The sequence below is a fragment of the Rhincodon typus genome, chromosome 32, assembly GCF_021869965.1.
Source record: "Rhincodon typus isolate 14 chromosome 32, sRhiTyp1.1, whole genome shotgun sequence".
Lineage (NCBI taxonomy): Eukaryota > Metazoa > Chordata > Chondrichthyes > Orectolobiformes > Rhincodontidae > Rhincodon > Rhincodon typus.
In genome coordinates, this window is record NC_063363.1 from 6,519,124 (window position 1) to 6,591,212 (window position 72,089).

The 72,089-nt window shown below is 40.6% G+C and overlaps 2 protein-coding genes across 4 annotated transcripts in view; both read left to right on the top strand.

Annotated features, from left to right (window-relative positions):
• The first annotated feature begins 3,604 nt into the window (after positions 1-3,604).
• ttc12 (tetratricopeptide repeat domain 12) lies at positions 3,605-45,782 on the top strand. Of its 3 annotated transcripts, XM_048615639.1 has the most exons (22): positions 3,605-3,686; positions 5,797-5,981; positions 7,298-7,325; positions 8,320-8,397; positions 9,254-9,375; positions 10,486-10,545; positions 16,094-16,165; positions 21,502-21,562; positions 22,142-22,330; positions 25,851-25,920; positions 26,601-26,689; positions 27,362-27,530; positions 30,722-30,814; positions 34,854-34,917; positions 35,148-35,282; positions 37,381-37,485; positions 38,859-38,927; positions 39,090-39,191; positions 40,158-40,257; positions 42,039-42,264; positions 42,859-42,973; positions 45,510-45,782. In XM_048615639.1, exons 1-21 carry the CDS (start codon positions 3,629-3,631, stop codon positions 42,926-42,928), a joined length of 2,145 nt encoding a protein of 714 aa, XP_048471596.1. In that variant the 5' UTR covers positions 3,605-3,628; the 3' UTR covers positions 42,929-42,973; positions 45,510-45,782. The 3 variants fall into 3 exon arrangements, with proteins under 3 accessions (XP_048471596.1, XP_020366777.2, XP_048471597.1); XM_020511188.2 differs by having other exon boundaries at positions 42,859-45,782; XM_048615640.1 differs by having other exon boundaries at positions 3,633-3,721; positions 42,859-45,782.
• Positions 45,783-55,581: 9,799 nt separating this feature from the next.
• The window catches only part of ankk1 (ankyrin repeat and kinase domain containing 1), a 24,000-nt gene continuing 7,492 nt past the window's right edge, over positions 55,582-72,089 (top strand). The window contains 6 exon segments of the mRNA XM_048615596.1: positions 55,582-55,690; positions 55,693-55,783; positions 59,661-59,952; positions 61,028-61,170; positions 63,898-63,947; positions 66,538-66,693. Coding sequence (XP_048471553.1) covers positions 55,582-55,690; positions 55,693-55,783; positions 59,661-59,952; positions 61,028-61,170; positions 63,898-63,947; positions 66,538-66,693 — 841 coding nt within the window.

Below are 72,089 nucleotides of genomic sequence, written 5' to 3' on the forward strand. Positions count from 1 at the left end.
CAAAATGTTCATTTAAACAGTCACTGTTACTGGAGGAGCTGAGCATTATTGACGATTATCGGTAACTTTTGTGTTCGTTGTTTACTTTGATCCTATTTCTTAAATTTGTTTGACACCCATGTTTGCGATATATTAATTTTGACGATGTTACCTCAGGCCACACTATGTGCCACCCCAACCAGGGGTTTTGAATTCCTAGAGAACTGGCAACATTAATTGAGCCTCAGCTAAACTGTAAACAGTTTGTGGTGTGGCACAATATTTCAGAAAGGATGTGAAGTGTTACAAAGCAGAGGTCAATCCCCCTATGATAACTAAAACCGAAATACCCAGAGAAACTCGCCTCACCCAATCTGGTAAAAGAAGTCTGAAAAGTGGTATAACCTTCCTCTCACCCCAATCAGTTATAAAAGAGTGGCTAAATGAAATAAACTCCTGACACTCTCTATAATCAACAAGTAACAATTTATTTCTCTAACTCTAACAATGAACAAATTAACTAAACTATTAACAAGCCAAACAATTCCCCTTCTAAAACAAAATTATAATGGTATGCTGGTCCAATAAATACAAGTCCCACTTATATAAACAAAATAATTTAAAAAAATTAGAATCTAGGCTCTCAAAATTACAGAGATAGTAGGAACTGCAGATGCTGGAGAATCTGAGATAACAAGGTTTAGAGCTGGATGAACACAGCAGGCCAAGCAGCATCAGAGGAGCAGGAAAGCTGACGTTTCGGGTCTAGACCCTTCTTTCCGGAGGCAGGAGGGAAACTTCTTCAAGGTAGGCATCCTTAGAAGAGGCTTCGCCGTGGGGTTAAAATGGTCTAGATCCGAAACGTCAGCTTTCCTGCTCCTCTGATGCTGCTTGGCCTGTTGTGTTCATCCAGCTCTACACCTTTTTATCTTGAAATTACAGCCAGGTTACATCTTCCTGAATGTTCTGTGCCTTCTCCGTCGATCTTCTGTCAGGAATGTTCTCTCTGTGATTTCTTCTGTCTGGAATATTAGCTAAGAGTGCCACGGTACCTTTACTTATTAGATGATGTTTTCTCTAAGAGCTGAGGGAGCTGATCTCTTGTCAGATGGGAGGTGGCTCTCTCCCAAATTTCAAAATGCCCTCATCTTTTATACTCTTGATGACATATCAATTTCTTACAATAGGATTGGTCCTATTTTGGCAAAATCATCAGATTTAAATTTAACTGGTCTTTGGTATTTAAAGGCCTGGTTTAAATTAATTGGCTAAATTGAAATTTGTTGTCTTGATAAAATGCTGCTGTGCCTTCTAGCAGTATAGCCTTTTGATACAAATGTTATAATTCAGTTGCTCGGTGTATCTGCAAATCCTCCAGCTGCCCACAGACCAGTTCTTTTTCTCTCCAAACCTAGAAAAAGCACATCATTTTTTAAGGGGACCACACACCGCCTTCCCCCCTATCATTTTACAAACATCGATATTTAAAAAAACACCAAATTTTAACATCGTTAAAATCCACAATTAATCCACAAGTACTCTACCCAACTTCACAACAGAAGTCATTGGAGAGGGTTCCAAAAAAATTCACAAAAATGGTTCAGGCTTTCATAAGCTTGAGTTATGTAGATGGGCTGAAGAAGTTAGGACTATTCTACTTGGAGAACATAAGATTGAAGTCAGATTTCATAGAGCTATTCTAAATTGTGTGAGCTCTAGACAGAGTAGATAGGGAGAAACTATTCCAATTGACGGCATCGTCAAGAACTAAGGGCCTAAAAGCAGAAATTGCTGGAGAAACTCCGCAGGTCAGACATAATCTGTGGAGAGAATACAGAGTTAAGATATTGAGCCTAGTGTCCCTTCTTCAAAGCTGAGAAACAGTTCTGAAGTGGGGTCAGGAGACTTGAAGCGTTAACTCTGCTTTATCTTCACAAATGCTGCTAAACCTGCTGAGTTTCTCCAGCAACTTTTGTTTTGTGTGTTTCAGATCTCCAGAATCCGCTGTTCTTTGTTTTATTCAAGATTTAGGGGTGCAGATTATTAGCAAAAAGAAGCAATGGTGATATGAGGAAAAGGCTTTACATGCACTAATGGTTAGGATATAGTCTGCATCAGTTAAAAATATGGTTAAGATAAGTCAATTGAGGCTTTCAAATGGGGATTAGAACATTACCTCAAAAAGGACAAGTTTAACTCAGGTAACTCTCTATGGTTGCTATCAGATGTGCTGAATTTTTCCAGTACCTTCTGTTTTTGTATGAAAAAACCAGAAGACCACGTTTATTGCAGGAAAGCTACAGACAAAGTTACATTGGCTAAGTCAGCCACAATTACAGAGACTCTGGGGAGCCAGAGAGGTCATAACTGTCTCCATTGGGATGAAGATCTGGATTTCTCAACTCCCTACTCAATTGACTGGAAAGCTAGTTTGTGATGCAGAGTGATGTGAGCAGCGTGGGTTCAATTCCTGCACTGGTTGAGGTTACCGCCTTCTCTCTTGCCTGAGGCATGGTGACCCTTAGGTTAAACCACCACCAGCCGTCTCTCTCTCTCTCTCTCTCTCTCTAACAAGAGAGAGGGGAATATGGTGACTTTACCTTTATCATTTTTACCCAGGGACAGGGAGTAACATTAGATTGGGTGGAGCCAATAGCAGTATCCAATGTTAACCCTTTCTGAGCTGTTACTGAAGGCAGGAGAGGTTATAAATCATACAATCCGTACAATGTGGAAGGAGATAACACAGTGTGGATCTGGAAGTCCTGACCCGAAACGTCAATTTTCCTGCCTCTCTGATGCTGCCTGGCCTGCTGTGCTCCTCCAGCTCCACACTGTGTTATTTCTGACTCCAGCACTGGCAGTTCTAACGATCTCAATGTGAAAGGAGGCCATTCAGGCCCACACCAATCTCTGAAGAACATCCCACCCAGACCCCTTACCATATTCTTTGACCCCACATTCACCATGACTAGCCCACCTGCACATTCCTGTAGACCGCGGACAATTTTGGCATAGCCAATTCACTTACTTGCAGTTCTTTGGGCGATGGGAGGAAACCAGAGTACCCCGAGGAAACCCACACAGACACGGGGGGAAAACTTCACACAGACAGTTGCCTGAGGCTGGAATCAGTCCTGGGTCCCTGGTGCTGTGAAGCAGCGCGCTAACCACTGACTGCCCTTAGTATGATGACGAAAGTGATGGTGTTATAAGGTAAACAATGGGTGGAAGTCAGCCAAGAGAAGAATGTTGTAGAAGATAATTCTGAAGAAGGATCCAGACCCGAAACGTCAGCTTTCCTGCTCCTCTGATGTTGCTTGGCCTGCTGTGTTCATCCAGCTCTACACCTTGTTATCTCAGATTCTCCAGTATTAACAGTTCCTACTATCTCTGAATGTTCTAGAAGAGGTGTGAATGGCAGAACGCTATATTAACCATTGTTAAGGGAAAGCTGTGTGTGTCCCCAGGTCTTTGGAGGATGCTCCAGTCTCTGGTCCTACAAGAGAGGGTGTGGCTGGTAACCACAGGCAACCGCGTGCCCACTCCATAGCAACGGGAAGGGCCAATGGGCGCAAGGCTTGTTGGAAGGCGGCGCAGCAAGACTGCAGCTGATTGGTCCAGCCCCTGGACGCTGGAGAGCAGCGAAATGGCGGGCAGTGAGAACCCGGAGCTCGAGCGGTTCCTGAGGGAAGTGGAAGAGATCAGTAAGAGAGGGAGAGAGAAATCAGAGAAAGAGGCGGTGAGAGAGAGATGGAGAGATCAAAGAGGGAGGGAATGAGAGAGAGGGAATGTGAGAGGGAGAGGGAGGGAGTGAGAGAGAGATAAAGATCAGTGAGGAAGAGATCAGAGTGAAAGGGTGAAAGAGAGAGAGGAAATGTGAAAGAGGAGAGAGAGATCAGTGAGGGAGAAATCAGGGAGAGAGAGAAAGTGAGACAGCAGAAATGTGAGAGAGGGAGAGATCAGTAAGAATGGGAGAGAAGGTGACAGAAAGGGAGAAATCAGTAAGAGAGGGAGAGAGAGTAGCGGGGGGGTGGATAACTGAAAGGGTGAAAGAGAGATCAGTGAGAGAGGGACAGGACTCACTAAGAGAGTGATAGGTGTGGCGAGAGAGGGGGAGATCATTGAGAAGGGGAGAGCACAAGGAGATGGCAGGGTGAGGGACAGAGATCAGTTTGAGAGAGGTCGGTGAGAGAGATCTGTGAGGGAGTGAGAGAAAGGGAGAGATCAGTGACAGAGTCTGAGAAGGGGAGAGATCAGTGAGGGAGTCAGAAGGGGAGAGTGAAAGGACGAGAGAAAGGGAGAGGTAGTGGGATCAGTGAGGGATATCAGTGTGAGTGGGTTCAGCAAGGGAGATTAGTAAATGAGAGAGAGAGAGAAATCAATAAGAGTGGAAGAGAGACAGTGAGAGATTGGTGAAGGATAAATCAGTAAGAGATGGAGAGAGAGGGAGGTCAGTGAGAGAGAGGTCACTGAATGAGGGAGAAAGATAAGGAGAGGTAAGTGAAGGAGGGATAGAGAAGAAGGGAGAACAATAAGAGGGAGGAAAGAGGGAGTGAGAGAGGTTTCAGTGAGAGAGGTCGGTGAGAGAGGGAGAGAAGGGCTTCAATGGGAAAGATGAGAATAGTGATCAATGAGGGAGAGATTGGTGAGGGAGAAATCTGTAAGTGAGAGAGGGAGAGTAAGTGAGAGAGTTGTGGAGATATCAATGAATGAGAGAGTGAGTGAGGGAAAAAGTGAGAGAAGTAAGTGAATGAGGGATCTTTGAGAGATCAGTCAGTGGGTGAGATCCGTGAGTGAAGGAGATCAGTGAGTGAGGTGGAATCTGTGATAGAGAGATCAGTGATTAAGGGAGACAAAGAGAGATCAGTGAGTGAGGGGGTGAGACTGAGTGACTGATTGGGAGATTGGTGAGTGAGGGATCAATCAGAGATCAGTAAGTGAGGGGGGATAAGTGAGAGAGAGGGGGAGAGAGAGAGATCAGTGATTGAGGGGGAAAGATAATGTGGAGGTACCGGTATTGGACTGGGGTGGACAAAGTTAGACATCACACGACACCAGGTTATAGTCCAGTACGTTTATTTGAAATCAAAAGCATACAGCGTGATGCCCCTTTATCAGGTGAAGAGCTTCACCGAAAGCTTGTGTTTTCAAATAAACCTGTTGGATGATAACCTGATGCTTTGTGACTTCTGACTGAGGGGGAAAGAAAGTGAGTGAGGGAGACAGAGAGTGAAGGAGGGCGAGAAAGTGAGCGGGAAAGAGTGAGTGAGGGGACATCAGTGAGGGGGTCATAAGTGTGAGTGAGGGGGAGTGGATGTGCGCAACATCAGTGAGAGGGAGGTCAGTAAGTGACAGGGAGCAAGAGTAAGTGAGAGAGGGAGTAAGTCAATTAGGGGGACACAGATTGAGTGAGGCGGAGAGACTGAAGGAAGGGACCATCAATGAGGTGGACATCATTAAGTGAGGTGGAGGGGAAGTTCAGTAAGTGAAGGTTATAGAGAGTGGGGGGAGAGATCAAGGAAATGGACATCAGTAAGTAAGAGTGAGGTCAGTAAGTGAAGGAGGAGAGAAAGTGAGTGGAGGGAGAGAATGAGAACATAGTTAGAAGGAATGGACATATGTATTGGATTTAAAGGCCTTTTGCTTTTCCCACCATCCATTTCACTTACACAGTCTGTATTCAATTCAACTCTTTTAAATATAGATGTTTTAAAGAATCATTCAACAAAGAAGAGGGCCTGAGGCCCATCAAGTCTGTACCGCCAAAAATATATTACTACTTACAACAGTTTCTGTCTGAATCTCCCTGTTTAGCGAATTTGGTTGAAGAATTTAAGTCTGATGACCCTGCAATAAGAGAAAAAGCTTTCCAAAAAGCAGATGAGAAGTTGGAAAAAGGTTCCAGAGGAGCCGATATAGTGGAAGGATGCAGGACAAAACTGAACCGCACATTAATCAATCCAAACCCTTCATGCAGTGGACCACCGCCTGGTCAATATGTGAGTCTTTGATCAGATTGATTGTTAGAAATGCCATTAAATCCTGACTTTTCATTCTGGCAGTTTGGTACAAGAATCGGAAGAGTAAAATGCTGTGAAAAAGATTAATGCCATACGAGACTGCATCCCAAATTAGCAGTTCTCACTCAAAGCAAATGGATTATGTGAGACTAGCGTGTTTGTGGATAAAAGACAGGAATGTTTTTGGTGTGTGTTCCTTCATCAGAAAATGTCCTGACTTACTGAAGTTTATAAAATAATGAGGGGTATAGATAAGGTTAATGGCAGTTGTCTTTCCCGTATTTCAAGACAATGGGGGATTTCAAGACTAGGTGAGAGGAGAGGGATTTAAAAAAGACATGAGGGGCAAATTTTTTACTCAGAGGGTGGTTCACGTGTGCAGTGAACTTCCTGAGGAAATGGTGGACGTGGGTACAATGACAACATTTAAAAGACATTTGGATAAGTACATATCCAATGAATAGGAAAGGTTTGGAGAGATATGGGCCAGGAGCAGGTAGGTGGGACTAGTTTAGTTTGGGATTATGTTTGACATGGACTGGTTGCGTCTTTTGGAAGAGTCTGTTCCTATGCTGTATGACTTCTTGACTCTATAACTTTGCTTTTCCATTTATCAACGTTGATTGACCTGCCGAGTTGTTTTTATATTGTAACAAACCAACTCAGAATAAGGGTCAAAGATTATACATGGGCTAAATCAAACAAGGGTGAAAATGAAGCAATAATGGTTATTAAGCATTTGGTATAAAGCCCTGTGCAGGGATGGATGGTGTGTCCCAGCACTTTGAAAGCAGCCTGCATTGTGAGTGTGAACAGTTTTGATTGTTTGAGATTTTGGGTTGTGCCTGGGAAAGAAAAAAAAATTACGGTATTAAATAATAAAAGCCACTGATGTACTTTCATTAAATTAGACTGTGTTGAGCATGTTTCCAGTGTTCACATATCGATAAGTAGGGTACTTCATTTAAACCACTTGTAATGTTGGGTCTCTGCATGTTGATAGCAATTGTTTTTAACCTGGATTCATTTTGGTGCGTTGGACATTTATTAAAGTTGAGAGCGTGATTAGAAATCTTTTATTCCGAAAATATGCTTTATTGATAAAGTTTGTGAAATATAAAGTACAAAAGGTTTGACTTGAATATTACAGAATTTACAAGAATGAGATAATTTCTCTGATGAATAAATCCCTCCATTATATTAAAGAGCTGAAATCACTTCCTGCAAGCGAGTTCTTTCTGAGATTCCAGTATGCCCATCTAATTACTGATTTTTTGAAAATCTGTTTCTTGCAGAGAATGGAGAGCAGTGAGATGAACCAAGGTAATGTACTTTGTCAGAAATCATTGATTTTTCATGTAGATTTTTGTGTTGTTTTGAGGCAGTAATACATTAAAATACACAATTGACAGGTGATTTCACAGAATCATGGAATTGTGTCAGTGCAGAGGGAACCATTTGCCCCATCATATCTCTACTTGTTCTCTGAATGAGCCCCTCACTTCCTCTGCCTTTTCCCCATAACCCTGTGCATTCTTCTTTTTCAAGTAACAACCTAATTCCTTTTTGAAAGCCTCAATTGACTCTGCCTTCACACACTGCCAGGCAGTGCATTCCAGACTTTTATTACTTGCTATAGGAAAAATCTCATTATGCCTTTTCATCTTTTGCCAATTACCTCAAATTTGTGTCCACTTGTTTTGATCCTATCCTAAGTGGGAACAGTTTCTCCCTACCTACTCTGTCCAGATCCCTCATGATTTTAAATAACTATCAGATTTCCTCTCAGCGTTCTTGTGTCCAAGGAAAACAGTCTCAATTTTTCAATCTATCTTTGGAACTGACGTTTCTCAAACCTTCACCATTCTTGTGAATCTTTTCTGTCTCCAGTGCATTGATTTGTTCCAGCATTTGGTGTTACAGACTTCTCTTTAAGAGTTGAGTTTGAATCTCAGATGGTGATTGGTTTCCCCACAACTGGACTGAAGTTTGGGAAGCCTCAGTCAGATACTGATCATAAAACAGCTGAACATACTCCTAACACAGCACAAAGTTGGCAAGTGTACTTCGTTATGGGGTGGTTGGTGCAAAGGGGCGTTTTCTGAAGTAGCTGACGAGTCACCTGAGCTGTGTTAAACCTAAGTGCATGATGTTGATACTTGTGCTTAAGTTGAAAAGAATTCCATTCCCCAGCATTCACATCCGTACCTAACACAAAATCTTACCCAAAAGGAACATAACTTACAAATGTCATAATAGGCTGTGGCCTGGGCTGCTGTGTAGCTGAGTATTCATTTTTGGTACCTCTTTGTTATAGATGATTTCTTAACAGTTCTTGAGAGAGATGCAGAGGCGAGAGGGAAGAGAAGAAAAAAAAATCAAAAGCTCGCCAATGGTAAGCAAGTTTGAGTGTTGCAAAAATGATGACATAAGAAACAGGAGAAGGTGTAGGCCACCAGATAATATGCTCATAGGTAATCTTTTAAATCAATTCACTTTGTTGCTTTATCCCCCATATTATTATGATAAATAATATTTTTGTTCAAATACAGCTTTTTGGTGCACTCAGGATCCTACAGAGACAAAACATAGGATAAAACAGGTTCCATTAAGTAGGAAAATAAAACAAAGAACTGTGGAAGCTGGAGATTTGATGTTCCATTAAGTAGTAAACAAAAAAATCCAAACACCCGCAGATGCTGTAAATTAGAAACCAAAACAGAAATTGCTGAGAATAGTCAGCAGGTCTGGCAGCATCTGCGGAGGGAAAGCAGAGTTTATGTTTCAAGTCCAGTGATTCTTCTTCAGGACTGACCTCTGCATTCCTTTCACACATGCTGCCAGACCTGCTGAGTTTTCCCGCAATTTTTGTTTTTGTTCCATTAAATAGTGTTTAATGACCATTAATTAAGTCCACTTTATTTGCTGTTAATTTCCATTCTGAAATTTTACACAGCAATTTTATTGTTAGATCCAATTTTGTCTCATTCCCTGTACACCATAATTTGCACTTATTTGGTTCAAAGTAGCGTGAAATGTCTCAATATATTTCTTAAAAAGTGAAGAAGGATAGACATTAGCTAGAAGTTGCAGGCTGGTGAAGGCAGGGAAGAAATAAAATGTGTTAAGTGAGCTTTTAAAGGTAAGGAGAAGCTTCTATCATTAACTCATGTAAAAATATTTCTCATTTGACCCAAAATTAATTTCAACTCTTATTTTTCTGCTTTGAACTTTAATATTTTCTTCCACAGCATTGAAAGAGAAGGGTAATGCAGCATTCGAAAAAGGGGACTATGCAACTGCTGTGCAATACTATACAGATGGCCTGGAAAAGCTGCGAGATTTTCAGGTCCTATACACCAATCGAGCACAGGTATGTGTGACTATTACAGTCATCAGCATTTTAGAATTTTTATTTGATGAAAATGGTTTATAGATAGCTGCTGGAGAAAAGTGAGTGTTTTTATTTCTAATTTTATGAGAAATTTATTTCCTTCTCAGGGCCAGAAACCACTTAAGCTTATGAAGGATACATGGACATATTGCTATTGCTACAAGTTGATAGCCAGGGAAATAAGTATTAGATTTACACAGTGCCTTGTCATGCACTTCAAAAACGTTTCAAAGAAAAATTGCTTTTGATGTTGAATCAGTAGACCCAGCAGCCATTTTGCAAATCACATCCCACAACATCAATGAATTGAAGGCACAGTGAATTTATGTTTGGATGGTTTTATTTTAGGGAGGATTGCTGCTCAGGACAAGAAATAACTCTCTGCTGTTCTTTAAATAGTTCCATGGGATCCTTTATGTTTATTTATATCTCCAAAACAGATAAATGTCATCTAAATTTAAAAGTCTTATCTGAAGGATGATGTATTCAACTGTGCAGTATACGCTGTACTTTACTCAGCTTCCAATTATAACCAAGACCTGTTTAAATTTTACAAAATATGTGAAAAATAGAAAATCTGAAATGGCCAAGAGAACATGCACAAATAAAGTAACTCAATTTAGCAAATTCCTTCAAACATGTCAACCGAAATTAGTTCAGTTATGTAAGAGACCACAATACAATTTTAAGAACAAGGATGAGCAACATAGATTAACTGTCTGAACATAGTTTTCGTTAGAGCTCTATTATGAAACTGTGAAGAAACATAATAAGACTCTGTACTGCCAATAGCAATATACCTTAAGCTTTATTTTAAATTAATCTGGAAGGTAAGAATAATTGCAAAGGCATGTTCTTGCATCCTTTTTCTAGAGAAGGTGTTAATTATTTTGTGAATCCATTTAAACTGTTCACCTCAGGTCTTTCCGGATAACTTACTTCATAGTTCTACTGTTTTGATTGATTGAATGTTGGCAGATATTTTCACACCTAATTTTACTAATATTGATGAGTCTATTAAGATTTGAACTAGTTGCCATAATTTAGCTCCCTTGCAGTCACCAAATGTCTGTTTCTTGTTATTTTCAGGCATATATCAAACTGGGGAAATATGAAGAGGCAATCAGTGATTGTGAGTGGGCCCTGAAGGTGAGAACAGTAAAAGCTAAGGGTCTGATAAATGGCTTTTATATGTTTCTAATGTGTGTGTTTATTGGCTAACTGCACAGTTGAGCACGTCACCCTTCTAGATTTGGGTTTTTGTTAAAGTATATTTTCTCTCAGCAATTTTCATAAATGGATGTATAATCCAATGATTAGGAATTGCAGATTTTCATTTTTCCAAGCTGTGAGAGTCTGGGGGTGAAAAATTGCACTACCTTCTGTAATCTTAATCGCTTAAGATTTGCTTCTTAATCATTCGTGTGAAGTGCCTTGGAATGCTTTGCTGTTTACAGGCACTATACAAAAGCACATTGCTATTGGTTCTGTGCAGTCATACATGCTTTTGGATTGGTCAATACTAATCACAGATTTTTGGCTGAACTAACAAATTGCAATGATACAGGAGTATATGACGCAAAAATATTGACAAATACTAATGATACAATGAAAATAAAAACTACACATATATTGTGTAAGAAGTTCATAATGAGTAAATTATTCTTCATAACAATGGCCTTTAGATCCAGAAGGTGAGTTCTTAAATGGCAAATTTCAACTTCTTCTATAATTTCATATCACCTTTGGTACCATTTGAATTGAATATTTGAAATGAAAAATGATACGTGTAGTCTGATTCCCCAACTTAGCAAAATGAATTGTTGCTACTCTTGTGAATTTCCAGAGTACAGAACTTTGTATTTATTGTTTCTTAATTAGAACTTTTTGGGGATTGTTTTATTTTGTCACTGTTGTGATAAACATGGAGGGTAAAACACTGACCCAGTTAGCTACAGAACAGTATCATTAATCCTTTCATACACAATGGCACATTGTAACTGTTATCTTGAAAATGCTCTTATTCAATAATCGAGACAAGCTTTGTAGAAAATCAAACTTATCACGTTATAAAGATATGGAGTGTGGATATTGAAATAATAAATTGTAACTATACTTTCCAATATGGAATTAAATGCATTATTGCTTATTAAACTTTACAACTGGTCACAGGGCACTTCTGTTACATACTTTTATAAGGTATCTTGAAGATCACCATTACTAAGTTGGAGGGGTTTGGGACAATGCATGGAAACACCGTCTCTTGACAATCCCCTCCAAGCCAGACACCAGTCTAAACTGGAACTATACGCCACTCCTTCACTGTGGTGTACCTGCACATGGGAACTACAGAGGTTCAAGAAGGCAGCTCACCACCATCTCTCTAGGGCAATAAATGCTGGCTTTGCTATCAATGCCAAATATTGTGCATGAATTTTTTAAAATGTTTAGCGTTGGCAAGTTTTATTACACCAGGTTAAAGATCGCACTATCTTAAAGCATTCATACTTGTGAAAATTAATTTCAGGTGAATTAAGAGAGAAATTAAAGGACATTTTGGACACTAAAGGAATAAAGAAATATGGGGAGAAGACAGAGAAGTGGAGTTTTGGTAGAAGATCATCCAAAACCTTATTGATTGGTATAGCAGGCTGGAGGAGTAGAATGGACTACTCCTGCAACTATTCCTTATATTCTTCTAAATAGTATAATCACTAAGGAATACAGAATTTATTGTATGATTAAAATGATAGTTTAACTGTCTCTGGATAATATCACTGAATGAATTTTTTCATTTGTAGAATACAATGAATATTCCACAGTGCCTGTCCCCTACATTCCAAATTAATATAGTATCTTAGATCCCTACATTGCAATGATTAATTATTCAAGTGTGTTCTGATCCAGCTGATGTTCTTACTGGACATGTTAGATCTAGGACTGAAATCTGGCTTGATACATCATACCTTGTTTCTTTTTAGTTTTAATGAGGTGATCTTTCAGTTAAACATAGCATACAATGCTGCAGATTTGGTTTTAACGTTTGAAATGGAAGTTTATTGCGCAAAAGAAATGAAGACAAATATAGAATAAACTAAGCTACCTACATATAACAAAAGAACACAAATGAAAATATTTCAAAACACACGGTATAATACAATCCCATTAATCCCAACATTACTCCCTTAGGTTACTCACACCATAGAGAGTTACACTCTTTATCACATCTCTAGGCCTTAATTTAACTGAAGCTTCAATTCCCAGTCTTCAGAATTTGCTTACCTCTTCCTTGATTCTGCATGCAATCAGCCTTCCTTTTCTCACCCTTAAATAATCCGTTTAGGGTTTTAACCAAGCATTTCTGGTCTGGAATTTGAAAATTAACCTCATGTGCTGAGGTAACATATTTCCTAATAACTCTTAATTGCCTGCCTTCTTCAGAACCAACTGTCTTACACAGCTAGCTTAAAACCCATAAGATTTAGAGCAGAATTAGCCATCAGCCCATTTAGTCTGTTCCACCATTCGAACATAGATGACATGTTTCTTATTGATTTTCTCGTGTAATCCTGATCCCCTTACTAATTAAGAACCTATCTATTTCTGTCTTAAATACACTTAATGACTTGGCCTCAGGTCCTAGTCTGTCCTAGGTCCAGGTCTCTCAGTATTCGCTAAGTTTAAATAAGATCTCCCCCTCATCCTTCTAAACTCCATAAAGTACAGTCTCAGAGTCCTCAACCACTCCTCATATGACAAGCCCTTCATCCCCTGGATCATTCTTGTAAAACCACTCTGAACCCTCCCAAAGCCAGCACATCCTTCCATAGGTAGGAGGCCCAAACTGCTCAAAATATTCCAAATGCAGTCTGACCAGAGCCTTATACAGACACAGCAGTACATGTATGTTCTTGTATTCTAGCTCTCTTGAAATGAATGCTAAAATTGCTTAGCCTTCCTACCTGCCACCTGGCCTTGCATGTTAACCTTAAACAAGTCCTAAATTGGGACTTCCAAGTCCCTTTGTGCTTCAGATTTCTGAAGTTTCTCCCATTGCGAAAATAGTCTACATGTCTATTCTCCCTGCTAAAGTGCATAACCTTACACCTTTCTGCAATCTCATCCCTAATGATGGACTGTCAAATCTTGTCAATGACTGAGGTTAGGTTAATTGGCCTATACTGTCCTGTCTTCTCCCTCCCTCCCTTCTTAAACAGAGGTGTTACATTAGCCATTTTCCAGTCCTCTGGGAACTTCCCTGACTCCAGTTATTTCTGAAAGATCACCACCATGCCCCCACAATCTCCTGATCCGAGTGATTTATTCACCATCAGACCTTTCAGCTTCCACAGTGTCTTCTTTATTTTTACTAGGTGAGTTTTATGACCTAACAAAGTAAACAAGGCAGTGCAGTTTTGATTTTTTGGGAGGGTTTTAATTTTGGCTTAGGGAAAATACCCATAGATTGAAGAAAGCCATTTTTGATTTTAGTTTTCAAAAGTCTTGCCTGAAATCTGGCATCCTATCGAGACGGTCACTACCCTCTCCCCTGCTCCCTGACTTTTTTGAAGACCTGGTATGCTGCTGGTGTTTTCCACCATGTAAACTGATGAAAAGTATGTATTCAGTTCCTCCGCCAGTTTTGTTCCCCACTGCTGCTTCTCCAGCCTCATTTTCCAGCGGTCCAATGTCAACTCTTGCTCTCCCTTACCTTTCTATAAATCTAAAAAAAAATTCCTGCAGTCTTCTTTTATATTATTTCCTAGTTTATCCTCATATTTCATCTTTATCTCCTTATTGCATTTTTAGTTATCCTGTAATGGTCTTAAAAGATTCCCATTAGTATTCACCACATTGTGTGCTTTTCCTTTTGCTTTTACGCTGTTCCTGGCTTTTCTTGTCAGCCAATGGTTGCCTCATCCTCCCCTTAGTATGTTTCTTCTTCCTTGGGATGAAATTCTGCTGTGCCTCCCAGATTACCCCAGAAACTCCTGCCATTGCTACTCCATGGTCTTCCCTGCTAGGTTCCCCTTCCAATCAACTTTGGTCAGCTCGTCACTCATGTCTTTGTAGTTAACTTATTCAATTGTATTATCATTACATCTGATTCCAGCTTCTCCCTCTCAAACTCCAAGGTAAATTCTATCATGTTATGGTCACTCTCCCTCTTGGGGTTCCTTCTCCTTAAGCTCCTTAAATCAAGTCTGCTTCATTACATATCTCCGAATTGCCTGTTCCCTGGTAGGCGCTCCCATGAGCTGCTCCAGAAAACCATCTTGTAGACATTCCACAAATTCCCTTTCTTGAAATCTGCTACCAACCTGATTTTCCCAGTCCATCTGCATACTCAAACCCCCATGATTATATAATAGTGCCTTTCTTACGTGCTTTCCTATCTACTGATTTATTTTCTTCCCCACATCCTGACTACTGCTAAGAGGCCTGTACATAACTCCAATCAGGGTCTCTTTTCCTTTGTGGTTCCTCAACTCTGCCCACACAGATTCTATGCCTTCCTACCCTATATCACGTCTCGCTATTGATTACTTACAAGGCAGTCCACACCCCAACCATCTGCCTGACCTTTCAATCGATGCCAGATTTCAGGCAAGACTTTTGAAAACTGAAATCAAAAATGGCTTTCTTCAAGCTATGGATATTTTCCCTAAGCCAAAAATAAAACCCTCCCCAAAAAAAACAAAACTGCTCTGCCCTGTTTACTTTGTTAGGTCATAAAACTCACCCAGTGAAAATAAAGCCCCATTACTCTCCAAGTAGTCTCTGTTTCAAAACATGATTTAAGATAAATCATAATGGCTCGAAATATTACAAACTTATCATTAACCTGTCATGCACACGCACAGACTAAATTTGACATGCCAACAGTTCAAAACCTAAACTAAAATAAATTATATTAAAATATGTATAAATCACGCACCTTGCATTGCAAGAGCCCTTCTTGCAGATCTGAGCTAAGTGTAAAATTTCCATTCATTTATATGCCCAAACTATGGTTTTGGTAGAGTAATTAACATACATTTGCTGATACATAACTAACTTTACAGTCAGGTTTCACACAGACAGAATTCCACAAAACAAGAGTGAGATGAATAACCATGTAACGTATGGTTTAGGCAGTAGTAATTGAGGGAGAATTAGATCAGATTATGGGAAGAACTCCACACTGTTCTTTCAGAAATTACCACAGGATCTCTCATTCCCACTTGTCATTTTTGAACAGGTGAAGGAACCTCAGTTTAACGTTTCAGCCAGAAGATGGCGTTAATGACATTGTAGCACTCTCTCAGCATTGCAATGAAGTCAGAGTCATGCAGCACGGAAACAGACCCTTCGGTCCATCCAGCCCATACCGACCAAAATCCCAAACTAAACTAATCCTACCTGCCTGTGCTTGACCTGTATACCTCCAAACATTTCTTATTTATGTGCTTATCTAAATGTCTTTTAAACATTGTAACTGTACCTGCATTCACCATTTCCTCTGGAAGTTCATTCCACACACGAATCACTCTGTGTTAAAAAGTTGCTCCTTTTTTTTTTACAACTACAGGGTAGTGCAGTCAAACTGGTGTAAATAGTTACAGCATCTGCAGTTCTTTTGGCTTGTATTTGGTGTAGATAGCTATTGGTGCACAATGTTTAATCATTTGAAACGCTTCTCTTTTTTTTACTGCAGTGCAATGAAAATTGTATAAAGGCATATGTCCATATGGGAAAGGCCAACCTTAACTTAAAGAAATATGAGGAGGTAAGATTATTTCAGTAGTTTATGTTTATAGTCATAGCTTTTGATTGCTATATAATGCAGTCAGTCTGTGATTAAATGTGTAATTGCTTCAAATTGCTGAAGTTGCTTCTAGCATTTTATTTTTGGCGTGCAAGATGGTGTTTAACTTTTACCAAAATTAAAGGAGCCTATGCTGCAGATAAATTTTCCTTTTTCATTTTGAGGCTCCAGTCAATAAATGAAAGCAAGGCCAATGTTTACGATTCAAATAGATCAAAGCCAGGTAACGTCATAATTCTGCTTGGATATAATTTTCAGTTTAGGACATTTCCTAACTATATACTTTTTCAGTGTTTTATATAATTGAAGTTGATAATAATTTAACCATCAAGTGTGGTCATAATACATTTTCAAAATATTACCATTTTTATGGGAAAATCATTGAAAACAAAAAAGAAAGGAATTCTTTTTGTTTCTCTGAATTACAAATTAAATCTATAATTAGGGGTTACTGTAATTACTGAACAAAACTACAGTTTTATGAAATGCTCTGAAAAGTTTCAGATTTGAATAAAACTATCTTTATTAATGCTATGATATGTATCTGTGTCTATTTATATTATAAGTGGCCTCACCAGTCAGAGAAAGAAAGAAAACCAGTTGTGATGTACAGGCTGAAAAGCAATTGAGCCCTTACCTAATCCAGTGTTTACTTAATAATGGTTAGTCTTTAAGGAACATAGTTTTACCTCTGCAGTAGGATGAGACGGTATGTACTTCCTGCTTACTATTGTGTCTCTATTCTTGTAAAACAGTCCCTTGGATTCATGAATACAAAGAACAAAGAACAATACAGCACAGGAACAGGCCCTTCGCCCTCCAAGTCTGCGCTGACACATTTTGTCCTTTCATATTAAAACTGTCTTCGCTTACAAGACCTGTGTCCCTCTATTCCCTCAGAGATAGTAGGAACTGCAGATGCTGGAGAATCCGAGACAACAAGGTGCAGGGCTGGATGAACACAGCAGGCCAAGCAGCATCATAGGAGCAGAGAGGCTGACGTTTCGGGCCGAGACCCTTCATCAGAAAAGGGGGAGGGGAAGGGGCTTTTGAAATAAATAGGGAGAGAGTGGGAGGCGGATAGAAGAGGGATAGAGGAGAGGATAGGTGGAGAGGAAACAAACAGGTCGAAGAGGCGGGGATGGGGCCAGGAAAGGTGAGTGTAGGTAGGGAGTTAGGAAGGGGATAGGTCAGTCCAGGGAGGACGGACAGGTCAAGGGGGCGGGATGAGGTTGGTCGGTAGGAGATGGAGGGGAGGGGAGATTTTGAAACTTGTGAAATCCACATTGATCGGTTCGCAACAAACAACTGCACCTCCCAGTCGCAAACCATTTCAACTCCCCCTCCCATTCCTCAGACGACATGTCCATCCTGGGCCTCCTGCAGTGCCACAACGATGCCACCCGAAGGTTGCAGGAACAGCAACTCATATTCCGCTTGGGAACCCTGCAGCCCAATGGTATCAATGTGGATTTCACAAGTTTCAAAATCTCCCCTCCCCCCACCGCATCCCAAAACCAGTCCAACTCGTCCCTGCCTCCCTAACCTGTTCTTCCTCCCACCTATCCCCTCCTCCCACCTCAAGCTGCACCTCCATCTCCTACCGACCAACCTCATCCCGCCCCCTTGACCTGTCCGTCCTCCCTGGACTGACCTATCCCCTTCCTAACTCCCTACCTACACTCACCTTTCCTGGCCCCATCCCCGCCTCTTCGACCTGTTTGTTTCCTCTCCACCTATCCTCTCCTCTATCCCTCTTCTATCCGCCTCCCACTCTCTCCCTATTTATTTCAAAACCCCCTTCCCCTCCCCCTTTTCTGATGAAGGGTCTAGGCCCGAAACGTCAGCCTCTCTGCTCCTATGATGCTGCTTGGCCTGCTGTGTTCATCCAGCCCTGCACCTTGTTGTCTCCCTCTATTCCCTTCTTATTCATGTATTCGTCCATGTGCTTCTTGAATGCTGCTATTGTGTCTGCTTCCACCACATCCTCTGGCAGCGCATTCCAGGCACTCACGATCCTTTGTGTGAAAAACATGCCTCGTACATCTTTTTTAAACTTCCCCCCCCTTGCACCTTGAACCTGTGACCCCGAGTAATTGATCCCTCTATCCTGGGAAAAAGCTTCATATTTTCCACTCTATCCATGCCAGTCACAATCTTATAAACTTATATCTGGTCGCCCCTCAACCTCCTGCATTCGAATGAAAACAAACCCAGTCTATCCAATCTTCCTTCATGGCTAAAATCCACATACCAGGCAATATCCTGGCAAACCTTTTCTGTATCCTCTCCAAACAATCCACATCCTTCTTGGTGTGTGGTGACCAGAACTGTATACAAATTTCCAAGTGTGGCCAAACTAAAGTTCTATAAAGCTGCAGCATAGTGTGACTATCTTTATACTCAATGCCCTTCCAGTGAAGGCAAGCATGCCATAGGCCTTTTTTACTACCTTATCCACTGGTGCTGCCACTTTCAGTGATCTGTGGACCTGCACACCGAGATGTCTCTCTACATGTCAATACTCCTAAGGGTTCTACCATTCGCTGTATAATTACCACCTGTACTTGACCTTCCAAATGCATCAACTCATATTTGTCTGGATTAAACTCCATCTGCCATTTTTCTGCCCATGTCTCTAAATGATCTATATCCTGCAGTATCCTCTGACAATCCTCCTCACTATCTGCAACTCCACCAATCTTTGTATTGTCTGCAAACTTACTGATTAGACCAGATACGTTTTCCTTCAAATCATTCATGTAGATCACAAACAGCAGAGGTCCCAGCATTGATCCCTGTGGAGCGCCACTAATCATAGCCCTCCATTCCAAAAAGTATCTTTCCACTGCTACCCTCTGTCTCTTATGACTAAGCCAGTTCTGTATCCATCTTGCCAGCTCATCCTGATACCATCTGACTTCACCTTTTCTACCAGTCTGCCATGTGGGACATTGTCAAAGGCTTTACTGATGTCCATGTAGACGACATCAACCATTTTTCCCTCATCAATCACCTTCGTCACCTTCTCAAAAACTGGATCAAGTTAGTGAGGCACGACCTCCCCCGCACAAAACCATGCTGTTTATCACTAATCAGTCCATTTGCTTCAAAATGCTTATAGATCTTTTCCAATAATTTCCATACCACTGACGTGAGGCTCACAGACCTGTAATTTCCTGGATTATCCCTATTACGCTTTTTAAACAATGGGACAACATTAGCGAATCTGCAGTCCTCTGGGACCTCACCTGTGGCCAAAGCGGATACAAAGATGTCTGTCACTGCTCCAGCAATTTGTTCTCTTGCCTCCCTCAATATTCTGGGATAGATCCCATCAGGACCCAGGGACTTATCTATCTTAATACTTTTTAAGACACACAACACCTGTTCCTTTTTAATAGCAATTTAGCTTTAGAAATTTGACACTCCCTTCCCTGAGATCATCCTCCTCTAATTCCTTCTCTTTGGTGAGTACCAATACAAAGTATTCGTTTAAGACCTCACCTAACTTTTCTGGCTCCAAACATACATTCCCTCCTTTGTCCTTGAGTGGGCCAGTCCTTTCCCTGGCTATGCTCTTGTTTCTTATATATGTATAAAAAGCCTTGGGATTCTTCGTAATCCTGTTTGCTAACAACTTTTCATGATCCCTTTTAGCCCTTCTAATTCTTTGCTTAAGTTATTTCCTACTTTCCTTTTATACTCCAAGGGCTTCATCAGTTCCTATCCTCTTAGACCTTATGTATGCTTCCTTTTTCTTTTTGACCAAGGTCATAACTTGCCTGGTCAAACAAAGTTTATGTAACTTGCCATACCTATCCTTTATTCTTGCAGGAATGTGCTGTTCCTGAACTCTTATCGACTGCTATTTGAAATACTCCCTCATGTCCAATATGGATTTACCCTCAAACAGCTGCCCCCAATTAACACTTTCCAGTTGCTGCCTAATATTGTTGTAGTTCGCAATCCCCCAATTTAACACCTTTACCCGAGGACTGCTGTTATTCCTATCCATGACCATCCTATTATGGTCACTACTCCTGAAATGCTCCCCCACTGAAACTTCATACACCTAGCTGGACTCATTTCCCAAAACTAGGTCCAGTATAACCTCTTCTCTGGTTGGACTGATTACATACTGTGTCAAGAAACCCTCCTGAATGGTACTTACAAACTCTGCTCCTTCTAAGCCCCTAGCACGAAGTGAGTCCCTGTCAATAAAGCGGAAGTTAAAAACACCCACCATTAAAACTCTGCTGTTTTTACATCTTTCCAAAATCTGTCTACATATTTCTCCTCTACCTCCCTGTAGCAATTGGGAGGCCTGTAGTATACCCCCAGCATTATGATTTCACCTTTCCTATTCCTGAGTAATGTCAATCAAGGTGGGCTAACAAAAACAAATATTTTAATGGGTGAAGCAGCACCTTACCTGCATTTCACTCAATCTAGTCGACTGTATTTACTGCTCACAATATGGCCTCCTCTATATTGAGGAAATGAAGCACAGATTGGGTGACCACTTTGCAGAACATCTACGTTCTGTTCGCGAAAAAGATCCTGAACTTCCGGTTGCCTGCCACTTCAACACACCTCCATGTTCCCTGGCTAATATCTCTCTCATGCTTGCTGCAGTGCTCTAGTGAAGCTCAGTGCAAGCTGGAAGAACAGCACCTCATTTTCCACTTGGGAGCTCGGCAGCATTTTGGACTTAATATCAATATCAAAAAATTAGGGCTTGAGGCCATGTTCTTACCCCAACCCCAACTCACCAGATCTTTATCACATGGGCTGCTACCACACAAAACCCATTGTCAGCTACTAATAAACCCCATTAGCAGATATTCATTCTTCCAGATTGACCTTTACCCAGTCCTTTGTCTGTCCAACTGTTTTTCTGTCTGTTTGGGCTCTACCTCTACCTATCTTTTATTCTCTGCCACTGCCTCCGCTCCACCCCATCTGCTGTGTAAATATCAACCTTCTCCTAACTGCCATCGGTTGTGAAGAAGGGTCACAGGTCCCGAAATGTTAACTCTGATTTCTGTCCACCGATGCTGCACGACCTGCTGAGTTTTTCCAGCAATTTGTTTTTGTTTTTAATGGGTGTATTGTTATTTTGGGTTCAGATGACTTATGTGCCTAATGGTGCAGTTATTGGCTTTTTGCTGATTTTTTTTAGTAGAATTAATTTCACTAAAATGATCTCAGCCCATTTTACTGTGTCTTCAGAAGCTCAATATTACTGAATTGGGGAAATGCTGAAAACTAAATGAGTTTATGTTCCTCCCCAGGCTCGACAATGCTATCAGAAAATTTTAGAAATTGATCCAACCCGAGAGAAGCTGGCTAAAGGTACAAGAGATCTATCCTGACTTTAAGAAGTGCTAATCATTTGTCTAGCCCAAAATATAAAGATTGATATGTGTATGCTTATTTGCCTCGACTAAATTACTCCCTATTTACCTATTCCTTTTTATAGAAATACTTGTTAGAGAGCTTGTTTAATGGGTACTAAGGCTAATGATGAGAAAAATCAACAGTGTTTCTACTCTGGATCATTATCTCGTCTTTCCTGCTATGTTATTTCTTAATTCATGAACCTAGGCCTTGAGTAGCAGCGGGGCTGTTTGTGTACAGGTGGAATCTCAATTTCACCGATCACAAAACAAGCACACTTTACAATAAGGATCTCTGTATCTGAGAAACCACAACTGTCTGAGACATTGTTCTCTGACACAGGGAGCATTGATTCCATTTAATGCCATTTGAAAGAGAACTGAAATTCAACTTGTGAAATTTCTGGTCTTCCTGAGTCATAGGTGAATCTGCATACACAACCTTAGTATTTAAATTCAGAAAGTGCTATGATTTGTAATGTGCTGTATTTGATTTTTTGAGCCATTGACAGAAAATTTGTCTTTTAAAATTTAGAATATACTAATTTATTGGAGTTGGCTCAAAAAAAGGAACAGCAGGAGAAAGAAGTTGTGGAAGAGTTTGAACGGGGCAATGTGAATACTACAACAGCCCATGAAGTGCTGAAAAAACTATCCAGCCCCAATAAAATTCCTCTCTTCTACCTTGGTGGTGTGAGGTTCCTGACTGAGCTGATGAAGGAGTGTAAGTTGATGCTCTTAACTGTGACATAACTACTTGGACACATTAATCTTGAGATTGTATCCCACTGTGACACTGTTAATTTTGGACGAACGCAATTTACAAAGCTTTGTGAATGGCATAATTGGTACTACATAAACAGATAATGCCGGGGATATAGCCTCTTTTGCCGAATAGCTGTGAATAGTAATGCTATGACCCTGTGACCTATCATGAGTACTAGAAGGTGTCAAAGTCTGTGAAAGAGTGGGAGACATGAAGAAGATGACGATAAAGTGAAGCAGAATCCTTACCAGCACATGCTGGCCTCCAAAAAGAAGGACAGTGAAAATGATCTGAAACTTTGAGCCTGGGAGGTTGCAAAGTGCCAATCGGAAGATGAGGGGCTGCTTCTTGTGCTTTAATTGAACTTCTTCACATCATTTGTAAGAGGCCAAGGATAGAGAGTTCAGAGTTGTAGTGTGACAAAATTACAGTAAAATGGCAAGTGACTAAAAAAGCTCAGTGCCATGCTTTCAGAGGAGTGTTCAATAAAACAATAGCCTAATCTGGTTCTCCTAGTTTAGAAGACTTGTTACCATGAGAAGAGAATAGAATATCGTATATAATTGATACTGTCCATCAGTTCATTTAACCTACTCCATTGGTCAGTTTGAATGCTCAGTTTTCTACATGAGTCTTTGTGTTTAGAATCTCCTTTTTTTCTTCAATGGCATGGGATTCTGAGGCCAGACAGACTGCGTTTATCACTAGTGCAGCTGAGATGAACACATGAATTAGGTGTAGGAGAAGGCCATTTGGCCCCTTTGAACCTGCTCCACTATTTAACAACATCAAAGCTGATCTAATTGTGACTTCAACTTCACTTTCCCACCAGCCCAGATCTTCTTTGACTCTTCGTTAATGAAGAATTTATCCATCTTTGCCTTAAAGCCATTAAATAATCCTGCCTCCACGGCTTCATGTGGAAGAGTTCCAAAGACTCACAACTTTCTGAAAGGAAAAAAAAACTTCTCATTTCCATCTTAACTGAGTGACCCCTATTTTTAAACTGTGTCCCCGAGTTCTGGATTCTCCCACAAGGAGAAATATCCTTTCAGTTTCCATACTATATTGTCCCCTCAGCATCTTATAAATTTCAATATGGCCACCTCTGATCTTCCTAAAAAAAAGGGCCCTGTCTATACAACGTTTCTTCATAAGATAACCATCCCTATCTCAATCATCAGTAAAGTGAACCTCTCTGAACTGTGTCTAACGTATTTATATCCTTTCTCAAATAAAGAGACCCAAACTGTACACAGAATTCCAAATGTGGCATCACCAATGCCTTGTTCACCTGTAGCAAAACATCTCTACTCTTATATTCCATTCTTTTTACAGTAAAGGACAACATTCTATTTGCCTTGGTAATCACTTGTTGTTATTGCAGTCATCTTTTGTAATTTATGTATCAGCTGACTCAGCGAAAACTGTGGCTTTGGCATGAGTATGTTCCTGCTTTGTACGACTCAGTTCCATCTATGGAACACACTACCCGAAAGGACAGTGGAAGCAAATTCCATCATAAATTTCAAAAGGCAATTGCACATGTCCTTTCTGAAGAGGACTGATTTGCCTGGTCAGAGAGCGAACGTTGTGTGTTGGACTAAATGGAACAGATCTTCCAAAGACTTGGTACATGTATGATGTGATGAATGGCCTGTTTTGTTGTAAGAATCTACAATTTTAACTTGTGTCCATCTAAGACATTCTTTTGACTTTGAGTAGACAAGTTTAAGTAAACAGTAATCCCAAGACTGGAATACATTACCTCCAGACTCATGGTGTCAGGATTCTGCATTTGTGCCAAAATTGTTCGGCAGTTTTTTCTATCCACTCCAAAGAAATCATCTCGATATCCAATCCTTGATCTTTTACATTGCTTACTACCCAGACCCCACGGTTTGAGGACAGGGCAGTTTCAATCTTAATAACTTGCTGTAGAATATCAAACAAAAGAAACCATAATGAGGATAGGAGAAGAATTGACATTTTTAACTGAACAAAATACAAAGCCTAATTATTATATAAATGTTGATTTTAAAAATTCAAGACCATTCCCTCCACTTTGCCCTCCTTGTCTTGGGACAGTTTCATAGATGTTGGTTATCTTGTGGATCTTTACATTACTTAGCAGGAAGTTGCCTTGTTAGAGGGGAAACATTTTAAGTCAGAACACCTGACTTTCAAGTCAACAAGGTGCAGGGCTGGATGAACACAGCAGGCCAAGCAGCATCATAGGAGCAGAGAGGCTCACGTTTCGGGCCTAGACCCTTCATCAGAAAAGGCCTTTTCTGATGAAGGGTCTAGGCCTGAAACGTCAGCCTCTCTGCTCCTATGACCTTTTCTGATGAAGGGTCTAGGCCCGAAACGTCAGCCTCTCTGCTCCTATGAGCTTTTCTGATGAAGGGTCTAGGCCCGAAACGTCAGCCTCTCTGCTCCTATGATGCTGCTTGGCCTGCTGTGTTCATCCAGCCCTGCACCTTGTTGTCTCGGATTCTCCAGCATCTGCAGTTCCTACTATCTCTGACTTTCAAGTCACAATTTTTTACAGATTTTTACAGATTATTAAAAGAATTTACTCACCAGAAAACAAAATTTTCAGTTGTTACTTTGTGATAGTAGATTGGGTTCCTGACTTTTGACTTGCACCATATCTAACCCTACTAACATGATCCCCTCTCCTCCAAATCATTCGTTCTGATGAGTCCTGTAAAAAGGTATGTAGAGTCATAGAGTCAAACAGCACGGAAACAGACCCTTTGATTCAGCCAGTCCATGCCAGCCATAATCCCAAACTAAACTAGTCCCACCTGCCTGCACTTGGCCCATATACCTCCAAACATCTCTTATTAATGTACTAACCTAAATGTCTTTTAAACATTGTAACCACCACTTCTTCTGGAAGTTCATTCCACATACAAACTACTCTCTGTATCAAAAAATTACCTCTCTTTTTTAAATCTTTCTCCTCTTACCTTAAAAATACACCCCCTAGTCTTGAAATCCCTCACTTTAGGGTAAAGACACCTGCCATTCACCCTATCTGTACCCCTCATAATTTTATGAACCTCTATTAGGTCATCTCTTAACCTCCTGCACTCCAGTGACAAAAGTCCCAGCCTATCCAGCCTCTCCTTATAACTGAAATCCTCCATTCTAGGCAACATCTTGGTAAATCTCTTCTGAACCCTCTCCAGCTTAATAATATCCTTCCTATAACAGAGTGACCAGAACTGCTCATAGTACTCCAGAAAAGGCCTCACCAATATCCTTTACAACCTCAACATATTATGTTATCTCTTAGTTTCTGTTCCTGATTAACATGGAATGTTAACTCATTTTGTTTATAAATGAGGATAGTTTTCTGTTGTATTTATGATTTTCCCTGCTCTTGGAATCTGATATATTTCACTCTGTAATAAAGAACAAGGATTTTTTTAAACCTTGCCATGAATATGTCCTTGATCTGCTGTTGTAGGCACTGAACAGACTTTATTCAGAACAAACAATGGATTCAGTGTTATCAACGACAACGAGATTATAAGAAGGTAAGGTATTATGGTTATCGTCAATACCAGAGACAGATACTGTGACTAACCAAAGGCATAAAATTAAGAACAGAATAGAGACATTTTCAAATGAATTTTGCATCTACTAACCTTTATTTGCTTAGATCAATACCACAGTGCCTGAAAGACCAGCTATTTGAGGTGAGCAGAAATAAATAGTAGTGGTATGATCACAATATATGTTTTGAGATCCACCAGTGAAAGAACTGTTTATTTGACAGCAAGTCAAATCTTGGTAAATCTCTTCTGAACCCTCTCCAGCTTAATAATATCCTTCCTATAACAGGGTGACCAGAACTGCTCATAGTACTCCAGAAGAGGCCTCACCAATATCCTGTACAACCTCAGATGACCCTGTGATGTGTGCTAGCCATGTGCTACCAGACATTTATAATAGTCTATCTCTTTACCAATCTGGGCTTTACATTGTAAATGCACATCGAGAAACTGCAAAAGTACATTCATGGTAGTTAATTAAATGGTAATAAATGAAAAGAATTCATGTAAATTGCAGACATTTATTTATATGTAACATTTTTGTGCGCCAAATTGAATCAATTGAAAATGGCTTTAGTAATCATTATTTTTCCTAAGTTTTGGCTTTTTATTTGTAGTATTTTTACAAAGGCCAAAATTATGTATTTTTCTATGTTTAACAGGAGCCTTACCAGCTCAGTGAAAGAACCTTACGAAGTGGAGCTGTGTGTTGCTGTCCTTATGCTGTGGCAGGCAGTCTGTCATGGAAATGGTAATTAGTTATTTTTATACTTATATAGTTATTAAGTTACTTTTGTAACAGAACAGCATTTGATTTATTTTAATCTGTTCAGTTACTGTGTCTCGGAGAGGAGAGGGATTGCCGAAAAAGTAAAGCTGTTGATTACAGACAGCAAGATTATTATCTTAATATTTAAAGACCTTAAGCTGCAGAGTTGATAACAGAAAATGGCTAAGAACCTCAGCGTATAAAATACTAGCTGATATAGTTGAAGTAACTCCATAAGGACTTGAAATTAAATCAGAAAAAATAAATTTAAAACTAAGAATTTTTTTACTGTAGGTAGATATTTGGGACAATCTACCAACTAAGGACTTCAACATGCTGCCAAACTAGCAGAGTTGGGGAACTAAAGGGATGGGTTTCAGTGGCTATGTGGTGTTTCTTCCCTTCGAGTGTTCTTGTATTTTGTAATAAGCTGCAATTGAACTAGCCATTTCTCCAGGAGCAGGATGGAATTATGAATTCACGCTTCCAGTAAACAAGACATGTAAATAATACGGGGTCAGGCACCTTTTACAGATAGAGGTCACACTGTGAAATTAATGGTGTTTTTTTAACAGATTTCATTCTAAGTTGATAGTATAGCTTGGAAACTTTGTTTGCATATTTAATCTATATGTTTTTTTCTTTGGCTTATAGAGGAGAACCAACGTTTACTTATCACTTCTTCTGGTACAAGTGAGCAGTTACTGGATCTGTTGTCATGTAAAGAAAGTGAAATCTACACGGAATGCCTAACTTTACTATCCAGCTACTTATTGTCAGAGTATGGAAAAGGTTTACTGCTGTGCAATCTGAATTTAACTAGGTAATCCTGTCTCTCAACAGTGTAAATAAATCAATAGAGATTTTTTTTTCGGTGGTAGTTAACAAGAAGAAATTGACAAAAATAAATATGTAAAGGGACAACTGACATATACCTGTACTATACAGGAAAATTAAGGTTAGGCAGATTGATATTTTCAGTTGACCTGGTAACCTCTGTTTCCCAGTACAGTCAGTTTAACTAGTAAGCTACTATCTTAAATTTGAACCTCCTCACTTTCAAAGATTTGTAATGGAGTTTAATCAGTGTTGGAGATCTTCCAGTGACCACTGAAATGATTGTGAAAAATTCATTTGATCCAACATGTCTTGCAACAAATGACAAAAGTGCTGGTCATGTTTGCAGTTATACAGCAGTCCTTTGCTCATTGGTTTGTCACGCGAAGCAAGATCCTGTCATAGGATATCAGCCTTGGAATAAAATTGATTATCTAGTCTGTCGGTATAGTTCCTTGGACCTCAAACCATTTCATGCGGAATCCATTTTCCCTATAGTGAAATGACTCCAAAATGTTCTGGTTAATATTACACTGGTGGCCTCGTCGAGAAGGTGGATCCTTCTCTAGGAACTAGGGAGTCGTATAAAATAAAGGATTTGATTTGACTGATTTATTGTCACGTGTACCAAAATACAGTGAAAAGCTTTGTTTATGAGCAGTACAGACAGATCACAGCAATTAAAGGAACTGTAGCCAAAAGCCTTAGAGGCATACAGGTTACATTATTTGAAGCTAGAATCCATTCAACAGTCTGATAACAACTGGAAAGAAGCTGTTCCTTAACCTGCTTGTGCGTGTGTTCAGACTTCTGTATCTTCTGCCTAACGGAAGAGGTTGTAGAAGGTCATTACCAGAGTGTAATGGGTCTTTGATGATGTTGGCTGCTTTTCTGCGGCAGCAAGCCATGTAAATAGAATCCATGGATGGAAGGTTGGCTTCTGTGATGGTCAGCGCTGTGCACACCACCTTCTGTAGTTTCTTACAGTCCCTGCCAGAGCAGTTGCCATACCAGGCCATTTTGCACCTAGACAGTATGCTTTCAATGGTGCATCTGTAGAAGTTGGTGAGGGACGTTATGGACATGCCAAATTTCCTGAGTTGCCTGAGGAAGAAGCAGCGTTATTGTGCCTTCATGACTATCACATTTGCGTGGGAAGTCCAGAACAGGTCGTAGGTTATTGTCACTCCGAGGAACTTGATGCTCTTCACTCTTTCAACCTCAGTTCCATTGATATAGATGGGGGTATGTTCTCCTCCTTTCTTTCTGAAGTCGATGATCACTTCTTTAGTTTTGCTGACGTTGAGAGACAGATTGTTTTCATTGCACTACATCACCAAGCCCTCTACCTCCCTTCTGTATTTTGACTTGTCATTGTTAGATATCCGTCCCATTACGGTGGTGTCATCAGTGAACTTGTAGATGCCGTTTGTTCAGAATTTGGCAACACAGTCGTTTGTGTACAGAGAGTACAGTAGGGGGCTGAGGACGCATCCTTGGGGTCTCCAGTGTTGCGTGTTATTGTGGAGGAGGTGCAGTTACCTATCCTCATTGATTGCAGGGTCAGAAAACTGTGGATCCAGTTGCAGAGGGCAGAGCCGAGACCAAGGTCATGCAGTTTTGAGATCAGTCTGGAGGGGATAAGGGTGCTGAAGGCAGAGCTGTAGTTAACGAGCAGGAGTCTCATGTTGTCCATTTAAGAAAGAGATGAGGAGCCATTGTTTCTCACAGGATTGTGAATCTTTGGAACTGTTTTCCTCAAAAGGCAATGGAAGCAGAGAGTTTGTAGATATTTTTAAGATAGAAGTAGCTAGATTCTTAGTAGACAAGGGGAATGAAAGAAAATCAGCAGGCCTGGCAGCATCTGTGAAGAGAAGTCAGAGTTTACGTTCCGAGTTCAGTGACCCACCTTCAGATTTTTGGGAGTAGACGGAAATGTGAAATAATCGGATTAGCCATGAACTAATTGAATGGTGGAGAAGCTTGATGGGCTGATTGCTGTCCGTGTCCTCTTAATTGACATGTTCCTATGTTCATAGATTTCATGCTGTACACTTGGTAATTTCATAAAAGCAGTGGGTTTGTTATTTGCTTCTGTGTGAAAAGAGTACATTAAGTAAAGTACAATCTCCTTATCCTTTTCTCTTTTGCTATTGGGACTATTCTGAAAGCCATACTGACATAAATAGAAGTAGGAGGAGGTTATATGACTTTCAAGCCTGCCTCAACGTTCATAAACTCATGGCTGATATTCTACCTTGATTCTGCTTTGCTATCTAGTACCTATATCCTTTGATTCCCTTACATCCCAAATATTTACTCACGTCTATCTTTCAAATGAAGTATTAACCAAACTGTATTCTCTCAGACAGACTTAAATGATCCCACAGTGCTATTTCAAGGGAAAGCTGGGGAGTTGGCCACAGTGCCCTGGTTAATGTTTAGTCCTTGATCAATATCATTAAAGAATAGATTATCTGTTCACATTGCTGGCTTGGAGGAGTTGTTGTGTGCAAACTCACTGCTATATTTCCTGCATTACAACAGTGACTACACTTCAAAAGTACGTCATTGGGTCTGGAGTGCTTAGGGAGGTCCTGTAGTCATGAAAGGCACTATATACAAGCCTTTGTTTCTCTTCTTTTGAATACATTGATTGCTTAAACATATAGGACTAGAAAATTCTAAAGATACACAACACTGAGTGAAGAATTTCTTCTCAGAAATTGTTCCTAAATGTCTGACTTCTCATCCTGAGATGATGGGTCTAGTTCTAGATTCTGTAAACAGGGCGAACAACCTCTCATTATCTACTTTGTCAAGCCATGTAATATTAAGCTGCAGTTAGTGGGAAAGTAGTTGAAGTTTTGTTATAGACACAGAGAGTGCTGGAGAAACTCAGTAGGTCTGCAGCAACTGTGGAGAGAGAAACAGTTTATGTGTCGAGTCCAGTATGACTCGTCTTCAGAACAGTTCTAAAGTTAGCTATACCCTGATTTATAGAAATTGCATATGTCAGCATGGTGGTGTCCGTTTCGTGTTTAGGTGTAAATGTTTTTCAAAAGTTATCCATTATTTTTAAATTGCTTATGGATGTTCTAGAGTTATGATGAGGAACTTGACAAATGTGAGTTCTTTCTTTCTTGAGTGGCTGATGTCAATTTTTTTTTTGTATAGGTTGATGCAGATCCTTATGGAATTTTTGAATTGCACTGGTACAATTGCCAGCGATGCCATGGGAATACTCACCAGCCTAGTGCCGGAGAATAAGTAATCTTGTCACACTTATCTTCTTCAAAAATTGACAGATTTCTTTCTTAATTGCTTTACTTTATTGAATATGTAGTCCTTGTGTGTACGATGTTGTATTGTTGAATTGCTTTAACTAGTCAGATCGCAGAAGTAGACATCATTATTCTCCAGTGTCCACCATCAGATGTACTGTTCCTATTACAGTGTGCACCTGTTGCAAACACCATTTCTACTTGTAATTTGATCATCATTTTAATCCAGCATACAACAGATTCAGCACACTCAATCCCAAGAAGCTTCCCAATTTTTATAGAATTACTTGGTGTTTTCAGTGTAGAAACAGATCATTTGACCCAATAAGTCTGTTTCAGTGTTCACCTTCCAAACAAGTCTCTCTGCTTCCTACTTCGTCGAACCTTATGAGTATAACTCTCCACTCCCTTCTCCCTCTTGGACTTATCGAGCTTACCCTGAAATGTTTTTTTCCCTCAACCACTGCTTATGATAGCTTGTACTATAGTCAAGCCACTGGGTAAAGACGTTTCTTGTGAGTTCATTTTTGGATTTGTTAGTTATATAATATTTATGCTCCTAGTATTGATCTCCTCGCAAGCGAAAACACCTACCCTACATCTGCAGCTATCCCATCAAACCCCTTTCATTATCGTAAAACTCTACTACCTTTCAGCCATCTCTTTTCTAAAAAAAAATCCAGTTAGCTCTTTTCTATTTTTTCATGAGATAAGGAGATCACTGGCCTGTATTTGTTGCCTATCCCCAATTGCCCTTTATCTGAATAGTTTGCCATGTCCAATAATCATATTCGATATAAAAGGGACCTAAGGGGCAACTTTTTCACATAGAGGGTGATGTGTGTATGGAATGAGCTGCCGGAGGAAGTGGTCGAGGCTGGTACAATTGCAACATTTAAAAGGCATCTGGGTAGGTATATGAAAGGAAGTGTTTACAGTGATATGGGCCAAATGCTGGCAAATGGAACTAGATTAATTTAGGATATCTGGTCAGCATGGATGATTTGGACCAAAGGGTCTGTTTCCGTGCTGTACAACTCTATTACTCTACATTGATGATTTAAATGACTAAATTAAATGTCATAGCTTCACATTTGTACATGGGACAAACTTGCCTGGGAGGCAAACTGTGAGGAGGATGCAGAGAGGCTTCCATATGCATTGGATAAATTGAGTGAGTGGGCAAAGCCATGGCAGGTGAAGTATAATGTGTATAAATGTGAGGTTATCCACTTCGGTAACAAAAACAAGAAGACATTATTATCTGATGGCGATAGATTTGGAAATGGAAGGTGCAATGAGACCTGGATGTCTTTATACAACAGTCATTTAAAGTAAATATGCAGGTGCAGCAGACAGTGAAGAAAGCAAATGTTATGTTGGCCTTCAGAAAAGAGGATTTGAGCAGAGGCGCAGGGATATCTTGGTGAGACCACGCCTTGAGTACTGTGTGCGCAGCTTTGGTTTCCTTATCTAAGGAAGGATGCCCTGGCTATGGCAAGAATGCAACAAGAGTTTACCAGAATCCTGGATTGGAAGAACTGATGTATGAAGAGAGCCTAAATTAGTTAGAACTGTAGTCACTGGAGTTCAGAAAAATGAAGAGGGAATCCAGGATTTAACCTCCCACAGAACATAGAACATTACAGCGCAGTACAGGTCCTTCGGCCCTCGATGTTGCACCGACCTGTGAAACCAATCTGAAGCCTATCTAACCTACGCTATTCCATTATCATCCATATGTTTATCCAATGACCATTTAAATGCCCTTAAAGTTGGCGAGTCTACTACTTTCGCAGGCAGGGCATTCCACGCCCTTACTACTCTCTGAGTAAAGAACCTACCTCTGACATTTGTCCTATATCTATCACCCTTCAATTTAAAGCTATGTCCCCTTATGCTAGCCATCACCATCCAAGGAAAAAGGCTCCCACTGTCCACCCTATCTAACCCTCTGATCATCTTGTATGTCTCTATTAAGCCACCTCTTAACCTTCTTCTCTCTAACGAAAACAGCCTCAAGTCCCTCAGCCTTTCCTCATAAGACCTTCCCTCCATACCAGGCAACATCCTGGTAAATCTCCTCTGCACCCTTTCCAATGCTTCCACATCCTTCCTATAATGCGGTGACCAGAACTGAACGCAATACTCCCAAGTGCGGCCGCACCAGAGTTTTGTACAGCTGCAACATGACCTCATGGCTCCAAAACTCAATCCCTCTACCAATAAAACCTAACACAACGTATGCCTTCTTAACAACCCTATCAACTTGGGTGGCAACTTTCAGTGATCTATGCACATGGACACCGAGATCTCTCTGCTCATCCACACTACCAAGAATCTTACCATTAGCCCAGTACTCTGTATTCCTGTTACTCCTTCCAAAGTGAATCACCTCACACTTTTCCGCATTAAACTCCATTTGCCACCTCTCAGCCCAGCTCTGCAGCTTATCTATGTCCCTCTGTAACCTGCAACATCCTTCTGCACTATCCACAACTCCACCGACTTTGGTGTCATCTGCAAATTTACTAACCCATCCTTCTACACCCTCATCCAGGTCATTTATAAAAATGACAAACAGCAGTGGCCCCAAAACAGATCCTTGAGGTACACCACTAGTAACTGAACTCCAGGATGAACATTTCCCATCAACCACCACCCTTTGTCTTCTTACATCTAGCCAATTTCTGATCCAAACCGCTAAATCACCCTCAATCCCATGCCTCCGTATTTTCTGCAATAGCCTACCATGGGGAACCTTATCAAACGCTTTACTGAAATCCATATACACCACATCAACCGCTTTACCCTCATCCACCTGTTTCTCAAAGAACTCAATAAGGTTTGTCAGGCACGACCTACCCTTCACAAAACCGTGTTGACTATTCCTAATCAAATTATTCCTTTCTAGATGATTATAAATCCTATCTCTTATAATCCTTTCCAACACTTTACCCACAACTGAAGTAAGGCTCACTGGTCTATAATTACCAGGGTTGTCTCTACTCCCCTTCTTGAACAAGGGGACAGCATTTGCTAGTCTCCAGTCTTCTGGCACTATTCCTGTAGACAATGACGACATAAAGATCAAAGCCAAAGGCTCTGCAATCACCTCTCTAGCTTCCCAGAGAATCCTAGGATAAATCCCATCCGGCCCAGGGGACTTATCTATTTTCACACCTTCCAGAATTGCTAACACCTCCTCCTTATGAACCTCAATCCCGTCTCGTCTAATAGCCTGTATCTCCGTATTCTCCCAGTTCTGCTATCATTTCTGCAGAGCTTTTATGTACCTTCTCCAGTGCTTTTTCTAAAATAGAGACCAGAATGGCACACAATAAATATGGTCTTACCAAGTGTCTAGATCCCAGACTTACTATAGCCAAAGCCATGGAAAATTTGCATAATAAAATGGGGCTATATTTCAGTCTTGCAGTGTATACAGCTATCAGATCCAACTAGCTGTTTCATCTTAGGTAGAGCAGAAAAAACCCATAAAACCAATAGTTCTGTTATTCCAAGTCCCTTTTAGTTATTATATGGACACTACAAGAAGTTCGGACCTTGTATTTCCTTGCATCATGTTGATAGAGAGCAGAAAGGAAACAGCACTGAAACATTGTTCACTGTACCTGCCATGTGCAGGCAAGTTGAAAACAGATACTGAGACCTGTAAAACTTAATTCTACTGACATCTGCAAGTCAAGGAGTTTGGGAGAGGTGGACTCAATTTGATTATGTCAGGCTCAATCGTATCTCTGAGGTGGATAATTAAAAATATCAACGATTTATAATTGGATGAATGCTTCTTTGAAAATGATTGTTAGTCACGATTCTTCAAATTTCTGTGCATCGACTGATAAATTGTGATTATTAATATTCTTTGGCCGAGCCTTGATTTTCATATTGAAAGATAACCCTGGAGTGTATAAAACAGTTTTGTTTTCTAACATGAAGAGTATTTTTTTCTATTTTATTGCAATTTTTTATGGTAATATCATCTTTGTGTTCTGCCCCATTAGGTTTAAAAAGTATTGTCGAAATGATTTTGCAGTTAATGTGTTACCATCATTTGAAATTCTCTTGGTAAGAAATGAATACTGGGCCATTTCACGTATCCACCAGTCACTTAACAGTCAGTGTGTATTTGAGAGTGTAATTTGACATTACATTTATAATACCTCAGAGGTTATTTGTGCACAAGTCATATTCAAATTTCAATAAGGCATTTTTCACTTGCTTAATTTTGGCTTCAAATATTCACTTTACTGTTTCTAATGCACATTTTAATTTTGCTTGTTTGATATTTGTTGCAGAAAAACTTGAAGTTGGTGAATAAGCAGGTCTTTCCACAATGCATATCCATCATAGGGAGTTTTGCATCTGACAAGACAATTTCTGGACAAGTAGCAGCAAGAGAAGAATACTGGGAGTCTTGCCTAGCTGCTATTGTAAGTTTTCTCATAATTCAGACAGACACCCACATGGGTGCTGCTGTTTTTATCTCAAGTTGGATATTTCCTGTGCCCATTTAGGATATTAAATGTGCCACTGAAACCTATTTAGTGAGTATCTCTTCGATGACAAACAGCTTTGCTCATTATCAGGCATTGACGTTCATAATAAAATTTTTAAATTTTTCATTTGGAAAGCAGTCAGAAAGGTAGCATATTTTGTATTGTTTTTAAGTGCCTTTCATTATTATCTTTATTGAAATAATGTTTATTGTGTGACAAGTGTCTGCATAATTTACACAGATTAGGTGATGAGCATCAGCCTTGTCTTAGTGACGAACCCTTGACTATGAGTCAGATGGTTTGATTATCTGGCACCCGTTTTGTTTGGGACAAGAAAGAGGTATTGCAAGACTTAATATAGCATGCTCATTCCGTAACTGTTCAAGATTGCACACCATATTAGCTATTAGTGTTTGTTCAGCGCACCTACTGGAAACTGACTTGAGGCCTGCGATTTTCATAAACAGGGAGTACATCTCTGTGTGTTAGCTTCTCACCTATGAATTATTACATTTTTCAGTCAGTTTTCTCAGGTATGGTGTTAAGCCAGTGGTCTTTAAAAGGATCACTGGATGTCATCACACAAAAGATAACTTTGAAAGTTTTGCTTTTTGGAATTGCCAGTGACATGATCCTCCTTCCCTTCCAGCAACCCTGAGCAGTTAGAGGTGGTCAATAAATGCTAGACTAGCCAGCAAGACCCATGAATTAATTAGAAAAAAAACAATGGCACCAATGTGTACCATCTATGAGATGCACTGTGAAAACACATCAACACTTCTTTGACAGTGCCTTCCAAACCCATGACCTCTGCCATCCAGAAGGGAAAAAACAGTAGATCCATGGAAACAACACCATGGGCAAATTCCCCCACTCCATCTTGACTTGGAACCAACTACCCATTCCTTCACTATTACTGGATCAAAATCCTGGAATTCCAACCTAAAAGCACTGGGTCTGTACCTACACCCTAGTAATAGCAGCACTCCAGAAGACACCTCACCACTGTCTAATCGAGGGTAACTTGGGATGAGCAATTCATGCTGGTTTAGCCAGCAATGCCCATACATGTCGTTCTCCTATAATGCGATAGTTGCGTTCTTGTGTGACCTCGTGCTGTAGAAAATCGCTGTGGAAAATCGTGTTATAGGGACATTGCTACAGAAAAATCGCTATACCTGTACAGCAGAAAGTTCGCGTTATCCAAACAGTGTCCACTATTCATCAATCACGTTACAGCCAATTCATGTTAACGCAACGCGCATTGTAGCAGAAATACCTGTAGGCTATAATTTTTTTTAAAAATCCTCTCCTCTCCCATTATGCAACCCAAATGTTGCCTTGCTGTTGCCAGGTGTCCTTGTTTCCATTACTTTGTCCAAAAGTCTGATCTGGATATTGATGACTCCACATGAGGATGTATTTCCTAATGTCAGTTTCTCCTGCTGTTATGGCTCAGCTTTGTCATAGCAGATGTGGGTTCAGGATTGATCCTGTATTAAAATCTGTTTGATTCTCATTGGCGAAAACAGTTTGAAATATAGGAGTGGAGAGATAGCTTGAAAGTCCCCTTATGGAATATGAAGGATTGGAAGGAATCTGTGGAATTATTTACCACAGACAGCTGTTGAAGATGGACTATTAAGTATATTCAATGCTGAGGGAGACAGACTTTTATCAAGAAGAAATCAAGGGATATGGGGCAAAGGCAGGAAAGTCTAATTGTAGATTATCAGATCAGCTATGATCTCAATGAATGGCAGAGCATATTCCACGGGCTGAATGGCATGCTTCTGTTCCTATGTCTTACAGTCTAAGGAGTGGGCTGGTAATCAAAGTGATCTTGATTCTGTTCAAACCACCTTATTTCTCCTTAATTTGATTACAAAGCATAACATGAGATTTTACATTATGACAGAATTGCATTGATTCATTTATAAGCCTGTATTTTATCTTTGGACTTGAGGCTGTTTCATCTCAAATACTTGACAGTCACCCAATTTTTAACAACTCTGTTTTTCCATTTGTACAGGATGAAGCTATTACATCTGTCACTGAGACTGACTACAGGGAAACCTTGTATGCTCTTCTGGGCCTGATGGTAAACTTTTCCATGGAGCAATGCTGCACCATCCAGGTGGGAAGACGAGGGCAGGAAAGCAAATGCATCTTTAGATAATATGGTGTGGAGGGTTGGACATAGGATGAGGCCGGGGGTGAAGAGATTTTAAAACTGGTGAAATCGACAATCGACAACACCTTCCAGTTGCAAACCATTTTAACTCCCCCTCCCAATTTCTGGGTGACATGTCCATCCTGGACCTCCTCCAGTCTCTCAATGACACCACCCGCAAACTGGAGGAGCAACATCTCATTTTCTGCCTCGGAAGTGTACAGCCTGATGGATTTCACCAGTTGTAAAATCTCCTCACCCCCGGCCTCATCCTACGACCAACACTCCCTCTCATCCCCGCCTCCTTGACCTGACACAACATGTCCATCTTCTCTCTCATCTATCTGCTCCTCCCACCTCACTGACCAATCCCCACCACTCCCTACATGTACTCACTTATCACCATCCCACCTACCTTCCTCAGCCCCATCCCTCTTCTCTCTATTTATTTCTGAGCTCCCTTCCCCCTCCCCATTTCTGAAGGAGGGTCCCGACCCGAAGCGTCAACTTTCCTACTCCTCTGATGCTGCCTGGCCTGCTGTGTTCCTCCAGCTGCACACTGTGTTATCTCTGACTCCAGCATCTGCATTTCTTGCTATCTCTGCATCTTTAGATACTGTTTTTAAAATATTTCCTCGCATATCGTCTGAAGGCAGTGGCAGCACAATTCCTAAGTGCCATTGTGTTTCATGCATGCATCTGATTAATTAATGTAGCAGTCATTAAATTAGCATCCATAGGGTATCAGAACCATCCTGAACTAATCTGTAGCTGATGTTTATGCAGATACTATACAACAAAACTACTTGGACAGCAATTGAGAGTCTTCCTCTTCTTGAGACACTGACTTGCTGAGATGAGCCAATTCTGCATAAACTGGGAACTGAATGCTGGCTCTCCCTATTTTCTGTGGATCAGTAGGATTTTTTTTCACATATTAAGTATGACTGCATTGCTCGCAGCAATGCTACCAGCAATACACCATTTATTGCAAGTGATAATTTTGATAGAGAGTCCTGCTTGTAACATAATTACTATTGAATGAAATATCTGTACTATATTACCATATGTTTCCTGAGACATGAAAGATGTAATGGAAGAGAATTGACTGAATTAAGTTACCTTCAGTGCATCTTTCAATTTAATTCTTCTAATTATGTAAAATAGAAATTACTTACATTCTTCTGCGGTAAATATAAGTAACTGGAATATTCAAATGGATAAAAGGAGTAGAGGGATCTGTGTAAGAATATTTAGAAATTTAATTAATGCTGTAATTGTATCTCCCCTTTCATGATGTCAAGCTTGTTCTTCTTTACTTTCTGTCTGTGTTTTAGGCAAAAGCTCCAGCTATAACAGAAAGGTGCACCTCCTTGCTTGACAGTACAGATGGTGGCATTCTCACAGTAAGTATAATCCATTCGTGGCCTAATTACTGTTGTGTTTCATTCCCTAATTGAAATGTAGCTGTCATTACTGGAATTTGCAAGGTGTTTTAAGGGATGGCCTAAAACGTTGCTAATGAATTATCTGTATCATGAGAGTTAGTAGTTCTTGTTACTTTCCAGAGAGCCACAGGACTTCTGAGTCACATGCTCCCTCAGTCTGCTGAAGCTGTGGAAAAAGCACTGAAATTTGGAATTGTGAAGAAAATGCTCAGGTTTATAAAGGTAGAAAACACTGTTAAACATAGAAACTTTAGTACATGTTACAGATCAGCTTTTTAATAACTGTATCCCATACGGTTTTGATAGAGTAAAATTGAAAAATCTGTTTCCAGTGCCAGCCAGTAACTAGGGGTCACAAATTTAAGGTTTTTGGCATAAGGGCCAGAGGCGACACGAGAAGATGATTTTTTGCTGCATCTGATTTGATGTAGATTTGATGGTCCAAATGACCTTCAACCGTGCCATAATCTGTGGTTCTATGTTGTTGTGATTTGTCATGCATGTCCTGAAAGACTGGTGGAAACGTTTCAATAGTGTATTTCAAAGAAGAATTGGATATGCACCTGAAGGGAAATTACTTACAGGGATATGGGAAAACAGTAGGAGAGTGAGATTAATTAATAACTCTGCCGGACAGCTGGCATGATGAACTAAATGGCTTCCTATGCTGTGTCATTCTACGCTTCAATGTAAACGTTAGTTACTAGCCTGGAACAATGACTTAATTTTTCTTCAGCTTTGTATCTTTTCTGCTGGTAACAGAAGCTCAAGCAGTTCAATAACCTACTGAGTTTAACAAGGCTCTCACTTGAATGATGTTCATTTGACAATGTACCACAGAACTGCTGTTTCCTGTGGACCTGTAACTCAGTATGAACTGATACCTTTAATGACGTAAGGCTTGATTACCCTTTTCAAAACCCAATCCAGTCTTCCTAAATATTTTTGACTCTGTCATTCCATCAGCTATTCTGAGACCTCAGTGGTCTAAGGAAGCTGTTGTCTTCAGATGATAAGCTAGCGGTGTGGGAGTTGGGAGGTAAGGGAGGAAGCATGATTGTGAACCTCAGGGTGCATGGGGAAGGGCAATTAAAGCAGAGAAAAAGGAAAGATGATTGAATTTTTACTCACCTGTTTGCTTGACTCTCACCCTGAGCACATTCATGGTTTGATTTGTTTGTGTTTCAGGTTGGTGGGAAGACAACTACACGATATGCTGTGAAAATCTTGGCTGTCTGCAGCAGTCACAGCAAACATGCCTGTGAAGAGATTGTTAAATGTGATAAAAGTATGTGATAATTTATCTTCTGATGAGAGCAGACTTTAACATGACTTTGTCACTAATCTTGAGCAGGACATCTGGGGCTGAGTGGGATGGACTCTATATATTGAAATATAGCACAATCTGTTTATAAACTAAATAAACTGAACCAAAAGAACTGCAGATGCTGTAAAGTAGAAGCAAAAACAGAAATTGCTGGAAAAGCTCAGTAGGTCTGGCAGCATCTGTGGAGAGAAATCAGAGTCAACGTTTTGGGCCTATTTATAAACTATACTCTTACACACAGCACTTTCTGGTATTTTTCCATCATTAATGGTGAACGGAATGTTATTATAACGATGACTGTACACAGCCATTATTAACCTACACTCCACAACCATCATTTAGAAGAAACATTCACTCCAGTACTTGAAACTAAAAGCTATATAGAGGTGTAGAACACATAATAAGAGCCTGAAAGAGTAAGATAACTCAATTATCAGCCTAATTTTATTGGCTGTCTGATAGTGACCATTGTCACCAGAAAGTGCACCCTTAAGGCCTGCAGAGTACTCGGTTTGGATTAAAAAAAACACTCCATTAGCATTGTATTTGCTGATGTTTCTACCGTGAAATTTGAATTAACAATGATGAAGGATTGTCAATATATGTCCAAGGTAAAATGCTGAGTGCCTGATAGTGTAGCAACTTTGCCTCCATTTTTCTGTCTTGTGCTGATTGATCTGTTGTACACTCAATCCATTTTCTGTTTTTATTTGTACTGCATATGCTTTTATACATACTGATTACATTGAAGACAGCTTTCTGAAATTCATGAGATACAGCCTAAAAAGAAGGGTGAACTTTGTACAAGGTTCATGAGGCCTTTCTGAAGTTTGTAAGTGCCATGGATTTTGCTTCAAAGGCAGGGGGAAGGCAGGAGTTTTAGATAGTTGCAGGTTGGAGTGGCTGCCCTGATGATGTCTTGCATCCTAGCAAGTTGTCTGGGTCACCGGAATTGGCAATCTGCTCCACAGAAACTGGGAGCCAGTTAGGCTAATTTAGGTTCAATTTTCATGCTCACTGGCATTTTCTCAGCATCAGATTCCCCTCACCTTCCCCACATGAGTCTGGAGGCAATCAGAATGTGGTGGCAGTCATTGGTGGCAGGTCTTGGGCTATCATTGCTTAATGAATGAACTGCAAGTATGAACAGATAATGGCCTTGGTTCTAACAGTTTATGTAGAGTGGTTACCCTCCATATTGAACAACAGTATGTTTCAGTTTCAGCAGACGGCATTTGTGCACTCTATTTTCTGTGTCAACAGTACTCACCTGTTCCAGTGGGACTGATGGCCAGCCAGTGCTGCTGGCTCCCTCCTTGGGCTTTCTGCCTTTTGAACTGTTGAGGCATCCAATTAATGACAATTAATGAACAGCGCTGTCCCAAGACCCGCATCTCATCCTGACGTTGGGTTTCTAGTGAGAAAGTATCTTCTCTGTTTTCTTGTTTTCCATGTTCTGTCTTTGCTCCAAACTTCATACCTCGTAGTTCTGAAAGCTGTTCCTTTGCTGCTGTAGAGTCTTGATATTTCAGCAGCAGTTCTTCCTCCTGACTCCAGTCCTGATTTCCAGAATTAATTTTAAACGCCCTGCCTGCTGTGCTCATTTTGTACCAACAAATTGATTCAGGACTGGTACTGATGGTGAAACTCCATTTTTTTATGCCAGTGCATTGATTAACCTTTTCAAAATCCATCTACATTTCCTAAGCTTCCGTCTCTCTCATTCCATTGTCTATTCTCAGAGCTCAGTGGTCTAAGGAAACTGTTGTCTTCAGACGATGAGTTAGTGGTGGGGAACACTGCCCTTTGCCTTTCGCACTGCTTCGAGATCCCTGGAGCTGCTACTTCTCTACTCAAGTCTGACATTGTCAGAACGTTGTTAAAGCACGCTGGTGGTGATGCCAAGGAAAGTGGCCTCCAGCAGAATGCAGCAATCGCTCTGGGTAAACTTTGCTTGGCAGAATCCAGGTAAGGTTTAACAACTCTTCATGTGAAAGGATTATCACATACCTGCAGTTCCACATGGACTGCAGTATAAATGAAACTAGTGAGACGTGAATTTAAAAACTTCCAGGTCTCCATGTCATTTAAGCCTTAAAATTTAATATTATTTGAGATGTGACTTGCGTCATTCTTTAACACGAGTCTTTGGACACGAGTGACTAGAGATCTTTAGCTGTATCATTACAAACATTATATTGAATTCACTGCTTGGAAACAAACCATTGGTCACTTGGGCCATGCTCATGTTTATGCACCACATGAACCTTGGCATGTTCTATTCATTCATGTGAGTAACCTCACAGGATAGACAATAAATGTCCCAATGCTCATGTTCATATCTGTGATTAATTGTAAAGAAGTTTCCCCTGGTTAGGTAGCACTAGCAGAGCCAATTGCGTCTGCGTTGCTGGAATCAGACACCATCTCGAGTTGGTACTTTTAATATAGACATTGTCTTAATGAGTTAAAACCTGCCATGATTAATGTGATTTTAATATTAAATTTTAACAAGGAACAGCTCTCACTGAAATTGACAAATGTTTTTCTTGCTGTATTTAGGCATAGGACTGAGCTCCGAGAACTACACGGATTGGAAATTCTTACGTCCTGCATGAAATACATAAAGTGAGAATGTAATCTTATGAACTGTGACTCAGGATTTGCTGGGCTGAAGGTAATGCATCCTGGGAATTACCTGAAGAGACTGGTTATGTTTATGGATGTTTTGGAACTTGTATTAATTGGTGATGGAATAGATTCAGCTTAGGGCTTATTTGACATTCAGTGCACTTTAACTCCATTTAACCAATGCTGCTATCGACAATACTCGCACAAACTTTATTAACTTATTCTTTCTAAGCTGCAAAACCAGCATCATGATCTCTGCCTCGCTCTATGCTGTAACCAGTGTTCATTATTACAGTGTCTTTGCCTTTATTCTTTACCACTATCTCTAACATTTGGAATGCTTTCCCTCACTTATTATTCCGTCCACCCAAATTACGACAACATTTTCAGTTCCAATCTCAGATATTGTTTCTTTATCCAACCATCTTTTCTATGTTTTCCAATCTTGGTCATATCCTGGACTCTGGACTTTGGTTGCGAACATATGAAACAGGAGCAGAAGTAGGCAGTTTCAGCCCCTTGAGTGCTTGCTTGGCCATTCTATAAAGTTGTAGCTGATCTGTATGTGTTTCAGATTCCACATTGCCATCTTCCCCTGATAACCTTCAATTCCCCTGCCTAACAAGAATCTATCTACCTCTGCCTTTAAAAGTATTCAATTATTCTCTTCCACTGTCCTTTGAGACAGAGTCCCAAAGTCACACAATCCTCTGAGAGAGAATTTCTCCTCATCTCTGTTCTAAAAATGCAAAACAATAACCCCTAATTCTGGACTCCCCAATCAGAGAAAACAGCCTTTCCATGCCAAAACATCCTTTCTATGCTTTGTCAATAACACTCAGGACATTATACACTTTAATCAGTCATCCCTCACTCTCCTAAACTCCAGTGGAAATTAGCTCAGCCTGTCCAACCTATTTTCATAAAGCAATCCACACATTGCAGGTATCAATTCAGTAAACTTTTTCTGAACTACCTCCACAGCATTTATTCTTAAATAAGGAGACCAAAAGCTGCACAAAATGTGATGTCACCAATGTGCATTTACAAGTGAATAATGATATTGCTACTTTAATGTAGGAATCCTCTCAAAGTAACAGATAGCCTCCCGTTAGCCTTCTTGATTCAGTGCTGCACCTACATACTAACTTATTGTGACTCATGCACAAGAACATCTAGATCCAATTGTACCTTGGAATTCTTCAGATGTTCTCCATTTAAGTAATAACCTGCTTCTTCATTCTTCCTGCCAAAACAAACAAGTTGACATTTTTCTCACATTATATACTCATATCTGCCAGCATTTTCCCCAATCTATTTATATCTGCCTCCAAACATCTTATGTCAACACAACCAACATGCTTTCCTATCTATCTTTGTGACATTTTCAAATTTAGGTTCTGTGCCTTTACTCTGTTCATCTAAGTCATTGATGTAAATTGTACAAATTTGGGTCTCCAATTCATAACCCAGAGGGATTTGCCACGTCCTGTCAACCAGACAAAGACTCATCACTGCATACTTTGTTTTCTGCCAGCAAGACAATCTTCTATCCACGTCAATATTTTACCCCCTACACCAAGAGCTTTTATTTTCTGCATTAACTTTAAATATTGCATCTTATCAAATGGCTTCTGGAATCTGATTACAGTATGCCTACAGGCTCCTCTTTTATCGACAACATGTTATTCATTGAAAGAACTCTAATAAATTGATTAAACATGATGTCCCTTTCACAAAACCATGCTGAATCTTCCTGATTACCTTGAGTTTTCTTAAGTGGCCAACTATAACTCTTTAATGACCGATTCTAAAAGTTTCCCTTATAGTTTTCAAGTAGCCGATAGTTTCTTGTTTTATGCCTCCTTTTCTTTTTGAACAGAGGGGTTATATTTGCTACTTTCTAGGCTGATGGAGCTTTTCTTGAATCTAGGGAATTTTGGAAAAATAACAGTTGTGCATTACTACCTCATTCAAGTCTCTAGGATAAAGCTCATGCTAGAAACTGAGCTGAAACTCCAATTTTAAAAAAAATTCTTAATTTGTGATTATCCTTCTTACATTGATGTGGTATCATTGTAATTGTAAGTGAAAATGGACTGTTAAACTTATAAACCTGTCTCATTTTATATAATTCAACCACATCTGCTATTAATCTTGCCTTATCCATTATTTTTCACTTTCTCTAAAAATGCATTTAATTGTATGTTGAGTTTCAATTTACGTGGTCCGTTTCAGTGGCCTTTCCTAGTGATTTATTCCAGAAGTTTATTACAGTTTGATTGTGAAATTTTGCAGGCTGAAGACTTCGTGCTGTTTTACTAGAGAAGTTGATCCAATAAAATATGATTTACACCTCCATTAAAATAGAGGACAGAAAGATTATGCACAAATGCATTAAACATTTTACACTAAGATTTCCACAGCAATGTTTTAAGGTGTTCCAAGAACTGTGGACCTGATTTGTTAGAATTTAAAAAACTGTTGGATGACTCCTTTTGGTAGTAAATCCTGTTGTTTCAGATATTAATGTTGTATAATAGATACTGCGAGCATTAATTTGTATTGTAACTTGTTTGCAGGACTGAATCTTTGCAATACTTAACTGTCACAATAGATTTTGGAAAATTGGATGTATGTAAAACTCATCTGGACTGTTAATGCCAATTCTGCAAATTCTCCTTTCATCTCTATACATTGAAACAATTCTTCCATCTTTGGTGTGACTGTTAAAATCAAAATTAATTTCTTTATGCATTTGGAGTCTGTGTATAGCGCAATACATATTATGAATGAATGATTTTATTGTCATATGTATTTAAAGTGAGAAAAACAGTAAAATACAGTGAAAAGCTTTTCTACTGTCGCCAAGAACGGCGCCATTTTGCATAGTTTTAAGTATAAGAAAAAAAACTGAAAGATATAGCTTAAAGAGAGTCCATCCATCCTGAGCCAGCTCGTCATCAATGATGCCTGAGTTGCCATCCCTCCTTCACCACTATGCCGCCGTCTACACCGGACCCAACCAGTGTTGAAGTCACCACTTTTCAGGTGCCATCTTTTGCCGCTGCCGATTCTCCTCTGCCAGCACCTCGCTGCCAGCTGCACCAGACCCACCAATGTCAGTGTCGCATCTCTTGCCACTGGGCCCACCACATTGATGTTGCTGTGATGCCCTTCTGCTTCGTGGCTGCCAGTGCCGGACGCAACCAACAACAAAGTCGCTGATTCTGAGCGGTTCACAACATTCTATTCAAAGAGCAGAGTCTAAACCTAAAGCTATTTGTATTCAATACATGGTGTAAAAAAATCCTTCATGTTTCACAGCCACGATTGCTTTTCTGAAAGGTTGTCACTCTTTCATAGCAAATATGCCAACCAGTTTGCCTACAGCACAATCTTAAAAAGCAAAAAAAGAAGACGTGGTGTTGGTTGAGAGAGAATTGTGATTAGGACAACAAATGAAGTGTGTTGTGTAGCACTTGACTTTTCAGATAGTACTATGGCATCTTTTACATTCTCCTGAACAGGTAGACAGGGTGTTATTCTAACATTAGATATAAAAGACAGTACCTCAGACAATCGATGCTTCTCCAACCATACACTATCTCTAATCCTTGATGCATAACTAGAATCTCTTTGCTCTGCTCTGAATGTTTAATTGGGCAGGTCACTTAGCGATCTGAGCTTATGGGAACAGTGCTTTCTTGTCAACCCTACCACATCTGAAGATGCAGAAAAACAGAGATCAGATGTTTCAATTTCAAAGATTGGGCTGTCAATGGTTACTAGCAATCTGCCAATTTGGATAAGCAAATTTGGCAATTGTAGCAATGAGGGGCCAAGTAGTCTACTGCTTCTAATTTGTATGAATGCCACTCTTCAATGCAGTTCAGTGCTGATTGCTATAATCACTGTATCAGTTTATCTTCACTATAGGCTAAAGACTTTGAATATTCAATTATAGAATTACATGTTTCTGACTGATTTCACTGCATAAGAAAAAAACTTCAAAAATTCTGCAAATTCAAATAACTCTGAGGTTATAATTTGGGATAAAAACAGCTCATGTTGTGAAGCTGTTGCAGAGTAATGAAAATTTCCAATGATGAGTGGCCAAAAAAAATTGAGTAATTTGCATTAAACAATATAAAAATAAACGGAAAAGGTTGAAATTTAACCCGAAAGTGATTAATCAGATTATTTGCATCAAGCAATTTAAGAGAGTAGAAAGGATCAACAACCAGGTACACTTATGTAACCTGTTGACAGTCACTAGTTAAGCTGTGGTGAAAGTTGCTCACAGAATAACACTCTGAACTCAGAATTTGTATGTTCATGTCCCATTCTCGATACTGGAACATGAACCATTATGCTAGAGGTTTTATGATATTCGTGCAACCAATGTCTTAAGCGCCTCAACCAGTAGAGATGTTGTCACCATCCCAGGCTATGGGTGTAAACCAGTAGGTGAACAAAGGACCAGGCAATGAATCAAGTGGGATCAGTGCTAAAGTTCCAAAGCAGCAAATCAGTGATAAACGTACATTAAAAGAAATTGCAGCTGGATAAAAACATTTCTTTATTAAAGGCTAACAGCTACTCTCCAGTATCACTTGCCACTACTTCCATTACTGGGGAAGAAATAAGATAGGGGACCACAATGACTGCAAATATAGAATTGCCATCAATATTCATGGGGCAAATGGGAAAAGAAAATGAGAATTTGAGATTAGTTTTGTAGCTGCAGACAATTCAACAGGGATCATTCATTCCCATTAATTTCAGATAGCCTGTCCCAAAATGTTTCCAACAAATACAGCAATTATTCTTTCTGGATGTGCATTGTCTTTTTCAGCTACAATGAGAGTGCCTCCAGAACTGTAGATAGTATCCTGAAAAGATTCCTCAAGCATATTACAGTATTATAGCACGGTTTCACTCCAATCTATATCAGCAAACTCCTTGAAAAGTTCTTCAACTTTTGATAGTGCCAGTTTAAAGAAAAAAGCAAAGTTAAAAATTTAATAAAGATGGGCTTGTGAGACATTTTACATGGGCTCAGTTATTACCAGAAGTGGGGTTCAATTAGCTCAGTTGTCCAGGTGGTTTACAATGCAGAGTAACACCAACAGCATGGTTTCAATTTCTTCAGTGACTGAGGTTACCAGAAATAACTCTCCTTCTCAATCTCTCCCCTTGCCTGGAGGTGTGGTGATTCTCAGGTTAAACACCACTAGCCATCAGTTTCTAATGACAGAAAGGCACTATGGTTGCTGGGACTATGCTGGCTTTATTACCAGAAGCACTACAAAATATAATTCCAAGCACGGATTTAAACATGTCTAATAATTCCTTTCTCTTATCTGTCACAGTACACATTCTATTACTTTTGAATTAGCAAATAATAGTCTATTAGTTTCACAACAGTTGCTACAGTAAATTATTCTTGCAATGTTGTTGCACCAAAGGAAGGAGGTCTAGGATCTCCATTTGTGTAAGAAACCACCTGAAACACCTTCAGCATATAGCATGACATTTAGAAGCTGGAAAAGACTTTTCACAGCCATCCAGTTCTCTCTCTGCCTTTGACTAATCAGACAAGTATCTAGGTACCTGGTGCCTTTATTTACTTCTCTGTGTTGGTCAGCACCAATTTCCAGTGCAGTAAAGGAACCACTTAAACACATTGGCCACAGAAGGAATAGAACTCCCTCTAAAAGTGTATGAAATTTAAAGCTTTAAAATTATTGTGGCTACCCTCATTAGCACTAAATTAATTGACCTAACTTTTGACAGTATTTTTAGCATTATTTAGATGTGCACTTGCAATGCCAAAGCAGACAAGGCTGTGAAACAAGTGCTACAAAATGGCGTTACAATAGGAACATAGGAATAGGTGTAGGCCATTCAACCCCTCGAGCCTGTTCTGTCATAAATGAGACCATGGCAGATTTGTGACATAACTCCACGTACATGCCTGTGGCACATAATACCTAACATTTAATAGCTTTGCTTAACCAAAATTTATCTGTCTGAGATTTAAAATTAACAACTGATCCAGCATCCACTGCTATTTGTGGAAGAGAGTTCCAAACGTCTATCACACCTTATATGTAAAAGTGCTTCCTAACATCCCTCCTGAACAGACCGACTCTAATAGTTAGATAAAAACCAAAAGAACTGCGGATGCTGTAAATCAGGAACAAAGAAGTTGCTGGAAAAGCTCAGCGAGTCTGGCAGCGTCTGTGAAGAAAAAAAGCAGAGTTAATGTTTTGGGTCTGGTGACCCTTCCTCAGAACTGATGAGCTAGGAAAACATCGGTTTATATGTAGAAGTTAGGGAGGGGAATGAGATAGGGAGTAAATGATAGGGTAAAGGATAGAGCCCAAAGAGAGAGAAGAGCAGCTGGATAGACAAAGGAGTTGATAACAATCTAGCTAGGAAGGTGAATAGCTGTTAATGGGGACCAACAATGGGTAGTATGTAATGGCAGGCTATGTGACAACAAGGCCTGGTGTGTGGCTAGGACATGAGAGAGTTCAGGTCCTAAAATTATTGAACTTGATATTGAGACTAATAGGTGTTTGGTTTTGGCTAGTGCAGACTTGATGGACTGAAGGGCCTTTATCTGTGCTGTAGACCTCTATGAGTCTATGACTAAATCAGCTCTGAAGTGTATCCCGAGCTAAACCCAATGCAGAAACCTTTGTATGTCCTAGGCTTTTTATGGCAAATAAAGCTGAAGAGGCAACACTTATAGCCAAAGAGAAATTGTACTTTATCAAGAACTTACAGCAGAAAGGAATATAGAAGCAGTAAGAGTCACCCACAAACAATTACCTTCCAAGGGAGGTCAAGAGTAAATAACAGGGATTTCACCAAAAGAAAATGACAATAAATACATAACATGACAGATATAAAGCACTAGATCCTATGCTTGCCTGAACACTAAATATCGATTCATAAAATGCATAGAGAAATCTATGTCCGTTCTCCATTTAGCATTCTATATGATGGAGCTTCACAAACTGATAGAATCTTTCAAAAATTCTGAAATCGTGACCTCGTCAGTCCCAGAGGAGAGCACTTCAATAAATGTAGCATTGTTTCACAATACAAGCAGTCAAACCAACAAAATGCCTATGCTTTCTTACACGCAGCAGATGCATTTCTCCAAAACCAGGCAATATCCCAGTAGAACCACCTCCATTCAAAGAACCGTCCATTTTAATCAGAGAGGAAGTGACAAAGGCTGATTTTGATGCACAATCCATCGTTGGTACTTCAGAAATAATAATACACCCCCTTGGTACATGAGATTTCTCACACTTTATTAACACTTTCTTATTGTGTCCAAAAGCTCAAAGCCCAAATTCCTATAGTTCTGCAGCACCATTAGCCATCAAGTTGAAGGAGGAAATGTCTTGAAACTTACAAATTATAAATTCATGGGAGGCTAGCAACCATGACAAAAGAAACGAAGTTAATGTTTCATGTTTATGACCTTTCATACATGTACACTACCCGATCTGTAGAGTATTTCCTACATTTATGATGTATGAGCAAAAGTAGGCCATTTGGCCCATCAAGTCTGTGCTGCCATTCAATGAGATCATGGCTAATCTGATAATGCTCATTTCCACTTTCCTGCTTCTTCCCTATAAATGTTGGTTTTGATTAAAAATCTGTCTATCTCAGCCTTGGATTAATTTAACAATCTAATCTCGACAGACATCTGCAGTTAAGAATTTAACAGCTTCACTATGCTCTTAGAGAAATTCCTTCTCACTGGACTCAAACATTAGCTCTGCTTTACTCTCCCCAAATGTTGCCAGACCTGCTGAGTTTCTCCAGAACTTCCTGATTTTGTTGCAGATTTCTACCATCCACAGTTTTATATTAAGTGCAGACTGTAGGAAACAAATTCTGCTAGTTAGGGAATTAAGGCTAGATTGTTCAGGTGGGAGATGAAGAAACACTTTTTTCACAGCAAGGGCAGTATATGTTTGGAACTCTTGGCTGAAAATGACAGTTCATTGCTAGACCAATGAATTTTAAGTCTGAAATTCATATATTCCTTTATTCATTAACAGGATGAGGGCATTGCTGGCCAAGCAGCATTTATTGCCCATCCCCAATTGCCCAGAGGGCAGTTAAGAATCAACTGCATTGCTGTGCGTCTGGAGTCACATGTAGGCCAGACCAAGTAAGGATGGCAGTTTCCTCCCCTAAAGGATATTAGTGAACCAGATGATTGTTTGCTTCCTGACAATCAACAATGGTATCATGGTCATTATTAGATTCTTAATTCCAGCTATCTACTGAATTCAAATTCCACCATTTGCCATGACAGGATTTGAACCTAGGTCCCCAGAACATTATTTGGGTCTCTGGATTAACAGTCCAGCAATAATACCACTAGGCCATCGCCTCCCTGTTAAATTTTAGCTGTTATTTTAAATAGCAGAAGGTACTAAGGGATATGTAGGAAAGGCGGGAATATGGAATTAGGTCACAGATGCATTGTAATCTCATTACATATCATAACACGTTTGATGGGCTGAATGGCCTTCTTGTTCCTGTGTTCCTAAATGAGAGGCTTCCCGTAATAAAAGCAGAAAGATCTGGCAGCCTCTGTGGACAGAGAAACAAAGTTAATGCTTCAAGTCCAATATAACTTCTTCAGAACTGAAAGGATGTGGAAAATTGAGATCTGTATGCTTTTGACAGAGGGGGAGGAAGACTGAGGGGAACAGATGATGAGCGGGTGCAGTGCAAAAGACTTAAGAAGTGATAAAGGTGGTGAAGGAGAGATAAAGATATGAAGTAGGGTCAATCCAAGTGTGAAAAGGCCAGTGGGGGGATAAGGAGTGGGGGAATTGAGCAAGTATTACATCTTCTGCAATTGTATGGGAGGGTGCCAACGATAGTGAGGAAGTGTTCTGAGTGATCAGAGAGTGGACCGTAGTGTCCTGGAGAGAATGGTTCCTGTGGAATGCTGCCAGGAGGGGAGGTGAATATGTGTTTGGTAGTGGAATCCTATTGGAAATATCAGAAATGGCAGAAGATGATCCTTTGAATGCAGAGACTGGTGGGTTAGAAATTGAGGACAAGGGAAATGCTATCATTGTTCCAGCAGGGAAAGGAAGGGGTGAGGGCAGAAATGCAGGAAATGGGTTGGACAAGTCTAAAGTCCCTGTCAACCTGTGGGGATAAACCCTTGGCTGAGGAACAATGTCATGTCAGAGGCAGCCCACTGGAAGGTAGCACAATCAGTACAAATGCGACAAAGACAGAGAAACTGGGAGAATGGAATGGAGTCCTTACATGAAGCGGGGTATGAGGGGACATGTAGTCAAAGTAACTGAGGGAGTTGGTGGATTTGTAATTGATATTGGTGGACAGCCTATCACCAGAAATGGAAACAGTGAAATCAAGGAAGGGTAGAATCAGAGGTGGACCAGGTGAACGTGAGTGAAGCATGGAAATTGGAAGCAAAACTGATGAACTTTTCAAATGCTGGGCTAGAGCAGGAAGCAGAACTGATTATTATCATCAATGTATTGGAGAAAGAGCTGTGGTAGGGGGTCTGAGTAGGACTGGCCAAACATTGTTCCACATATTTCAGAAAGAGACAGGCATAGCTAGCATGCAGGTACATATGGCCATGTATTTGACCTAGAGAAAATGAGACATCATCAAGGAAAAAGTGGAAACTTCCAGTCATTTTTCCACTCATACATAGTTCTCAAACTTTTCTGATTATTCCAAAGGGGACTAACTGGTATTGGAACATTAAACAAAAAAAATAGTAGATGTTGGAAATCAGAAACAAAAACAGAAAATGCTGGAGAGTCTCAGCAGGCCTGGCACAATCTTTGGAGAGAAACCAGAGTTAATGTTTCAGATCCCGTGATCCTTCTTCATTCTTCAGTTCACTAAAGTTTCACAGTGTTTTTGGAATAATCACACCTTGAATCTTGTCACGTAAAACAATCTTGTGTTTCTGCTTCTTCAAGATTATCTTTGAATCCTACAGTCCAGTAGGACTATGGTGACTTCTACCATCAACTGCTATTAATCTGTTCTTGCATTATAGATAAATTTCAATTTGATTTATTACTGTCATGTGTACCAAGATACAGTGAAAAATGTTGTCTTACATACTTTACAGACAGATCGTACTATGCATCAGGGTAACAAAACATAGTGCAGGATACAATGTTACAGCTGCTGAGAAGGTGCAGACAAAAGTTCAACATTAACATTAAAGAGGTCCATTCAAAAGTTTGGAAACAGCATGGAAGAAGCTGTTCTTGAATCTGTTTGTACATGTATACAACTTTTATATGTTCTGCCTGGCAGAAGAGGGTATAAGAGAGTACAACTGGAATGGGATTATGTTGGCTGCTTTTCTGACACAGTGGGAATTATACATGGAGTCAATGGATGGGAGGCTGGTTTGCGTGATGGACTGGGCTGTGTTCTTCACTACGTTCAGATCCTGATCTCAGATAAAAGTTCATTACAATACAATGTCATTCCCATAATGTGTCAAAGTGATAAAATCCTGACCCTGCACAGGTTTATTTTACCACAAAACAACTGTGCTACAAGAAAGAGGCCCTGCCAATGACTATGCACTTTATAACGTAGCAGATGACCCAAATCTTATGATTTTTTATTGATACTTTCTGGGTTGCTTTATATTTGAAGTCAAGCTCTAGCTCATTTGGAAACTCTATTGTTTCTGAGTCACATGGAAAGCCCACTCTTTCTGAGTCACATGGAAGATCCACTCGCAAGGCTGACACTCCCTGTGTGGTACTGATGGATACTGCACTGTAAGATCTGCTGCTTTACAGAGGAGGTGTTTGCCCTCTCTTAGGTTCACACCGATGGCACCATTTGGTGAAGGGGTGGAGGGGTTGATTCCAGTGTCCTGACCAACATTTAGCCCTGAATAAAAACCAAAAGAACTGTGGATGCTGTAAATTAGAAACAAAAACAAAGTTGCTGGAAAAGCTCAGCAGGTCTGGCAGCATCTGTGGAGGAGAAAACAGAGTTAACGTTTCGGGTCCGGTGACCCTCAGAATTTAGCCCTGAATCTTGCAACATGACTCAATAAACCCGAGGAGTGAGAACTGCTGGCATAAATCGGGTGGGCCAAATGGCCTGTTGCTGTCCTGTAAGCTCCAGACAAGAGACTGGATAGGCTGGGTTTATTTTCCTTAATACAGGGAAGGCTAAGCGGGACCTGATTGAGGTTTACGAAGTTCTGAGGGGCATAGACAGGGTAGATAGGGAGAAACCTTTCCTTTTAGCAGATAGATTAATAACCAGTTTTAAATTAAGGAGCAGGAGGTTTCAAGGAAAAATATTTTCACCCAGAAGATATCTGTCTAAAATGGAGGTAGAGGCCGGAACCCTCAAGACATTTAAAAAGCATTTAGATGATTACTTGAAATGCCGTGGCATACAAGGTTATGGGTCAAGTGCGAGAACATGGATTAGAATAGATGGATGTCTGATGACTGTGGTGCAGACATGATGGAGTGGAGGGCCTCTTTCCAGGAAGTTAAAACTCTGTGACTTGTGGCTGGTTTGTTCGGTTTCCATTTTTGTCTGCCCTGAGGCAGCAGGGTGAGTGCAGTGAAGGAGCAGCAACTGAGGAGACCTACTCTGTAGTTACCATGATTATAAGACCATAAGACCATAGGTTATCACGGATCATACAGAACTTCTGGCCAAAACCAAACCTTCAGAACTCCTGGTAGTGCCATCTTTGAGACCAGCTGCTGCTTTCTATTGTATCATAGTGATACAGGAAGCCCCTTTATGCATGTGGGAACTTTCCATCACCCAGAGGAGATGTTAGCAGCCTTCACAGCTGGCAACAAAACATAACACTTTCAATGTGCTCAAGATATGGTTGCTGAAATTGATCCTCATAGCTGGGGGGTCCAGAACAACGGGGTCACAATCTCAGGATAACCTGTGGTCTTATGGTCTTATAATCAGTAAAGGAATCAAGCTTGTGGGGAAAAGGCAGGAGAGCAGAGTTGAGAATTATCAGATCGGCCATGATCTCAAAACAGACTTGATGGGCTGAACAGCCTACTTCTGCACCTACCCCTTATGGTCTTATTAAGAGGGTAGCCATGTAGGATTGAGATGGAGAGAATTTCCTTCAGTCAAAAGATTATATTCTTTTGGATCCTGTCTGTGTGCTCCATATATATCCAGTTTATTCAAGAAAGGGACGATACATTCTGGAATATTAAATAAACCAAGGGCTATGAGGACAATGCAAGAAGTTGGAGTTGAGATGGAATTCCAGTTGTAATAATAGTGGAGCAAACATGAATGGGTGAAGAACATACTCCAGCTTCTGCCCCTTATGTTCTGGTTAGGAAAGTCCACATTAGTTCAGTTAATCTAGTGAACAAACTGGTGCTTTCATTAATGGGAATGCTTGACAACAAGCCTCTTTCCTTTGAACATATTACTCAATTTACTAATTGCTAATTCCCTGAATTGCAACATCCTTGCCTTGAGACACTTTGGTTTCGTTTTACACTTGGTGCACCACCCAGGATCTGAACCAGGAAGTTCAGTTGCCAGTGTTTGAAGTTGCTTTTTCCTCACATAATGGCAGGTGAGCCCAAGAGCCCTTTTCTCCAGCAGCCGTGTACCAACATCAACTATTTCACTGAGGATGACTTCGAATCATTCAATAAGATTGCGTCAGGAGGCTTTGCAAAGTCTTCAAAGCAAAACACAAACTGTGGAGGGTGAACCTGGTTGTGAAATGCTGCCATTTGTTCTGTGAGAAATCATCTTCTTTTGAGAGGTAGGTAGTAGTCATTATGGCTAATGGTGTGAAGCAAGTTCCTTTTTGGTACGGTCTTTTCTGTAGATGATTCAACTAAACATGGTCAATATGATCAAAGTAAGATAATGATAAACTAAATAAAAACTGAAAGAACTGCGGATGCTGTAAATCAGGAACAAAAACAAAGTTGCTGGAAAAGCTCAGCAGGTCTGGCAGCATCTGTGAAGGAAGTTCTGAGGAAGGGCCACCGGACCCGAGACGTTAACTCTGTTTTTTCCTTCACAGATGCTGCCAGACCTGCTGAGCTTTTCAGGCAACTTTGTTTTTGTTCATGATAAACTAGTTATTTAGGAAGATATGAACTGGTAATTAATACTCCATTAAACAGCAACTAAACTTGGTTAATAATATTTATACAAAGACAGTGTTTTACTGTAATAATAACTACTCGCCATGTGCATAATGAGCCAAAAGCAGAAGGCATAAGGAGTTTACAAGGGATATTGATAGGTGATGTGAATGGGCAAAGATCTGGCAAATGGAGAACAATGTGGGAAAATGTGAAATTGTCCATTTTGACGAAGAATATTATCTGAATGGTGAGAGGCTGCAGAGTTCTGAGATGCAGAGGGATCTGGATGTGTTAGTGCATGGATCACAAGTTAGTATGCAGGTACGGCGAGTAATCAAGAAAGCTAACAGAATACTATGTTGGGAGGGGAATTAAATGCAAGAGTAAGGATGTTACATTTCGGCTGTAAAGGGCATTGTGAGACCCACATCTGGAGCACTGTGTATAGAACTGGTCACTGTACTTCTTGAAAGGGTGTTAGGAAGCAGTTCAGGGAAGGATTACTCTCTGGAATGAACAGATTGCCTTATAAGGAAAGGCTAGACAGGCTAAGCTCATATCCTCTGGAGTTTAGAAGATTCAGGTGTGACTTAATTAGAACATATGAGATCCTGATGGGACTTGACCGGGTGGATACGGAAAGGATCTTCCTCTTGTGGGAGAATCGAGAACGAGGAGTGATAGTTTAAGAATAAGGGGTTGCCCATTTAAGACAGGAAAACAACAATTTTCCCAGAAGGTTGTGAGTTTTTGGAATTCCTTTCCTCAGAGAAGACAGGTGATGCAGAATCTTTAGACATTTTTAAGGCAGCGGTAGATAGATTCCTGATTACCAAAGGAATGAAAGATTATCAGGGATGTGCAGGAATGGAGATTTGAGGTTAAAATCAGATCAGCCATGACTCGTTGAATGGCAGCCCAGGCTTGAAGGGCTGAATAGCCACTTCTTGTTCTTTGTTCATATGTTCGTATGTCAAAATGATGCCAGATTTCATGGAACTGGGATTGAAGGCTTCAGGGTTATAGAGATGTCCTCTCTTATGCCCTCTTGTATCTGTACCTGGTTAGAGGCTAGGAATTCTGCAGCAGAATAACTCAGCTCCTGACTCCCCAAAGCCTGTTAACCATCTGCAAGGCATATGTCAGGAGTGTGATGGAATACTCCCCACTTGCCAGGATAGGTGCAGCCCCAACAACACTCAAGAAGCTTGACATCATCCCGGACAAAGCAGCCTGCTTGATTGGCAACACACCTACAAGCATCCATTCCCTCTACCACCGACGTTCAGTAACAGCAGTGTGAACCATCTACACTGCATAAATTCAGCAAAGATCCTTAGACAGCACTTCCCAAACCCAAAACCGCTTCCATGTAGAAGGACAAGGGCAGCAGATACATGGGAACACCACTACCTGAAACTTCCCCTCCAAGCCACTCACCATCCTGACTTGGAAATATATTGCAGTTCCTTCACTGTCGCTGGGTCAAAATCCTGGAATTCCCTCCCTAAGGGCATTGTCAGTCAACTATGTGGATATCCCAAACCATTCCTATTCATCTACTCATCTAGATGCCTTTTAAATGTTGTAATTGTATTAGTCTATACCACTTTCTCTGGTAATTCATTCCATACAAGCCCCACCCTTTGTGTGAAAAAGTTACCCCTTAGGTCGGTTTTAAATCTTTCCCCTCTCACCTTAAACCTATGCTCTTTAGTTTTGAACTCCACTTCCCTGGGAAAAAGACCTTGGCTCTTCAACCTATCCATTCCCCTCATGATTTTATGAATCTCTATAAGGTGACCTCTCAGCGTCTGATGCTTTAAGGAAAATAGCCCAGCCTAGTCAGCCTGTCCCTCTTGCTCAAATCCTCCAACCTCAGCAACATCCTTGCAATCTATTCCGAACCTTTTCTAGTTTAACAACATCTTTCCTATAGCAAGGAGACCAGAATTGAATGCAGTACTCCAAAAGTGGCCTAACCAATGTGCTCTCTAGCCACAACATGACATCCCAACTTCTATACTCAATGCACTGACCAATAAAGCTAAGCATACCAAATACCTTCTTCACTAACCTTTCTACCCACGACTCCACTTTCAAGGAACTTATGAATTTGCACCCCAAGGTCTCTTATTCAGCAACACTTCTGAGGATCCTACCATTAAGAGGTCTCTTGTTGGAGTGGTGGTGAACTGCCTTAATGATCCTTGACAATCTGTCTGAGGCAAGTATCATAGATCTATTTTAAGGGGGAGCTAGGTAAACGCATGAGGGAGAAGGGACTGGAAAGATATGTTGATGGGATTAGATGAAGAGAGTCAGTGAAGAGTCAACATAAACACCAGACTGATTCCTGGGTGATAAACAAAGACCCAAAGAACTAGGGATGCTGGAGATCAGAAACAAAATCAGAAATTGCTGGAAAAACTCAGCAAGTCAGGCAACATCTGTGGAGAGAAAGCAGACTTAATGTTTGGTCCAGTCACCCTTCTTAAGAACTGCTTAGCATTGCATTGCTATTTGTGGGAACTTCATACATTTCAACTGTGCTTCAAGTCTGAATTCGGTACAAGTCGTTTTGGTCAACATCTTCTGAGGAAGGGTCACTGGACCTGAAATGTTAACTCTGCTTTCTCGCCACAGATGCTGTCAGACCTGCTGAGTTTTTCCAGCAATTTCTGATTCCTGGCAAGGCAGTTTTTGTCTTATGAGGAGAGATTGGGTTGACTGGTCATTAATTCACTGTAATTTGAAAGAATGAGAGGGGTTCTCCCTGAAACAGAAAAATTCTGACAGGGCTGCCTGCAGGGATGATGAACCCAGGGAATCTAGGACAAGGTGGCCATTTTGCACTAAGATTGGGACAAGCACCTTCATTCAGAGGGTGATGAACTTGTGAAATTCTCTACCACAGAGGTCTGTGGGGGTAAAGTCACTCAATAGATTTCAAATACATATGTATTGAGTTCTAAGGCTTAAGGTGCTAAAGGGTATGGGGCGAGAGTGGGAACATGCCATTGATATACAGGATCAGCCATGATCATATTGAATGGTGGAATGGAGTCAATGGGCCGAATGACCTACTCCTTCTCCTATTTTCTCTGTTTTCTATGTTTCTATTAGCATGACCCAGTTGGGATTGATAGTATATTTCTGTGGTGTAAATTTATCCATGCTAGCTCTTTGAATAATAAAAGTAAGTGGTTCACAATCTTTGCCTTAAGTTTTCATGATAAAATTAAAATTTTTATGTATGTCATACTTTAGCAAGTAACAAATCATCCTGATTGGCTCATACAGTGTTAACACATCAAAGGAATTTGCATTCAGTACCTTATTGCTTGTTTGTAACTATCTCCTCAAGGACAATTAGGGATGGGAGATAAACATTTGTCTTGCCAATGATGCTCACTCTGTGAATTAATTCAATAAAAATTTGGGTAGAGTTAATATTTCAAGTGGAATATAAGAATGATTCATAGCAGGATTACTTGAGGAAATGGATAATTATGACTATCTTTTCATGAGCTTTTGTTACAGGAATATGAGCCATCTGCTGCAGGAGGCAGCAAGGATTTTGGAAATAAAGTTCAAGTATATCCTGCCAATATATGGGACTTGTACAAGACCGGCTGGGATTGTAATGGAATACATGGAGAATGGTGCTCTGGATAAACTGCTTGTCAGGTACACACTAACCTGGATGATGAAGTCTCAGATTATTCATGAGATGGCAATGGGAATGGATTTCCTGCATAGTATGAACCAACCCCTTCTTCATTTGGATCTGAAACCTGGAAATGTACTGGTAGATGAGAATCTTCATATCAAGGTTGCATCTTAAATATTCTAACTTGTATCTGAGATTTTAAATTCAGGTTTTTGTAGAGGCCATATCTGTCCTGTCGGATGGCTCAATAGCAGGATTCAAAGGAAAGCAGGAGAGTGCCCTGTTTAACATTTATCTTTCAATAAACATTATCAAAACAGATTATCTTCTTAGAATCACAATGCTCTTTGTGGGAACTTGCCAAATGCAAACTGGCTGCTGAATTTCCTAAATTACAACTGTGCTTCAAGTCTGAATGAAGTACAAATAGTTTTGGTCAACATGTTCAGACATAGCTCTGGAGTAGGTGGAACGTGAAACACAGTTCTCTTAATCGACCTGTTTAGATGTGTTCTAACACATCACTGGAATGGATAGGATTTGAACCTAGGCCTTCATGCTCAGAGTGAAGGCCACAAGAGCACTCATAATTAGGTGTAAGGTTAAGCTCTTCCATCATTGAGTCAGAAGTTTAAGTCCCACTCCAGACACCTAAGCATATAATACAGGCTGACATTCTAAAGCTGTAATGAGGGAGTGCTGCACTTTCAGAGATGGTACTTTAAGCAATTTTAAACTTATCTGTAAGGCAAACAATGTTATAGATTGGTGTAGCAGAAAGACATTGCTGGAGAAATTAATTCATAAAGTGTCACTTTCTGCAGGGAGGCAGCACAGTATTCAGCAATATCAAATGAACAATAGTGGTGCTAAGAGATGAGCTGCCAGCATTAAGTACTTTATTTTCAATTTAATCTGCTTTTGTTGTACAGAGAACTTGCAAATTATATTTTAGCTATTATTTAAGAGAAGTCCAATTTCCAACAAGTGGTGAGGGGCTACTTCAAGACGATATGTCAATATTAGTGCAAGAAGTGTGAAGTCATCTGTTTGAATTTTGGTGAGCAGAGTTGCCTGTAGAGAGTGTAATGGGGCCAAAATACTAAATACTTCTTTCTCTGCACCCCTGAAATGATCTGAAAGCACAGTCCCAGACGAACAAATCCATGACAGGGTTTTACCACTGTAAAGACATTTAGGTTTGATATGTGAATGTTAAACAATATGCATGTTTTAGATTGCAGATTTTGGATTATCAAAATGGGAAGATTATTTGAGTACTAAAGAACAAATTGAAAGGGCAGTGACAAGAGGAGCCATCAGTTATATGCCACCTGAACTACTGAATAGACCTTCTGGAATCAAGCAAGATGTTTATAGGTGAGCGTTTAGTGAGACTGATTCATGTTTTCAAGTTCTACTTGAAAGTTTTAAGCATGTCAGCACAGTGCCATGCAAGTGCTGCACTGTTAGGGGTGCTGTCTTTAAGATGAGGTGGACATTGAAGGTCTAATGACACTATTCAGTTGAGAGCAGGGAATTCTTTCCAGTGTTCACTATAACATCTATCTCCCAATTAATACTAAAACAGATTATCTGCTCAGTATTATGTTACTGGTTGTGGGATCTTGCTGTGTGCAGATTGGCTGCTGTAATCACAACTGTGACTATATTCCAAAACTACTGCATTGTTGGAAGGTGTTTGGTATGTCCTGAGGTCATGATAATTGCTATACAAATGCATTTATTTCTGTTTGTCCTTTCATCCTTCTTTCTCCAGTAAGTCTGTAGTTTGTAATAGTTTGCTTTACATTGTTTGACCATATGTACATTCCTTAAAATGGTAATTCCTTAAAATGTTAGAGAGAAATGAAAGTCTCAAGCCTACACACAGTGACTTACATCACCAGCACTAGTTAGACAACAGAGTAGTAATATCATTCACCAGTGATTAATTATAGACTCCTGGTTAAGTATTGCCTCATTCAAAAATTTTCATAATTGTTTTAGTAACATAGAAACTTGAGTAGGCCATTCAGTGCATCAAGCCTGCCATTCTAGATCATCTCCTCAATCCCACTTTCCTGCACTATCTCCATATTCCTTAATGTCTTTAGTCTCCAGAAACCTATCAATTTCTGTGTTAAACTTGCTCAATGACTGAGTCTCCACAGCCCTCTGGGGTAGAAAATTCCAAAGTGCAGTGATTGGAAATAAGGCCAGGTACATCTAATTGACTATGAGCTCCCTGATTGGGGCTGTTAACCCTGGGCCAATCAGGGAGCCCTGGCTGACAGATATAAACAGGAGATTTGGAGAATCTCCTCATTCTAAGGACTGGATCTGAGCTGGCTGGGTCAGAGCTGATGTACTGTCCACATGTAAATAAAGGGTGACTTAGTGATGGGATACCAGCCTCTGTGCAGTTATTTTTTTTCTATTCATTTGTGGGATGTGGGTGTTGCTGGCTGGCCAGCATTTCTTGCCCATCCCTAGTTGCCCTTGAGAAGGAGCTGCCTTCTTGAACCGCTACAGTCCTGCTGTGGGTTGACCCACAATGCTATTAGGGAGGGAATTCCAGGATTTTGACCCAGCGCCAGCGAAGGGACAGTGATATATTTCCAAGTCAGGATGGTGAGTGACTTGAAGGGGAACTTGGAGGTAGTGGTGTTCCAATATGTCTGATGCCCTTGTCCTTCTAGATGGAGGTGATCGTGGATTTGGAAGGTACTGTTTGAGAATCTTTGGTGAATTTCTGCAGTGCATCTTGTGGATAGTACACACTGCTGTTACTGACCGTCAGTGGTGGAGGGAGTGAATGTTTGTGGATGTAGTACCAATCAAGTGGGCTGCTTTGTCCTGGATGGTGTCAAGCTTCTTGAGTGTTTTTGGGGTACACTCATCCGGGCAAGTGGGGAATATTCCATCACACTCCTGACTTGTGCCTTGTAGATGGCGGACAGGCTTTGAGGAGTCAGGAGGTGAGTTACTCACCACAGTAATTCACAAAGATTGAAGAAATTCTTGCTCATCTCAATCTTAAATGGCCAACTGCTTGTTTTGAGATTCAATCTCTTGGTTCTAGAATCAGTAACTGGAGGAAAACATCCATCTGTAATTATTTTATAAGTTTCAATGAGATCAACTCATTTTTTGAAACTCAAGAGAATACAGGCCCAATCTGCTCACTCCCCATAAGAAAATAACACCATCCCAGGGAAAAGTCTGGTGAACATCCATTGTACTCCCTTTATGGAAAGTATTCCCTTCCTTGGATACGGAGGCCAAAACTGAACGTAGTACTTAGATAAGGCTTTACCAAGGCTCTTTACAACTGCAGCAAGACATCTTTATTTCTGTATTCAAATTTCCTGGAAATGGGTTGGCACATTCCATCTACTGTTTTCTGAAATCATTTTCAAATCCCTGCTGGCTTAACACAAGCCCATCTCTGTAACTTCCTCTAGCCAAAAATATTTTCAGTTCTTTGTATTTCTCCAGTTTTGTCCTCTTGTGCAATTATAATCACGCTCCCATTGGCGATCATGCCTTCACATTTGGAATTCCCCTCCAACACCTCTCTGCCTATATTACTGTCTTTCTCCCATTAAACCTACATTTTTGATTAAGCATTTTGCACCAGTCCCCCTGTTGATGTGAAATTTGTCTGTTAATGCACCTGTAAAGCACCCTGGAACATTCCACTATGTTAAAGTTGCTTAACAAATGCACATGAAAACAGAATTCTGTGGATGCTGGAAATCTGAAATAAAAACAGAAGATGCTGGAGGAACTCAGCAAATGTGGCAGTGTCTGTGGGGAGAGAAACAGAGTTAATGTTTTGAGTCTGATGTGGGTGTTCTGTGTTGTATTTGAAGAGAAATCATATCGGATTTGAAATATTAACTCTGTTTCTCTCCCCATAGATGCTGTCAGACCTGCTGAGTTTCTTCAGAACTTTCTGCTTTTATGTTGTATTATACACTACATAAATGCAAATTGTTTCCATTGTATTGCATAAAACAGTCACTTGTTCGTTCAGTTTAAGATGTCATAACTTTCTTTTCTGCCTTGAGGGAACTTAACTGGAGTCTTTTATCCTTCTAGCTTTTCGATCATTATGTGGGAAGTCCTGACTCAGCAGAAGCCCTATGCAGGCAGTACAGTCTCTAATAACTCATGATTAATTTTAGGTGGACTCTGATTGGTGGAGTTGACACAGAGCCTCCATCAGTAAATGATGACTGACAGTTAACTGTAAAACTGTGTAGCATATTTGTGCATACTGGAAGCTACAGATATTAATACACAGGGACCTATTTCTGCAGACAGAAAGAAACATGTATTCACGTTGCACATGTTTCAACTCAATAACATCAATGATGGCCTCTATTGAACTAAGTGGATTTTTATGACAATCAACAATGGCTTCATGGTCATTTATAGACTCTTGATTCCAAAATTTTATTGAATTCAATTTCTAACATTTGCCGCGGTGGGATTCAAACCCAGGTCCCCTGAACATTACCTGGTCTCTGGATTAATAGTCAATTAATCAGATGTACTAGTTCTGGGTCCACTGTTGTTTGTCATTTATACCAATGATTTGGATGTGAATATAGGACATATGGTTAGTAAATTGGCAGATGACACCAAAATTAGTGGCATAGTGGACAGTGAAGGAAGTTATCAAAAAGCAAAATGAGACCATGATCAGATTGCCCAATTGGCTGAGAATTGGTAGTTTGTGTTTAATTTAGATAAATGCAAGGTCTTGCATTTGGTAAGGCAAACCAGAGCATGACTTACACAGTTAATGGTAGGGCTTTGGGCAGTGTTGCCAAACAGAAAGATCCAGAGATGCAGGTTCATAGTTCCTTAAAAGTGGCATCACCGGTAGATAAGGGTGGTGAAGATGATGTTCGGTTCTCTTGCCTTCATTGGTCAGCACATTGAATATCAGAGTTGGAACGTCATGTTGCAGCTGTACAGACATTGCTGAAGCCACTTTCAGAACATTGCATACAATTCTGGTCATTCTGCTATAGGAAAGATGTTGTTAAACTAGAAAGGATGCAGAAAAATTTAACAAGGATGTTGCTGGGACTCGAGGGTTTGTGTTATAAGGAGAGGCAGGATAGGCTGGAAATTTTTTTTCTCTGGAACATCAGAGGCTGAGGGGTGTGGAAAATGTGAACAGCCAAGGTCTTTTTCCTGGGTAGGGGAGTCCAATACTAGAGGGAATAGGTTTAAGGTGAGAGAAGAAAGATTTAAAAGGGGGCAACTTTTTCATGCAGAGTTTGGTCTACATTTGGAATATGCTGCAGAGGAAGTAGTAGAGGCGGGTACAATTCCAACATTTAAAAGACATCTGGATAGGTACATGGACAGGAAAGGTTTGGAGGAATATGGACCAAACACAGACAAATGGGACAAGTTCAGTTGGGGACACCTGGTAGCATGGATGAGTTGGGCCGACAGGTCTATTTCAATGCTGTATGGCCCTATAATCCTATGTAACATTCTGTTTTGGCTTAACAGGGTAGATACTGAGCAGATATTTTCTCTAATAGGGAAGCCTAGAATTTAGCAGGCAGCACAGTTTAAAAAGTGAGAGGCCTCCCATTAGTGATGGGGATGAGGAAAAATTTCTTCAGTGTTGGTTGTGTTTTGAATTGCGTTGAACACAGAGCAGTGGAGGGGCATTGACTATGTTCATTGTTGAGCGAGACAGATTTTTGATTGAAGGATTGAGGTGTTGTGGGAGACGGGGGCACAGTGCGAGGGAGACAGACAGAAAATTGGAGTTGAGACTATCCTGAGATCTTAGTGACAGGCAGAGCAGGCATGAGGGCTACCCCTTTCTCCTATTTCTTATGGTCTTATGAATTTGAATTTCTCGTTGTTAAAGGCAGATGAGTTGGAATAACATTATATTGTCTGTTTGCTTTTGTGTATTCTCACAATAGTATACTGTAACGCCCAAAGCTGTTCCTCAGCAAAGTATTTGATGGATTATGATTCATGACCTCCAAATAGTTTTGTGTGGATTGGCTAATTCCAGTGTGAATGCTATTCTAACATATTAATTAAAATAAATGGGTTAATGCCTGCATTACAAAAATGCATTAATAAATTACTCCACCAATATGTTAACCAGCATGCTGCTGCATCGATGAAACCTCCTTAATGGACAAGTAAGAGCTGAAATAAATTTGTTAATGCATTCTAAAAGATCCATGGGTTTCAGCCAGAAACTCAACTGTTGCTTCTTTGTCTCTGGTACTTTAAATCATTCAGGGGAATGAATGACTGACTGTGTTTCATATGAGTCAAAATGTGCCAGCAACATAAAGTGCTATCCATCCCTACCTCACCTTCATTGATGTGATCTGTAGCCCTGTAGATTACAAAACCTCAAGTGCATATATGCAGGTGATCTTTTAAATACAGGTTATACTCAAGTAACCAAAGAATGCCTTCTGTCTTTATTCACTATTAACACAATTATGTATGAGTGTGCATATGGACACTACACAAAGGTGTGTAAGTGCATGTGCGTGTGTGTGCATGCATGTGCGCTTGCGTGTGCACGTGGGTGTGTGAGAGAGAGAGCGCTGTCTCTGTCTGTATGTATTGTAATTGTTTATCCAAGTAATGGTACAACCTGCTATGGTCCGTCCTTGATTTAAGGCAAAACTAATATTGTTGAGAAGTTATGATTCCTACTGTTTCTTCACATACCAGGAACAAACATCATGGCTGTATTTGTTAAGGTGGTGGCAGGAAAGAGACCGTGCCTTACACTCATTCCAGAAAATTCTCTACAAGACTGTGCACAGATGGTTGACTTGATGAAGAGATGTTGGGATCAGGAGCTGAAAAGACGATCTGCATTCTCAGGCATGAGATTCATTTCTAGTGGAACAGATTGTCTTTAAGTGTTGTGAACCTGTAGAATGCTGAACATTGGATACACAGAAAATATGGGTCATGGATTAAAGAAATGATTGGATTTGACATGTCCAAGTAGTACAAGGGAATTCCTAACATATTGTTCCATGGTGACTCAAACCTTTTTATAATTTGCCAGCATATTCTTGGATTCCAGTCAAAGCTTCAATATCTGTTATTAAATAAGTTTCAGTTAACTGCACTAAGCAACACCTGAGAACAAGTACATGCTCCCAGTAACTCTGTCATTGCCTCCTGTTCAATGACAATAAACTTTCTTAAGGAACCTTGAATGCGCCATCATGGGCTACTTTTACTTGTAGTTTGGCATTGTGTCAGTGTCACTAACTTTGGCTCTAGGCTTGCACTGTTGGGCAAAACAAAACCAATAACTTGCATTTATATTGTAACATTTTGCTGTACGTTGGGTTTTTTGGCTAAATTCAAGTTGCGTTGAGTACTTTGGAGGGATTTCAGCCTGAGGCCTATTGACATTTCTAACCATATCTAATCAAACTTGCCTCATTAATCACCTACCCCACCCCTACGGAGTCCCAGCTTATTTTATGCAATTCCCAGAACAACTCACCATCAGCAGATATCCTGGAATTCGCCAGCATCTCTATCACCCACGCCATTGTTAAAAGCTCGTTGTGCACCATGGCAAGTACCATCAATCCAGAGCTGGCCTGGTCGATTCCCGAGATTTGCTCCGGATGTAGCAGATGTGGGAAATCAGTGCCCTGCTGGGTGGGCAGGGACTTGGTTGTCCAGCTAGATTACATGGTGCAGAGCTGCTTCTCCACACACACAGCCATCTCCACTCCCCACTGCCTTCTGGACCAACCTGTGCTGTAGACCTCTATGATTCTATGACCAGCAGTAGAGACAATGACACTGGACCATGCCAGCCTGGTGTAAGGCTTCCATCCAGGTTACAGCAGTCTCAGTCATCTAGCGGATGGCCCAGCACCATCAGAGGAAGGTCAATGACCTTCTCCACTCTACCACCATAGGTGCTTCTTGCCAGTATTAAGTCTTCTCATTGTTCTCTCACACTCACCCGCTCCCTCTAATGTAGCTACCTCCCACCAAGACTCATGCTCGGCCACTCTCACTATTGCCTGCAGCGTTTTCCTTCGCTTGCTTTCACTCATGCCAACCCCTGACAGCACTGTATGCTTTTTGTGTTGCCTAATCATACCCACGGGACACCTTCCCACCTGCACCATCAGCTGAGCCACCCACTTTCATCTCCTTTAGTACCTGCTTCTCTCACTGATTCAGGAGCAGAACAGCCTACAATGGGGCCGAAAGAGTAAAGATGCATGGTGGGCAGCCTGACATTCAGCTCCTCACTCTTCGTGAGGAGAGCGTCATGACTCTGACCACCCTGAGTGGCTGGCACATTGTTTCCAAGCTCCTGGAGTGATATTGAAGGCTACCCTGACTTACTGTGCTAGAAGCCCTTGTGCAAAGGCTGTGTCTGTTGACCAGTAATTATTGCTGACAACAATGACATGTTTACTTTCTTTATGTCTGCAGTAAATTGCAAGGCCAGTAAGCAGTAAATGAGCCTGATATCTCTGGCATACGGGTCAAAGTGCAAAAAGGCAAGGCAAGGCCAGGCTGGGATGGTGTGAGCATCCAGGCAAGTTCAATGTGAGTGAGCACTGTGACAGTGAGAGAACAGCTTGGAGATCCAGTCCAGGAGCTGGGTATGTGTCCCTGAGCACACAGTATCCTTGCTGCAACATTACAATAAGAGTTATTTGTGTAGCCCAAGGTACAACTTTGAATTAGAATTAGGATTAGAATTAGAATTAGGTTTATTGTTACATGTACTCACATGAGTGCAGTGTAAAGTTTACAAAATTGCTGTTTACGATGCCATCTTAGGTACAAAGGTACTTAGGTACAAGATTTTAGGAATAGATTAGAAAAATAAAGAAATAAAAAGTTCAGCATTACAGTCCTTCACCCATCGCAGGTTCAATGTATCTGGGTACAAAATCTTAAAACCAAATTAGAAGAATACAGAAACACAGAAGTATCAATGCACCTTGTAAGTGGATCAGAGATGCACCATGAGGGCTTTTCAGTTGCTGGCATATGTCAGATGCCAATGTTTGTGGATATTGTGTGTGTATGGCCAGTGCCCAGGGAGTATGTGCTGAGATGTTGCATCCCATTGTCCAACATGGAGGTCCTTTGGAGCAAGCAGTGAGCTGAATTTGGCAGGTACTGCTCTGGTTTCCATGTCACATTCTCCTGACATCTAGCTTGTCTAATGTGTTTAGTATGATAGAAATCTGAATATCTGAGGTGAGTTAGGCTGTCAACAGGACATTTAATGAGCAATAGCCCCCTTTTATTGGCAACTCACCGCTGCTGAATGAGAAATGTGCACACACCGCTTGTCAAAATCATAAAAAAATCTGCAGTGAAGTGCTCCCGATGTCCAGCTCTGTCTCACCAGATTTCTCAACTGATTCTGTCACAAATCTCATCATAGCCCACATTGCTCAGGCCCCTATAAGATTCTGCTTGTTGTAAAATGTCCCAGGGTGCTTCATGGGACCGTAATGGGTAAAATAGGAAATCAGCAAGCAAAGAAGGAAACATTAGGATAGGTGACCATAATCCAAGACAAACAGACATGGCATGTCTTGAAGGAGAAGAAAGAGGGATAGAGAGATGGTGAGTAAATTCCAGAACTGATGTCTTAGAGGGCTGAAGATACAGCTGTGAACAATGGAACGAAGGAAGTGGAGAATTCATAAGACTGGTGTAGGACAAGCTCAAAATTCTTGGATAGCTGGAGGAGCTTATGGAGGTGGGGGCAGGATGAGGCCGTAAATGGAATTGAATCTGAGGTTGAGAATTTTAAAATTGAGGCATTATAGGAGTGGGGGACAAGGCAAGTCAATGAGCACAATTTGAGTTTGATTTATTGTTTGATTTTAAGTTTGATTTATTGTTGTCACATGTATCAAGATACAGTGAAAAGTGTTGTTTTGCGTGCCGTACATGCAGATTGTACCATACAAAGTGCATCAGGGCAGCAGAACAGAGTGCAGAATACAGTGTTACAGCTGCAGAGAAGGTACAGAGAAAGAGATCAGAGTTGACATTTGAGATGTCTGTTCAAAAGTCTGATGGTGAGTGAGTGAGACTAGGTAGAAGTTAGAAAAACAGCAGAGATTTTGATGGGCCCTAAAATTGATACATCAATAGCAATTTATGAAGTGGGTGCCCTTAACCCAACTGATTTGTTTCAGATCAGAACAGAAGCCAGCAGCTGTATGAAATGAGTTTTTACAATGAAAAGGCACCTGTAATAAATCTCATCGCACTCTCTTTTCTGCTGGTTGAAGAGATCTACCATCAATGTCTTACCAGATTAACTTGCTGCCTGGTTAATAATGTAGCTACTCACTTGACCTGGGTGGGAATGAAACGAGGAAGTTGGATGTTGGCCTGTATTTATGATTTATGAAGTTAAAGGTACAGTTGCCACAGTCTTACCAGACCATAGGGCTGTTCTCTCATTACAAAGAGAGAGAGAAGGCTAGTGGTGGTTTAACCTGAGGGTCACCATGCCTCAGCTGAGGAAAAGGTTGAGAAGGTGAGTCGTTCATGGTAACCTCAAGCTGGAGAATGAATTGAACCCACACCATTGGGAGTGCTCTACATCATAAACCAACTGTCCAGCCAACTGAACTAAACTGATCCCTGTACTAAGTACATAGCAAAACTCTTCCTACAGTAATTGAGGGATTTCAGAGAGTGAGATGGCAAGAGAAGTGGACTGGACAAAAATGTGGAATTGATGGTTCAAGTAAGACAATAACTGAGATATGTAAAAAATCCTCTGATATTTAAACATATTCGAAATGCAGCCAGAATGCAAGTTATTCTCAGCCAGTTGATAAGATGAGCTCAGAGAGAATGTAATTGGGATAGAAGACCAGCCTGGATTGAAATGAATTATGGAGCAGGCTGAAGGCAGCTGCATGTCCTACTTCAACTATTTCTTCTCCCTTACGTTGTCTGGCTGTCCTCAATCCAAATTACATGAATACTATACCACAATTTACATTGGTTTCTATTACCTTCATTCGACAACTGAACCTAAAACCCAGCAGTAAATGAACAGAAATCAAAATTGAGAATTGGTCCCATGGAAAGCACAGAAGAGGTATCACACTCATCCCTCACACCCCGTCCACGCAATAAAAACCAATAAAGAATCCCCCTCGTCCTCACGTACCACCCCACCAACCTCCGGATCCAACGCATCATCCTCCGACACTTCCGCCATCTGCAATCCGACCCCACCACCAAAGACATCTTTCCCTCCCCACCCTTATCTGCTTTCCGGAGGGACAACTCTCTCCGTGACTCCCTTGTCCGCTCCACACTCCCCTCCAGCTCCACCACACCCGGCACTTTTCCCTGCAACCGCAGGAAGTGCTACACCTGCCCCCATACCTCCTCCCTCACCCCCATCCCAGGCCCCAAGAAGACTTTCCACATCAAGCAGATGTTCACCTGCACATCTGCCAATGTGGTATACTGCATCCACTGTACCCGGTGTGGCTTCCTGTACATCGGGGAAACCAAGCGGAGACTCAGGGACCGCTTTGCAGAACACCTACGCTCGGTTCGCAACAAACAACTGCACCTCCCAGTCGCGAACCATTTCAACTCCCCCTCCCATTCCTCAGACGACATGTCCATCCTGGGCCTCCTGCAGTGCCACAACGATGCCACCCGAAGGTTGCAGGAACAGCAACTCATATTCCGCTTGGGAACCCTGCAGCCCAATGGTATCAATGTGGATTTCACAAGTTTCAAAATCTCCCCTCCCCCTACCGCATCCCAAAACCAGTCCAGCTCGTCCCTGCCTCCCTAACCTGTTCTTCCTCCCACCTATCCCCTCCTCCCACCTCAAGCCGCACCTCCATCTCCTACCGACCAACCTCATCCCGCCCCCCTTGTCCTGTCCGTCCTCCCTGGACTGACCTATCCCCTTCCTAACTCCCTACCTACACTCACCTTTCCTGGCTCCATCCCCGCCTCTTCGACCTGTTTGTTTCCTCTCCACCTATCCTCTCCTCTATCCCTCTTCTATCCGCCTCCCACTCTCTCCCTATTTATTTCAAAACCCCCTTCCCCTCCCCCTTTTCTGATGAAGGGTCTAGGCCCGAAACGTCAGCCTCTCTGCTCCTATGATGCTGCTTGGCCTGCTGTGTTCATCCAGCCCTGCACCTTGTTGTCTCGGATTCTCCAGCATCTGCAGTTCCTACTATCTCACATTCTTTAAGTCCTTCTTTATCTTA

Excerpts from the sequence above, each read along its gene's own strand:
- ttc12 (XM_020511188.2), top strand. The coding sequence starts at position 3,629 with ATGGCGGGCAGTGAGAACCCGGAGCTCGAGCGGTTCCTGAGGGAAGTG. Across the intron at positions 5,982-7,297 it reads GACCACCGCCTGGTCAATAT|AGAATGGAGAGCAGTGAGAT; the intron begins GTGAGTCTTTGA and ends TGTTTCTTGCAG. Across the intron at positions 30,815-34,853 it reads AGCCTAGTGCCGGAGAATAA|GTTTAAAAAGTATTGTCGAA; the intron begins GTAATCTTGTCA and ends CTGCCCCATTAG.